The 65,427-nt window shown below is 32.2% G+C and overlaps 1 protein-coding gene and 2 long non-coding RNA genes across 10 annotated transcripts in view; all 3 read left to right on the top strand.

Moving 5' to 3' along the window:
* LOC117784995 (zinc finger protein 2) overlaps nucleotides 1–22,779 on the top strand; it is an 88,122-nt gene extending 65,343 nt beyond the window's left edge. The window contains exons 3-11 of the mRNA XM_034622904.1: nucleotides 311–492; nucleotides 1,342–3,195; nucleotides 11,255–12,760; nucleotides 13,615–13,811; nucleotides 13,842–14,354; nucleotides 14,426–14,572; nucleotides 16,642–18,599; nucleotides 18,636–20,034; nucleotides 22,021–22,779. Coding sequence (XP_034478795.1) covers nucleotides 311–492; nucleotides 1,342–3,195; nucleotides 11,255–12,760; nucleotides 13,615–13,811; nucleotides 13,842–14,354; nucleotides 14,426–14,572; nucleotides 16,642–18,599; nucleotides 18,636–20,034; nucleotides 22,021–22,740 — 8,476 coding nt within the window. The 3' untranslated portion in view covers nucleotides 22,741–22,779. The remainder of the gene's footprint in view (nucleotides 1–310; nucleotides 493–1,341; nucleotides 3,196–11,254; nucleotides 12,761–13,614; nucleotides 13,812–13,841; nucleotides 14,355–14,425; nucleotides 14,573–16,641; nucleotides 18,600–18,635; nucleotides 20,035–22,020) is intronic.
* Nucleotides 22,780–44,598: 21,819 nt separating this feature from the next.
* LOC117788956 lies at nucleotides 44,599–59,568 on the top strand. 7 transcript variants are annotated; one of them, XR_004617816.1, is made up of 5 exons: nucleotides 44,599–44,634; nucleotides 45,266–45,544; nucleotides 45,583–45,816; nucleotides 45,909–45,953; nucleotides 46,140–46,154. It is a non-coding gene; the product is annotated as an uncharacterized LOC117788956 (long non-coding RNA). The 7 variants fall into 7 exon arrangements; XR_004617838.1 differs by having other exon boundaries at nucleotides 45,266–45,451; XR_004617819.1 differs by lacking the exon at nucleotides 44,599–44,634 and adding an exon at nucleotides 44,889–44,913.
* On the top strand, nucleotides 49,955–50,962 carry LOC117789163. Of its 2 annotated transcripts, none has more exons than XR_004617844.1 (2): nucleotides 49,955–49,995; nucleotides 50,273–50,962. It is a non-coding gene; the product is annotated as an uncharacterized LOC117789163 (long non-coding RNA). The 2 variants fall into 2 exon arrangements; XR_004617843.1 differs by lacking the exon at nucleotides 49,955–49,995 and adding an exon at nucleotides 50,004–50,088.
* Nucleotides 59,569–65,427: the final 5,859 nt, after the last annotated feature.

Raw genomic sequence — 65,427 nt, forward strand, 5'->3', positions numbered from 1 at the left:
CATATACGTAGATGGGTGCCAGATTTCCAATGCTCAGATTGTAGCCCCTATAAACCGAGCGCGACTTCAATTTAATTTATTTTACTTGAGCTATTTCATTATTGTTCTCGCTAGTTCATCAGCACATCGTATCTGATCTCTAAATTATTTAAAATTGTATACTAGTCGATCTTATCAGGAAGATAAATATTGAAATATTAAAAATAAACTGTCCTAATATTGAAATAACCTAATTATAATTTAAATAAATGCTTTAATTATTAGAATTACAATTATTCTTCTTTAATATGTTTTTTGTTTGCTGTTGCAGATGTGAGATGCTGTTGAATTCGGCCCGACTAAACAGTGGAGTCCAGATGTCAACCCGTAACTCCTGTAAGACCCTCAAATGTCCGCAATGTAATTGGCATTATAAATACCAGGAGACGTTAGAGATCCATATGCGTGAGAAACATCCGGATGGCGAAAGTGCTTGTGGCTATTGTTTGGCAGGTGAGAATTTTCAAGCTGATTACACTACTGGAAAAGAATCTTAAGATATGAGAATATTTAATTGCAAGCCCAAGAAAATGGTAACATATGATAAATGAAATAAACACTTAATTGGTAAAGAATATTTATTTATTGCTCACAACTAACGAAAGTTAACATTTATGTCGATTATTTAGTGTTCAACACGATTTACCGTTAATATATAATATTAATAAAAAACAAAATCAAATTTTTTGATAGAAATACTAAATAGACAGGAAAATACAGGCTTTAAGTTGGGTTAATAAATTAAATATAAAAAGTATTTAGTTGTTGTTGATTTATTGAATAAAACCATAAGCAATAAAGATCTTCAACTGGTTAAAATAAAATAATAAATAAATGTAAATCAATTAAATAGAACAGAAAAAATTAGAGGCTCAAAATCGATTTTTAAATTGACATGAAAATTTTGTTTGTCTGTCTGTTTGTATTAAAGCATTAAAAAAGGTGAGATTTGATGATAAGAATTTATTCGTTACTTTTTGTTTTACGACTTTTTGAAAGAGCCAAAACTCGCTTAAAATGAAAGACCACAGTTTCCAAGCCACAGCAGCTACAGAAAGGTATTTTTGAAAGCTTTAAGGCTTATCTTTAAACTTTTTTTCAAAAGTACTCAGTTAAAAGTTTACAGGTGAAATAAAGTTGTTTAGCTTACACTTAGGCGATTTGTGGGAAAATGGCGCTAACGATTTCAATTATTCTCATTCTCGGTAAATGCAAATGTAATTGTGATGGATCTATGTGATACTCGATACTCTATACTTGATACTCAATAATCGATAATCGATAATCGATACCCGATCGCAGGTCAACAGCATCCACGTCTAGCGCGGGGAGAGTCCTACTCGTGTGGGTATAAGCCATACCGCTGCGAGATATGTAACTACTCGACTACGACAAAGGGCAATCTGTCCATTCACATGCAGTCGGACAAGCACCTGAACAACATGCAGGAGCTGAACAGCTCACAGAATATGGTGGCAGCTGCCGCAGTAGCCGCAGCGAGTGCCAAGCTCCTGCTTCCCAGTCCTTCATCATCCCAGGTGGGGGTTGGAGTCGGAGTTGGAGTGGGAACTGGAGTTGGAAGTGGATCAGGATTAGGATCAGGATCAGGATCAGGAGCTGGAGCAACGGCAGCAGCTGGTACAGCTAATGCCGGCTCTAGTGCCAATGGTACTGCTCAAGGTAGCACTGTGGGTAGTGCGAGTAATCCTGGATCAGGAGCAGGATCAGGATCACAATCACAATCACAATCGGGTGGTTCCATCAAGCCGAAGCCCTCGTTCCGTTGCGACATCTGCAGCTATGAGACGTCGGTTGCTCGAAATCTACGCATCCATATGACCAGTGAGAAACATACGCACAACATGGCCGTACTCCAGAACAATATCAAGCACATCCAGGCCTTAAATTTCCTGCAACAGCAACAGCAACAGCAACAGCAGCAGCAGCAGCAAAGTTCTGTTTCTGGATCTGCAACTGGAGTTGCAGCTGGAGCAAATGCCAATAGTTTTCTACCTGGTCCAGAGGTGGCTTTGGCCGATTTTGCCTACAATCAGGCACTAATGATACAGTTGCTCCAACAAAATGCAGTACAACAGCAACAGCAACAGCAACAAACGGCAGTAAATAGCAAATTGTCGCCAACATCGCCATCACCAGTGAGCACTCCCGACCAATTCTCATTCTCCATCTCACCACAACCCATGAAGATCTCTCAGGGAATGGGCATGGGAATGGGAATGGGAATGGGAATGGGAATGGGAGTGGGCATGGGAATGAATATGGGAATGGGCATGAATATGGGAATGGGTATGAATATGGGCATGAATATGGGTATGGCTATAAATGAAACGGTAGCATCAACTGCAGAGACATCAGGAGAGCAATTATCACAGCCCACTAGCTTGCCGGAATTGTGGCCAACAGCTCTATATAGTTGCCTGATCTGTGACAGCTTTAGCACCAATAATATGGATGAACTGAATCAGCATTTGCTGTTGGATCGATCCCGTCAATCCCCGACTGCTTCCACCGACATTATGGTCATCCACAACAATAACTATATATGCCGATTGTGCAACTATAAGACGAATCTGAAGGCCAACTTTCAGTTGCACAGTAAAACGGATAAGCATTTACAAAAACTAAACTTTATCAATCATATACGCGAGGGCGGCTCGAGAACTGAATACAAGTTGCAGTATCAGCCGCAGCTTGCCACAAATGTGGTGCAATTAAAGTGCAACTGCTGTGACTTCCACACCAACTCAATACAGAAGCTTTCGTTGCACACTCAACAGATGCGACACGACACAATGCGAATGATCTTCCAACATTTGCTCTATCTAATACAGCAAAGTCGTATGCGAAAGGTATCGTTAGAACTATCCATGGAACAGCTGGAGGATCAGCAGGAACAAAACTCTCAGTCTCAGTCTCAGTCGCAGTCGCCGTCGCAGTCTCAGAAAGTCCTTTGTTGTCAGCTATGCAACTTTGGAGCCAAGAACCTACACGATATGGTGTTGCATGTTAAGGGTCTGAGGCATATGCAGGTCGAGCAATTCATTTGCCTTCAACGACGCAGTGAGAACCTTGAGATGATTGCTTTAAACGAAGTATTTAAAGTCACCGACAAACTCTCCGCTGGCAACGCTGAAGGTGAGTCAACATTTTTATATTACAATTTTTTTTTTTTGTATTTATTTATTGTCAACTAAAACACAGATGACTTTTCCTCATTATTATTTTGGAAATTTACTATTTTAACTCCTGCATAATTCTTATACAACAAACATATAACATCATAATGCCTATATTTATTATCAGGGTTTCAATCCGAATCGAGTATCGTATCTAGTATTTTGGTTTTCGGTTTTCGGTTATCCAATATCTTTGTTGGTTGGCTTCCGAACGGTTACTGGTTTGCTTACCAATATGATTTTGGTTAGAAAAAAAAAAAAAAATAAGTAAAAACTTTTTTATATAAACAAAAATTCCTTGATTTCAAATTTAAAATTCATATTAGTTTGAAAAATGATGATTACCGCTTAACCCCATAGTTGCATTTAAACTGAACTGTACAAGAAACTAACAGTTATACATGAATCGGTTACTAATCGGCTATATCGGTTTGAGTAATTTCATTTTTTCGGATTTAGAATAATAAGAAAGTGATGTTTCGGTTAGGGTTTCAATCAGTTTACAAAGAAAAAAATTTGTGAATTTCGTAATTTTAGGAATAAATTAAAAAATGGGTAGTTCTAGCAAAATTTAAAATACGCCATAATAAAAAATTTTTTTTAGTGCAGCATTAATTTAGATGTCAAATACTGTTTAAATTGACATTACTTATTTAAATTGGTTTGAGATTTGACAAACTTATGAGAGCTCAAAGTTGTACAAAAATTTACAAAAAAATAAAATTAAAAAATGGGTGATTTAAGGAATAAATTAAGAAAATCGGTAATTTTTGGAAAATTTTAAATAGCCCATAAATAAAAGTAATTAAAAATAGGAGGAATACATATTATGATTTTTAAGTAAAAATTTATATTAATTAATAACTTTTCTTTGTTGATTTTTTGTATAAAATAAGAGTACATTTAAATTTTTTTTTTTATCGAAATTAACATATAATTTGAATTTTATAAAATGCAATTTAAAAACTATAATCGGTACGGTCTCTGCTGATCTGTATGCGCACGCATTCATACTTACACACATACATATATAAGAATATCCATCTGTTTATTTCCATTGTATGTGCGTATGTACTATACGTGTATAATACGGTTCGTTCGGTTTGCTGTTCGGTTTGGTTCGTAACTCATCATTAAGCACTGATTTTAGTTCAATTTCCATTTGCCCGCGCTCTTCGATTATTATCGCCCTCGCTCTTTTCCTCATCCTGGTCTCAATCTCATACCCATACTCGCACTCACACTCACACTCACACTCGCACTCATTCTTATATTCACACTGACACTCACACTCACACTCACAGTCAGTCAGTCGTTCGTTCCTGTTGCCCTTGTGCGATTTATATGCGTTGTGAGATTTATACGCTGACGCTGACCCTTGAGGAAATTATTACAAATTACTTAAGAATGCAAAAACGATTATATGTATCCATCGAATTTGCAATTAGTGACGTGCACACTTTGCTCTACGTCGGTTTCAGTGCCTCTACCAGTCTCAGTCTCAGTCTCAGTCAGTGTCCCAGTCTTAGTCCCAGCCTTTTAAAGGCAAACCTACACGGCAAATACATGGCCACAGTGTGAGATTCCCATATCAGATGCGGCGTCGTGCAGGGCTCGAACCGCAGGCAGATGGGACCACTGAATACTGAATACTGAATACTGAATGTAGCAGAGCTTAACCAGGCACAACAAGCTGCAACTGAATCTGAATCTACACCCACCCCTGCTACAGGGTAACAGGGTATCTAGTACTTATGCTTCATGATAATTATCCATGCCAATCTTCTTCTGCTCTTCATTCTTTTTACATTCAAAGCCTTTGAATTTGTATATGCATAATCGACGCTTTCGCTCTTTATTTTATTTTTCTTTTCACTTCTGACAAGAAACTTGATTTTATTCCTACTTCAACTATTGAAAAAATTTCACATTGCCTTAATTTAAATTAACAGCTTTTAAGTTTTTCTAATTAATCGAATATACATACCTTAATAATAATTATTGCCGTCGTGTTAAAGATCGTATTGGTTTTTGGCAGGGCGTTAAGATTACCTAGTCCCAAGATGCCTACTCAACTAACTTGAATTAAAAAAGAATCGCTGACCAATTTAGATTTTTAAGTCATTCCTTAAATATTATTAATAAATCAAATTTAAATCAATTAATTAAATTACAAAATAGAAATTTCTAGATATTATAAAAGCCCTCCTATACTCAGAAAAATAATCAAGAAATCCGTAAGATCACAAAAGCTGTCTAAGATCGGAATTTCCAAAATTGAGAACAAAAATCTTATTTCAAGTTCAGTTTTTGCAAGTACGGAAATCTTAAAATGAGATTTTTCGGGGATACTTTAAGTACGTTCTAATTTTAATTAAAGTCTGTAAGAATTAAAAACTTACTACTTTTAGTACACAAAAATCTTGAACTTGTTTTTAGTATAAAACATTGTCATAATTTAATAATTTTAATCTTAAAACATACACTAGTATGTATACTAAAATTAAGCAAAATACCAAAACTAAATACCATTTAATAATGGTGTATTTTGTTGGTAAGCGGCCTTTCTGAATAGGTGCCGATTTTACCAGCGATCCAAGCTTAACGTCATCTTTGCGTCACTAGAACCAGTTGAAAATTCTATGAGAAACGCCTTCTTTAACATTTGTACCAAAATATTCATTAATTTTTTCACAATAAAAGCTCTACTAATGTAATAAAATGTCTTACCGACTTCTAGGTTACATAAAAATATAAAAAACTAGAAGCTAAAAATTGATTAATAACAGGAACTGTTATGAATGAAAATAATTATATCAAAAAATAAAAATATCAAAAATCAAAAATAAAAATGATTTGTCAATTTCTATTATAAAAAATGTAAGAATATTGTATCATATGAAAAGTGTTGAGTCATCATAAATATTTCTAGATTTTGGAAATACGCCACTTGGTTCAAAGGATATTTACATTCAATTTTTTTAATTCGTATCTTTCAATTTGTATAATAGAAATTAACAAATTGTTTGTATTTTTGATTTTTATAATAAAAATTGAAATTAATAATTATTTTTAATTTTTAAAATATAAATTGAACTTAATAGTTATTTTTCAACTTGTTTATTAATAAATCAAATTAATTATCAATAATACTCGTACTTCGCATCATCATGAATTATCACATACAAAACTTTAAAGTATTAAATAGATTCTACGATATCTTGATGAAGCCGAAACAATCGAAATGGACCTTATATTAAAGTTGCTAAACTCAAGAAGATGCCAATAGTTTTAATCTTACTCTTAAATGTTTTGTTCGTAAAAGAAACCTTAGAACATTAATATAAAAAATCGAAGTTCTTAATATAAGAAAACAAATCCTAAATTGTTATGTATTTCTTAATAATTTTGGTATTCTTAGTAAATATTTCTGTCGCCTGCCTTATGGAATTATGTCGATTGATCCTGTACTTAAAATACTTATTGCACTCTACAATGTGTTTTAAATGCACTATAATCAGGGGTGACACAGAAAGCAAAAAAACCGTAAATCTCCAATAACTCCATACATTTTCATCAAAACAAGCTTACAGAAAAATCAAATGAACGAACTAAATTACTCATAGTCACGGACTTACCTATCTCGATCACTTCTGTCATTCGACAAATCGAACTAATTTCAAACCATTTAATAACGCTCCATTCAGGAGCTCTATAATATTATAATTATGAATAATTAAGTTGGATAATTATCCAACTTTAATTAAATATAATTGATTTTTATTTCACAATTTTATATACATTTTTTCCCTTCAGTGCGCCAGCTCACTTTTCTCACATTGTCGGCATTGTTGACATTATTTACACGCTTACACTTTATAGTTGAGACTCAATTGTTTACACGTACACTGAAAAAAAGACCAACTTCTAAAATCAAGAACATTCATCTTAAATATTTTGTTCTTAAAATAAGGTTATTTTAAGACTAAACTACTAAAACAAAGATTATAAAAATAAAAATCTTAAACTGTTAGGAAAGTATAAATAGGTACTACTTCGTATCAAACAAATGATGGCACCATGGCGCTCTGGTTAGAGAGCCGCTTCAGTCGTGAAGCTGTAGGCGGCGGTTCGAATCCCACTCAAAACCAAATAATTTTTATTTATTTTATTTTTTAATTTTAAGAACATTTATTCTTAAAATAAGAACTTGGTCTTATTTAAAATGTTTTTAAAATCAAGATGTGTTCTCTTAATTTAAGAATTTTATGTTCTCGACTCATTTTTTAGACCAAAAATCTTTGTTCTGAGACCAAAATCTTGATTCTAGAACATTTTTCTTATCAGTGTAGGCAAGCGCGGATTCGCGTCCCACTCTTTCTAAGGAAAAACACAGTATAAGAACATTAAACATTTAATTTATCAAGTCAGAATATTATTTATATATACACGTATTTATATCACAATAAAACAACATAACAACATTAGTATATAAATAACTTTGTCTTATTTCAATTGATTAAAGAATTTAATGTTCTCGGCGCATTTTTTAGACCAAATTTTTTAGTTTTTATATTGTTTGTTTTTATCAGTGTAGATGTACTTGCTTTATTTTCGGAAATTACAATAGGAATCGAACTAAAAAGCTCCTTGCTTGCTTCCTTGCTTTCTTCCTTCCTTCCTTCCTCCGGCTACAATGGGCTACATAATGACGATACCCATCTGAAGTCATAAGTGAGCCCCTGAGCCCTGAGCGTGCCCTGCGATTCTCCACCTCTCTTCGAACCTCTCTCTTTCCTGCTCCTTAGCTTTATTGATGCTGGTGTTTTTGATGTTGTTGTTGTTGTTGTGGTTGTTGTTATTGTTGCTGTTGGTGTTGAAGCTAAAGTTGTTTGCCTGTGTTTTTTTTTTGCATCTTTTCTTATTTTTTTTGTTTCTTTTGGATTGTGTTGGCGGTGTTGGCGGTGGTGGCTCGTTCGCATCTTTGTGGTGCCCAGTGACCGCTTCAGTGGTAACAGCTGCGCATGATTATTGCACTAACAACAACAACAACCAAAGAACCACAAGAGATACAGCAAAAATAATACCCACATACACACGTATCAGTTTGGTTAGTTGGATCAATTTCGCTTCTCTCTCTCTCTCTCTCTGTCTCATGATCTCTTTCTCTTGAGCAAGTTCATTTCCCCCCGCTATAGACTGAACGATGACCGTAGTCTATAGTCTTGATTTTCATTTTATGTCGGACCTTTTTAATTCGATGCAATCAAGCCTGTATGGAAATTGCTTTGAAATTGGTAATGGAATTTGAAATATATTCGCATTTGGTCGATTCAACTGCTGCTGCACCCTTTGCCTTGCAATTAACTGAAACGCAGCTGAGGCCAACACCGAGCCTGATTTACAAAGACAGACTGAGCTAAGAGACCAAGAGGGACCAACAGACCAAGAGACCAAGAGACCAAGAGACCAAGAGGGACCGAGGAAATCACGGGGACAGAGTTACAGACTACTTTGAGTTGAGTACCAGGAACTGTTGATACCAGGGACTCTGCTTTCGGTTACGGTGCGGTTTCGGTTTCAGCCTCTGACTACTTTGTTCCTCATCTGGTCTGCTTTGGTATGGTTTGAGTCTAACTCTGAATCTGTGATTCGCTTTTGTTGTACTTGTTCCTATTATCAAAGACATTGATTAGCCAAAAAGCCCTTGCTCTCTTTTTCTTTCTCTCTCTCTCTCTCTCTCTCTCTCTATTTCTCTGTTTCTCACTCTGTAATTATGAATAACTTTTGTCAGCATTTTATACAACACATTTGTGTTATGATGCACTTTAGTCTGAATACACTTGTCGATTGTTTCTCTATCAGCAATTTAAATTTTTATTCAGATTTTTCCAATTTTAACATACCTTGATGATGAGGGCCAACAAGCATTATCTTTTATTTTTAATGATAATTAAGTAAGTTCAAAGTGGTTCAAGAATTTACAAGTTAAAATATTAACTAAAATATAACATTTAAGAAAAAAAACTAAAACTTAACAAAACATACAACAAATAATTTAAATGTAGAGTAATTTAGAAGCCAAATAACGTTTTAAAAGACATTGCCTGTTTATAAGTCACTGCAGAAGACAGTCGGATTGAAAAAAACGAAACAAACGAAAGGTATAGTCTTTACCAAAAAATTTGCATTGTAAGACTTTAGCTAATTTACGTTTACGTGATAAGGGGGTGTAAGTGGGACGGGCAAAATATAATGATTGCAGCTGATGAGGCCGTTGTAGTCGTTTGATAATTTTTTTTTAATTTAAAAATACTTATAAAAAATACGCGTCGAATGATACCTTGATCATTCCATTCCGACAACAAGATAAAAAGAGAAGTACATTTTTCATGCCCTTTCCAAAATAAAAGAAAAAGTTTGTTTGTTTGCTTGTCTGTTTATATCAAAGCGTTGGAAAAGCTTGACTTGATGATGAGGAATTATTCGTTATCGTAAATTTAGAAATTTTTGTTCTACGACTATCTGAAAAAAGATCGCCAATGAAGCGGAAATATGCTAAACTCGCTTAAATTGATTTATAAACTTTTTTTTGAAAATAATTAGTTTAAATTTTACAGATAAACTAAAGTTTTTTAGCTTACATTTTTGACAGTAAAACAAAAATGGCTCTAACGATTCTATACATTAAAGTCCCGAATCTTTATGTCGTACATTTAATATCGGTCGGCACAAAATTGCATATCAGAACCGGATTTGATTTTTTTATTTGTTAGATTCAATTAAATTTAAATATAATATAACCTTTATTAATCTAAAAACATACTTTAATGTCAAACTATATAAACCAAGTTAAATGCATATTTTATCAGTTTGATTAAGATATCTCAAAAAACAAAAAACTTTTTCATACTAAGACTTCATTTTAAATGTATCGTTCCTATGTCAGCTATATGATATAGTGATCCGATCCAAAAATAAAAACAAACTTGATCTGCGCCCGGTATTCAGGAACCTACATACCAAGAAGTCTCTAGCTCTTATGATTTCTGAGATCGACGCGTTCAAGCAGACATACAGACAGACGGACAGACAGACAGACAGACAGACAGACATGGCTCAATCGACTCGGCTTTTGAGCCTGATCCAGAATATGTATACTTTTGGGGGTCTGCCACGCCCCCTTCTGCCTGTTACATACATTCTGCCAAACACATTTTTTTGGGCTCAGGGTATAAAAACACTTCAAATTTAAGAAATTCAAATTTAATTTAAGCTTAAATCACATGCGATATAGTTAAGAAAATCGTACTCGAATTTACTGTCATATTTTTAAAGACAACGTATTAAAATTATTGATAATAAACATTTATTTAGTATAAAATAGGAAAACATATTTTGGTTAAGTCCGGTGGCTTAATGGCTAGAGTTGCCGACGTGCTGAGGACAGAACTTTTCCAGTTCGAAGGCCTGGGCTCGAATCCCACTCTGCGCCATTCTAAGGAGAAGAGCCCGGAATAAAATAAAATAAAATTAAAAAAATAAACGAATAAAAATGAAAACTAAATATAAAAGAGTTAAAAAAAAATTTAAAATTAAAAAAAAAAACAATAAAATGAAACAAACAAAAAACACTTAAAAAGCAAACAAAATAAAAAAGCAATAAAAAAAAACAAAGTAAAAAAGCAATTTTTTCGAATTTTTCACAGAATTTGTTTCAATAAGTCATGTTTGTTTTAAATATAAAGTATATTTAATTTAAGCATAAATTTATAATATTTTCATTGAATATTTAAACAATTTTTTTTAAAGCTCTTAAACTTTAAATCTACTAAATCAGTATTTAACGCTAGCTCATAGAGCAAATAAATTAAATCAAAGTGAAAATATTAAAATTTCACAAAATTTTTCAATGAATTAATGAAAAGACTTTTGTCACTAGACTTTTACTTCGTAAAGAGGTTTTTATTTGGAAGTTATAATATATAACTGAAGCAATATATCAATTTAAATTGCAGACGCAGTCCTTGATGTTGGACTAAAATTGGGAACAACAACTGGATCAGGATCACAATCAGTATCCGGGATAGAAGCCGGATTCGGTGGGCAGGGGATACCGTTAGCTGAGAGCAACATATTTTCGCCAGCCTCTGTCTCAAGTTGCTCGACAACAGGTGGCAAGAGTCAGATACAGAACTCAAATCCGAATCCGAATCAGAATATGCACATTATGTCACCGATGGCGACAGTTGGAGATTTGAGTGGAACGACAACGCCAACAACAACGGTATTCAAATGTAATCTCTGTGAATATTTTGTGCAATCAAGAAAGGAAATAGTTCTCCATTTGGAGGCAATGCATCCGACAGCGGAGAGCGAAGACTTCATCAGTATACCAACAAATGCGGCTGCCTTGCAGGCTTTCCAGACAGCTGTTGCCGCTGCCGCTCTTGCGGCCGTGCAGCGTTGCAATGCCACGCCCACAACACCCGAGGAGGAGGATGGGGAACCACAATCACAGCCAGAGAATGCAGAATGCCAATTTGACATCAAGCGTGAGCAGATGGATGAGAATGAAGATCCCATCGAGAATCGAAGCAAAGCTCTGGAACGCAATCGAAGTAATGATGAATCTCAGCCAGAATCATCTGGTGTGTCGTGTCCATTGTGTCTGGAGAGTGGCTATAATGAGAAGTCCTTGCTGGAGGAACATCTAATGAGCGTTCACAGCGTAACACGAGATGGCTTGGCTAGGCTTCTACAGTTGGTTGATCAAAAGGCCTGGCGATCCTCTAAAAAGGAGGATCCCTCCACCATAACAACATCAACAGCAGTAACAACAGCAGTAACAACAGCAGCAACAGCAGCAGCAGCAGCAGCAGCAGCAACAACAACAACAACAGCAGCAGCAGCAACAACAACAACAAGTTCCTCTGGGGGTGGTGGTGGTGGTGTCATGCAGGGAATATCCTGTCAGCTGTGTGAGGCATCCTTTAAGCACGAGGAGCAGCTGCTTCAGCATGCCCAGCAGACACAGCATTATCCAGTGCAGAACAGCGATTACCTTTGTCTAGCCAGTCAGTCAGCCAGTCTAGCCTGCTCAATGACCTTTGCCACATTGCCGGCGATGATATCGCACTTTAAGGATACGCACATGAGTCTCGTGATCTCGGAGCGACATGTCTACAAATACCGCTGCAAGCAATGCTCGCTGGCATTCAAGACGCAGGAGAAGCTCACCACACACATGTTGTACCACAGCATGCGAGACGCCACCAAATGCTCCCTTTGCCAGCGCAATTTCCGTAGCACTCAGGCCCTACAGAAGCACATGGAACAGACACATGCCGCCGAGTGTCAGAATCGAGATGAAAGTCCTCGAGATCGAGAGCGAGAGCGCGATCTATCGCCAAGTTCCAGCTCCAATAATGACAATACAGACAAACTGCAAGCTGACATCTCCATTCCCATTCCCATCCCTACATCCCCATTTGACTTTAGTGCCACGCGACCAAGTGAGCTAGGTAAGTCCACAGAGTTATTCTTGTTGATGATAATGTCATTTTTTAATATGAACCGCTAATAAAAAGGAAAAGTATGGAAAACATTTTCCAATTGTAATGCAAAACCAAATTAAAGGTCAAAAAAATTTAAAATAAACATTCCCGAAGGAAATCGGTTAAGAATTAACAAAGTTATGACAGTTTGATGTTCTGAAATAGTGTCCAAGGGAAGGTATGAAGAAAATAGCCATGGAAAATTTGATAGTGAAGGCAAAAATATTATTGCTTCCAATTTTAATGCGGAATCAAAATATAGATCAGCACAATATAAAATTAACATTCTGAATGGAAATCGATCAAGATTTAACAAAGTTAGGACAGTTTGATGCTCTGAAATAGTATCCAAGTGAAAGTATGGAGAAAATGGACATGGAAAAATTGATAGTGAAGGCAAAAATATTATAGTTTTCAATTTTAATTCAGAACTCAAATATAGCTCAAAGCAATATAAAATTGACATTCCGGGAGGAAATCGGTCAAGATTTGCCAAAGTTATGGACATACCTTTGGAAATAATTGATAGTGAAGGCAAAATTATTATAGTTTCCAATTTTAATGCAGAACTAAAATATAGGGCAAAACAATATAAAATTGACATTCCGGAAGAAAATCGGTTAAGATTTCACAAAGTTATGGCAGTTTGAAGTTCTAAAATAGAGAAAATGGACCGTGCCCGAAAAACTTAAGTATAATTAAATAGAATAAAATAAAATTTTAAATGCAACACTTAAATTATATTATAAGAAATTTTAATTAATTACTGAAAAGATAATAGAAATGTTCGTCGAATTTTAACTGTTTTCAATGTCTTACAGTTGTCAAAATGAACGAGACTGTAAAGCGTTGCTCCCAACGATCGCGATCCCCCTTTCCACCAGAAAAGTCCTCCAAGTCGGAGTCGCAAGATATCTCTGCATTACTATCGCCGAATCCGCTTGAGGCGCCACCAACAGAGCAGCAGCAACATTTTGCCGCACTGACAGCAGCATTGCTGAAGCAGCAACAGCAGCAACAACAGCAACAGCAGCAACAACACCAGCAGCAACAGGATGCTGTTGGGTTTGAGGCAGATGGACAGTTGGCTCTGTCTCCTGGAGAATTGGCACTGCAGCTGGGAAAGAGTCAACAACATCAGCTGGGTCCTTTTGCAGGCATGAATCCGCAATCGTTGCAGGGTCTGCAGAGCCTACAAAACTTGCAACAGATGCAACAGCAATTAAGCGCCGCCGCAGCAACATCGGGAATGCCCATTAATCCGGTGGATATGCTCAATCTAATGCAATTCCATCATCTGATGTCACTAAATTTTATGAATTTGGCGCCTCCTTTGATATTCGGAGCTAATGCAACTGGGGGCTGCTCGGCAGGAGCAGATGGAAGTGTTCAGAACAATGGCATTGGCACATCTCTCAGCTCGACTGGCAACTCCTCCGCCTGCCTGGTGGATTCTGGAGCCACTGGAACTGGCACAGGCACAGGAACAGGAACTGGCGATGGGCCCAACATGAGTATCCTTTCACAGTCAAATACAGTCACAGTCAGTAATAATAATCAGGTAAGTCCGACATCCATCCCAACTTTTTTTCTTATTTCTATTTCCATTCCTATTCCCATTAACATTTCCAGCAACAACTTAGCAACAATCAGAAAAGGGCCCGCACCCGCATCACAGACGATCAGCTCAAGATTCTTCGAGCACATTTCGATATCAACAACTCTCCAAGCGAAGAAAGTATTATGGAAATGTCGCAAAAAGCAAATCTTCCAATGAAGGTACGTCTACAAAACATTCCCAATATACAGTATCGCAATTAATTGTTTTGAGAACAAAGGAGAAATAATTAATTATATTATTATCAAGGCTGCAAACCACACAAATTTTGTTAAGGGTTCGGTTTGACGGTTCAAACCACAGAGCAAGATTTATGTTTGGTTCGCGAAACGGTTTATGTACTACCTGAACCCAAGCTTTGGGTTCGAACCTCGGTTCAATTATATGCAACAAAAATATTTTTATTTTCTTGACTTTTTAAACCAGTTAAATTTTGAATTAAAAAAAGTAATTTTCACTGCGGACGGCAGTTCGCGTTAGTGACGAAAGCATCACGAAGGGTGCAAAAGGCGACTAACAATATATACAGCTAAGTTGGAAAATTGGCTACGACTGTCCGATCAGATCGAGTTTTCTACCGATTGAAAGGTTTAGTCCTAACTTATAAAGTGGCATACTAAAAATTTTTATAACCAACCTGGGTCATGAGATACGGGGGTGTAAGTGGGAGGGAAAAAATTTAAATGATTGCAGCTAATGGGGCTGTTGGGGCCTTTTGGTAAAATTTTGTATTTTTTAAAAATTCTACTTCATTGATTGATTCTTCAATTGATACCTCAATCACTCAAATCCGATAACTGGTTCAAAAGATAAATAAATTTGAAAATTTTAGTGGACTTCTCAAAATGAAATGAAAAGTTAGTTTCTTTGTTTGTCAGTTTGTCTGTTTGTATCACAGCGCTACAGAAGCTTAAATGTAATGATGGGGATTTATTCCTTTTCGAAAATCTAGAAATGTTTGTTCTACGACTTTTTGAAAAAACCGCTAGTTTAGCGGGAAAACGCTAAATCCCGGTAAAATTGATCCCTCAACAGTTTCCAAACCATAGAAGCTACATATATGTTCTATATACCATTGGAAAGATGTGTTTGGGGGCTTTTTAATAAAAAAAAAGCGAAAATTGGCATTCGGGACTGCGCAAAAAGTAATTTTTATGTACAAAGAAGCTCACCCTTTTTACTCACAGTGCACAATGCCATTTTTTGGTATTTTTTTTATTAATTTATATTTTTATTTAAAATTTTTAGATTAAACTGAATTTCGTTCGTCACAAAATTGGATATCAGAAAATTTTGGGGCTAGAAATTGCTGTCGTCACTAGACTTTTACCTTGTGTAGAGGTTTTTTTTGTGGGATTTTTATAACAATTTAAATTTATTAAAAGATTTTATTATATATGACTTATCTTTATCTGAAGTCTCAAATACTTGAGTAATATTAAAAACATTTTTTTTTGCACCGAACCATTTATTATTGGTTCAGGTTCGGGTTCGCTGGGTAAATAATATCACGGGTTCGGTTCATAATCCGGTTCACGCTGCTTTAAGACCCGAAACGAACCGGTTCTGTGAGGCTCAGTTCAGCAGCATTGATTATTTTCACGGTTAGTACAATATTTATATGACAAGGTTGGGGTAAAATTTTGAATTTAACATTAAGTCATACTATATAGTCAATAAAAGGAGTTTTATCAACAAGATACATTTATTTTAGTCAAAAATATTTAAGATATACAGGTGCAAGTATTTAATTATACTCAGAATCGATAAATAGACGGGTTACGAAGTGATACCTTATTATCAGCATATCTAAATGTTTCCAATTTTGCTTTAGGTGGCGTCCCTTTTTTATCAAAACTTTATTCAAAGGTTACGGTCTAAGAAAATGTACTAATTAGAAAAAATAACATGGATACACAATTTAGTAAAAATCTTTTTACAGGCTTAACAGTTAGTTATTCATTTCGATTAGAGTATTAGGCACCAACTGATAAACAAATTTGTATATTTAACAATATGAGATTTAAATTATAATGCTAGGAGTGATAGACCTATCTTTATGCATAAAACTCTTTGTCTTGACTCACTGACTGATCATCACACAGACCAAACCATAAGTCCTAGGAGGCTGAAATTAATTATACAAATTATTGAAGATAAAATTTTAATTTTAAATTAATTTATTTTCGAGATACTATTGTCAAACGAATAATTTTGTGGTTTTTTTTAGGTTGTCAAGCATTGGTTTCGCAATACACTGTTTAAGGAACGTCAACGGAATAAGGATTCGCCATACAACTTTAATAATCCGCCTTCAACGACACTTAACTTGGAGGAGTACGAGCGCACTGGTCAAGCCAGAGTTACTTCTTTAAGCGATACTACACCCACCACCCAAACAACAACAACAACTGGAACAGGAACAGGAACGGAATCTGGAACGGGAACGGGATCTACACATGATCGGAATCATACAGCTGTGGACACTTTGACAACGACATCCACATCGATATCAGCTGGATCTGGATCTGAATCTGTATCGCGTTTAGCATTAACAAATTCCACTAGCAGCATATCCGACTATTTCCGAACACAATCGAATATGATATGCACAAAGTCTGAGCAGGAGGATTTGGTAGGGTTGCCATTACCACTGGAGGTTCAAATAAAGACGGAGCCACAAGACGAAAATGTTGGCTCTACGGAGTTTGTGTTTCATAAGAAGGAACCTAAGCAACAACAGCAACAACAGCAACAACAACAACAACAGCAACAACAACAACAACAACAGACACAACATTCACTTCAATTTTTAAAGCAAAATCAGGGTATAGGCGATATGGGCTTGGAATCTGGATCATCGCATCAGGATATGGAAACTATGCATGAACAGTCAACAACATTTCATCACTATCACAACCAGCAACAACAGCAACAGCTGCAACAGCAACAACAACAGCATCAAGTTAATTGTTTTGAGACAAAATCGGAAAGTGGTAGCTCCGATGTACTTTCCCGTCCTCAGACTCCGAATAGCATTGCGGCGGGAAATCTTTATAGCAGTATGAACGATTTGCTAAGTCAGCAGCTGGAAAATATGGGCAGCAATATGGGACCGCCAAAGAAATTGCAAATCGCTGGTAAATCATTTGAGAAGCTATCCGGAACGGTATCGGGATTGGTATCGGCATCAGCATCAGCATCGGCATCGGCATCGGCATCGGTATTGGCATGTGCACAGCTTGAAAGCAACTCATCGAATTCATCAAATTCATCGTCATCGACATCGGGAGGAAAACGGGCAAATCGAACACGTTTCACGGATTATCAGATAAAAGTGCTACAGGAGTTTTTCGAAAACAATTCGTACCCAAAAGACAGTGACTTGGAGTATTTGAGCAAACTGTTGTTGCTGTCGCCACGTGTGATTGTTGTTTGGTTCCAGAATGCCCGACAAAAGCAACGCAAAATCTATGAAAATCAGCCAAATAATTCGCTATATGAAAGCGAGGAAACCAAGAAGCAAAACATAAACTACGCCTGTAAAAAGTGTAGCCTGGTCTTTCAGCGTTATTATGAATTGATACGGCATCAGAAGAATCATTGCTTCAAGGAGGAGAATAACAAGAAGTCAGCTAAAGCCCAAATAGCGGCTGCACAAATCGCACAAAATCTTAGTTCAGAGGATTCAAATTCATCCATGGACATACACCATACAGCAGTAGTCGGAGTTGGTGTGGGAGCTGGTGTTGGTGTTGTGCCTCAAAATGTGGCAGCTGCTGTTGCTGTTGCTGCTGCCGCTGCAGCAGCTCATTCCCACTCGCATTCCCACTCGCACTCGCACTCCCACTCGCATTCTCACTTCGTTTCATCGCCCTCGCCGCAGCATTTGTTTAGTAAATCATCGTCCTTAACGGACTTTAGTCCGTCAACAACTCCGACTCCGCCGCAACGGGAGCGCAGCAACAGTCTCGATCAGCAGCGGATGCCAAAGTTTGAGTGTGATAAGTGCGATTTGCAGTTTAATCACTTGGAATTGTTGCGGGAGCATCAATTGATGCATCTCATGAATCCGGCACTCTTTAGTCAGCAGTCGAATCAGTCGTCGGTCGACGCATCCTACGGACCCTTTGGCAGCATTTTGCAAAGTCTGCAACAAGCAGCCCAACAACAACAGCAGCAACAACAGCAGCAAAAACAGCAAGAACAACAGCAACAACATCTGACGGAATCACAAGCACCGCCAGCGAAGAAAAGGAAGTATTCGGAGAGCTCATCTATTGCCGAGGAGGCAGCGTCTATTGGGGAGTTTGAGGCAACAGAAACAGGAGCAACAAATGCAACAGCAACAGCTTCACATGGGAAGAGCTACGAGTTCCTATACCAATACTTTTTGCAACATGAGACAAATACTGAAACGAAGCAACAGTTCATACAACAGCAACAACAACTAGGAACAAGCGATACAAATCTTGAGCTGGAATTTTTAAGCAATTTCTATCAGCAAAGTGAGCTTAAGAAAATCAATAGCTATGATTTTTTACTACAATATTATCGCAAAAATAATGAGGAATCATCCGCGAAACAGGAACAATCATCTTTTAGCTCGAGTAAAAAGCCAACAATTGAGTTCCTTTTGCAATATTATCAATTAAATGAGTCGAAAAAGTTTTTTCAGTTAGTTGCCTCGCCCCAAATAACAGCTGATGGCACAGGATCGATGCCGTCGTCACAGCAGCCGAACGTGACGACGGATGAAATGACAAATGATATCGGCAGGCGAGGGCAATTAAAACAGGATCAACAGGATCAGCAGCAGGATCACAAACTCGAACAGGATATTCTTTATTACAATACAAAGTCACAGATACAGATACAGATACCGATACAGATGAATGGAGGGGAGAGCGATAACGATAAGAGCTCACAAAATGGACTTGGTCCGATTACAACTACAACTACAGTACCTAATGACATCGATGATTCATCATATGAAAAACTAAATAACAATCATATCAATGCTAACTTTAGCCTAACTGAGGGAAAACACTATGATTTGATGAGACAGTCAACAAAAAATGATATCGATAACGATAACGATAACGATAATCAAACAGATCGCACCGATTGCTTAAAACAACTCCGAACCGATAATCCAAATAATGGCAATAAGCACAATGGACTTCAACGGAGTAGCGAAAGGGTTCGAAACTCAAACTCCACTGATACGGATACGAAATCACAGTATTTTCAAAATCTTGAAGACTTCCTCGATGCCACCATGATTGAAAATAATTCGCAAATGCTAACGTTCAATGACACTGACAATGACAATCCCAATCCCAATCCCAGTGTCAGTCCAAAACTGAAAATTATCGAAAATGCAGCCCTCTCATCGGCTGTTAATATCAATGTCAATGTCAATGCGAATGACTCTTTACCTTCCGACTCCTCCTCAGTTCAACTGTGTGCTCCATCCAAGCAAAATAAACGCCTGAGGACTACAATTCTTCCAGAGCAATTGAATTTCCTGTATGAGTGCTATCAAAATGAATCAAATCCCAGTCGAAAAATGCTTGAGGAGATTTCCAAGAAAGTTAATCTTAAGAAACGTGTCGTCCAGGTAAGACTAAGTCATTTTTTCTCTTTGGTATATGAATACTCATATTCCCTGTACCAATTAAAAATGGGTAATTGTATGTAATCTTGTCTAGTCTATATAATTTTTCCCACATCTGCATGAAATGCCAACACGATTTATTGCTGTCCGTTCGTTCATCCGTCCTTTTCTGTCAGTAGGATTGTGTCTACTATTACACCCCTTTTCATATCTTTTTCTTTTTTACGAGTATGTTTTTTATAATATTGTTTATAATTATATATTTCTTATACTTATTTAATTATCATTTCAATTTTATTTTTGCTTGATTTAGTAAAAATTGTATCTGGAATTAAACTTAAGTAAAAGGCAATGACGATAGACGATATACGATAGCACTGTCAGTGCAATCAAGTCAAGTAATTTGTTAAATTAAAACAAAACAACGATTCCCGATTTGGTGATTTGATACAAAGGACTAACAATGTATCGGAATTAAAATGATTAGATAAGGCCTGGTGCACACATCATAGAGAGTGAATGATATACAGGTAATGTTGTAAACACAATTAATAGGTACATTAACAATTATCAACAATTCTGAAATACAAAAATTATTATTATTTTTTTTTTTTTTTTCGGTTAATTAACAAATTGCTATCATATCATTTTTTAATTTTTGAGTTTTGTAAAGATTTATCTGAATGCAATTATATGCGAATTTTATATTTGAACTAGTCTTGATGAAATGAATTAAGTTTTCAAAATCATTTTAATTTCCCCCCTACATTGTCTGAATTAAATAGAATCAATTAATCTGTCCGTTTGCTTGAAAACTGCAATAAAGGGCGTAGGCATTGGGGTGCAGGGGGGAAATATTAACAACATTTTTATTTATTGAAGTACTTGGTAAAAAAAATTATTTTTAATTTGCTACACAGTTGTGTTCCAGAAGTCTTGTTGTTTTTGAAAACAATCGTATGAAATGTTGGTATTCCTAAAATGTCGGAGATTTAATAATATTGTACATATTTTTTTTTGAATTCTTATTCAATTTAAAGATATTTTGATAAATTTAATAAATATTTAATTTTGTCAAGTCTCTCAAATTTTTTTTTGACAATTGAAAGCAACGGTTTCTTTTTTTCAGGAATACCAACAATTGCTTTTCGGTTGATTTATCGCTCTTATAAAATTGTAGAACACACCTGATAGGCGTTTTTATTTTATTTGAAAATCAATTTTATTATTTTCTATAATTTTGGGGCATAGAATATTGATTTTTCTATGCTTTTTTATAGAAAATTTGTAGAACATGCCTGAATGCTCTTTAAAAATTTTGTATGTAGAGTGCGCACATAAAACTACTCTCCAAAAAAGTATTAACTTATATAGTTTTGCAAAAACTTATCGACTACTAATATAATCACGAGGTTGTATTGCTAGTACGAATATTCACGTGCTTCATACAAATCTCTAAAAGAAATCTAAAAGTTTTTATATTCCTTAAGCCAAGCTAAAACCAATTCTAAGAAATTTCATAAAAAAAATTGTGTAGATTTGGTAAAACTTAAAATATTTTGCATTCAATTAAATTATTTTATTTTATTAAGTTGAAATTTGAAATAATTTTATGGCAGTCGACTTCAGGGAGTTCGGAAATACATAATATATATCAAAAATATACAAATTACTGACATTTTGTAAGCTCCGAAATTTTTAAAGGGCTATTCTTAAAATCATTTCTTTAAAAAATCTCTAGAGATTCTTGGTGTGTGGATATACAATGAGAACATTTTTTTTTGGCCCTCCCCCTACGCACAAAGCTGCCTACGCCCTTGACTGCCAATGTATATCATACAAAGATCTTTTCCTTCCTTCTAAGATCTAAGTTTTAATTGAAAATTGTATAGTTTGATCAGAAGTAAAAAGTTACATTTAGATGGGTAAAGACTTAACTAGATTGAATAAATTCCCATTAATGCTTTAACATTTTCTTTCGCATTTTAGGTTTGGTTTCAAAACTCACGGGCCAAAGATAAGAAATCTCGTAATCAGCGCCAATACGCCCACATTTCGGATGACAACAACAGTTTTGATGGATCGAGCGGCAAGGAAGCCGGTAACAGTAACAGTAACTGCAATAGCATAAATATGAAATCCCTTCCACTGATCCAAGAGGCGATGACAGGTTCCGTTTCCGCTTCCGGCTCTTTAATTGAAACGGAAACGGATCAACAGTTGCAGTATTGTCAACTATGCCAGATTCCGCAGGTGAATATGCAGAAGCATGCGTTCAGTGTGGAGCACATTTGCAAGATGAAGGAACTTATTGAGCAAACCAGCGAGTTGTATAACCAGAGCGACAATGACAATGATTCGGACAGGGAGAAGCGATTCTACAGCCTCTCCAAGGCATTGCTCCTACAGCATGTTGTCTCCAACGTCACCAATGCCATTGAGAAGCCATCCAACACTTTTGATCTGCCATCGGAGACAACCTCGACGACTATGGAGACCATGACAGGCACTGTAAGGACCGATGTAAAGGCCACCGATCGCGATCACGATGACGATGACGATGACGATGACGATGACATGAACGAGGTTGGCAATCAAACAAATAATTCAACTGGGAATCGAGACATCATGCAACAGTTATTTAACCGCAATCACATCACCGGTAAGATTTGCGGACCTATTTTGAAAATGCTGTATCTGTATCTGTAATTTTGGTTGTTAAACATAAGATGGACCTGGCATTCGGCATTAGCATTTATTATTATTATTATTATTATATTTTATTTAATTGATTTTAATTGATGTGAATACATAAATAATTTTAAAATTACCACTATAATTTCATTGATTATCGATAAGTTTATACGTATAGTAGATGTCGTAGATCATATGATTATTGTATTATGCTCACATTATTTGAATTTCAAGGATGACATAGAACTAGAACACAAATATAGATTTAATTTTTGAATTTCAATTCGTCAATTGCATATATATATTTATATATACTTATATATATATATATATTTAATATCAGTTCGTTGTAAGCACATATAATATTCGCAAAACGATTGTCAAAGACTAAACAAAATGTTGTTTTAAACAATAAATAATAAATAATTGTATTTATACACTAAATACAAAATACATAATACAAAAGTTAGTAATAGTTCCCATTATGCCTCGCAATTTATTATTATTTAATTTAATTTAAAACATATGCATATGCATATTAAGTAGAATTCCCCTTCAAATAAGAGTGTGTCTTACATAATGCAGAGCAATGGAATTAAAATCTTTTTATTAACACTCAACATTCAAAATGTAATTCAACTCATGGACATTAATTTTTACATACATCAAGGCTGCAAGACGATTAACAATCCGAAAACCTATCCTAAACTCAGCAGAGCGGTTCGATAATGACTATTTTTTATGTTTGCAATCCACAATACTACAAATTAAAGAAAAATTCGTTTAAGACGAAATACAATTGGGTTATTTCTTCAAAACCAAAAAAATAAACAAAAACAGTTTTGATTCGATTTAAACTAAAATAATTTTCAAATTACTCCGATTTTAATTGAATACTCAAACTTTTCAATTTGGTTGATAACAAAATTGATGGAACCGATTCGGGAATAAATCCTTTCTCATCGAGTTTGCAGCCTTGATTTGTAAATATGTATGTATTTATTAAAATCTTTAGACGTGCAACTGCTGAAAACTATATTGAATTATATTTCAATTCCATATGTACATGTATATGTATGTATATAGGAGTTAGTACGATGAATGTACTATTTTTTGATACATTTATAGATTTTATTTCAATAGACATTGCGCTTCATGACTTCATAGCAATCATATCATAGATTATTATATATTTTATGCATACACGTACATCATTACTAAAAAAAAATATATATCATATGATATAAAATGTATGTTATACAAAAACCAGTATGTAATTGATAAAAAGACAATATTTAAAGATAAAAGTTTTTTAATGACTCTTGATTATACTAATTGTACTATCGTTACCTACATATATTAAAAAAAAAAAAAGTTACTCTCAAGTTTATAAAAGAGTATGATAAGTACATTCCAAAATGGTATCCGAAAAAAACTAATCTACGTCCGTCCGTCCGTCCGTCCGTCCGTCCGTGCATTAGCTTGTTACATTGTGTCTAGCTGTAATGTTTTACGAATTTTTTGAAATCATTAATGAATTAATCTGGTATATTGAATTGTGCTACAACTATACATACGTGTACACAGAACTTATAAGCATTGATCGAAAATTTATATAGTATGTTACATACCTCAAAACAGAACATTGTTTTATTTGAGTATTATTTAATCACTAATTATTAAATTACAATTCAATTTGTATTAATTTTTTAAAAACATGTACAAAAATAAACAGTTTATTTTACTAAACTTCAAGTATTTATTTTTTAGCTTTGGGTTTTATCTTTTATTGTCATTATTTGACTAATATGTACACCGGCTATGTTTAAATTATGACATTTTTTGTCTCGCTTAAAGGGTGATATTTGATATTCTTGTTCCTTTACATATAAACAAGGAATTCATTACTCTGCAAAATTATAAAATGATTAGATATATCTTTTGGAACCAATAATAATAATTAATATATTATGTATTTATTATAAATACATGATGATTGTTTGTATATTTTATGATTCCCTATACGAATATTGAAAAATACTACTGTGAATACCAAAATTTGAAAGTTAGTAAAACAACTTTAGGAAGTATTTTATATGGAAATGAAAATTAACAAATTAAAATTTGGATTATTTTTGATTTCGCTTTTAAACTTTTTTCTACTACTGTTTTAAATTTTAGCCAAGTTTCAGAATCAATCTAAAAAATTAACTAGCAAAAAGGCATAACATTTTGTTAAGCCATTTGTTAAAAAATATCTAGAATCAAGGAGGGTTCTACTATAAATGTGGAATTCTTTTTGTTTTTTTTAATGTTCTAACTCTGAGTATTTTTCCAAATTGAATTTATAACTTACGGTCCTTCAAGTTTCATTCTTTGGTTTTTGTACCTTGTTTTTGTTATTCCTAAACAAAATATTCCGAATTCGTATGAGTTGCCGTATTTTATAATCACGATAGTCAATGTTTTTTTTTTTTTGTTTTGCAGCAACTTAATTTATTATTTTTAATTTATATAAAATTCAGTGATTTTAATTAATTTAGAGTGTTTTACATTCTTTAAACTACCCATACCCAAACTATATTTTTGTTGCTATTGAAAGTTATATATTAACAATTGCTTTAATAGTTTTAGGTGGCAAATAAATTGGAGTTTATTTCTCTGGTTAACCGCGAGTTTTAATCGCCTGTGAGTACCTTAAATTTATAATATATTTCGAACTATTGTCTTACTTTAATCTCTCTTAATTCAGATTATGGCTCTGAAACTGATGAAATCTGACATAACCATATAATGATGATATAGGAGGAGCTACGAGAACATTTAAGAATATAAAACTTTTAGAATATATGCGTCGTTTACATGAACGCCATATATATATATATATATTTATATATATATATATATATACATATACTTATATTTAATCATACTATGAAAACTTGAAAGTTCCTATTTTAAAGAAATTGAAAGCATGACATTTCATTATACTTAATATATACATACGACAAATTTCGTAAAAGTAAATTGATGAAATGGAGAATTCTAATTTAGTAATAATTATAAATTATACGGAATTGTTCCTAACTATTCAAAATATAAATGTAGCAATAATCTTAACAAAAATTACAATTTATATAAAACAATATCATGAAGATCTAAGATGAGTCTATGATGATAGAGTTCATGTTAAACTTAATAATGATAACAATACGTTCGTTTAGCGAATGCTGCTCCTTTTATTTATTATTTTGAGCAAGGGATATGGAATTTCCCGTTCCAAAACAAGAACTAACACACTTTAAGTACATAATTACACATGTAATATAATGTGCATTGTTTTGTTCAGACTCGAAAGTACTACAGATACAGACAGACAAACAGATATCAAATAAGAGAGAGAAAAAAAGAGATGCAAACTGAGTTCCTAGCATATTAATGCTTTCTGCCTTTGTTTTTTTCTTTTGGTTTTTGGTTTTTTTTTCTCTATTTAAGTATTAGATGATAATTAAAAATGTTAACAAACACTGCGTATATAAACGTACATAAATATGAGAGAGAGAGCTATGATTTAAGTTTATAAAATTAGTGTAGACCTACAATCTTCAAATAGAGGATGAATTCAAAATCCTCATCCAGATCCTGACCCCAAAGAACAATAGACATGTCCAAGGCTTTACATTGCTTCAGCATATGCTCCTAGTATGGACATATTGACTTGCATGTGTATGTAAAAAAAATACTAAAATTAAAATACATGTGCCAATATTTTACTTTACAATGCATTCGTATGTACATACAGACATTAATATTCATGCATATTCACATACTATACATTTGACTTTAGTATGAAATAATCATGAACTTTCCTTTGTGTTTAAATGCTTTCCACATCATTTGCTGGAAATGGAATTTAAGTCTAAACGAAACGGTCAAATCACCTAAAATCTGTTTGAATCTAGCATATAGTTATCTGGGATATAGTTTATATAAATTATAGTAGAATCGAGTGTCAGAAATCAAATTTAAATATTTTTAGTGTTCTGTCTTCTTTCAGAAATTATTACATTAATTTCGATGTTGTTCGATACTTGTTCACCATTCTGGTATGAAAGTTCCTTCTGATCAACCTTGATCAGTGTCAATCCCCGATCAGCCCGATGAATTGATTCATATCCGACCGTCAGTTTGTCTGTTTGACTCCCATATGATACACTCTGATCAACATTTGAATTATTCATATATGTCGGGAACCAAATACCATTCATATTAAGTGCATACTTATGTGGTCCCCAACCGGAATTTAAACCTTTTAAATTGCTCAACCTCTAGGCCGAAAACCCGATATAGAAGATAATGATATTAGAAGTTGTTTTTTTTTGAATAACTAACAATTACCACTAATTACCAGGCGACTAAACTATTTCATAATTAATAAAAATAAAGATAAAAATAGTACTCGTATGAGGCTTCCAATGCCGTGTCAAGCGGCTGCAGAGGTGATGATGATGGTGATGATCACCTAATGAATATAACACTGTTATAATGTAGATGAATTGGGGTATAGGTATGTCACCATTAAAATGTTGCACGAGAGCGTCATACTTTACTGTTGACGGTTAATGATTTTTGATTTTTGATTTTTCAAATATTGTGTTGCAAATTTCTAAGTTGTTTTTATCATTTAAGGTGGTTGAACAAAAGCTGAGCAAAAATTCTATTTTTGTTACTTACAGTACTTGTATCCGTATATATATATATATATAAGTTTAAAATATTTCAATGTCTGACATTTTATTTTCAATTACAAAAATTATAAAACTTAATCAAGGCGGAAAATTTTTGCATGAACTCTTGAAAACGACAATGAATAAAAGAAAAAATTAAAAAAATGAAACAAAACTTAACTAATGAATAAGCAAAAACTTTAATTAAAAGTTCCTATAGTATTTAATATAACAAATTTGCAATGTAAGAAAGAATATACAATTCGATATATATAAATATTCATTGGTAAAAAATCATTCTGAATAAAATGGTAATTGCACATTAATAATGTTAATGATATGATGAAATGAAAACCTCGCAGCAAAGTGAATAGTTGTAAAGTATGATACATTGATACACAAATACATACATACATATATATCTATACATACATACTTCTATACATATACATATGCATATAAATATAAATATACATACACAAATACACAAGAAATATTTTAAAGATAAAATAAGTAAAATTATTGTGCTTTCTTATTTGGCCCAAATAAATGTCCCGTTACACAGACTCTCATATCCTTGTACACGTAATTACATTTATATTCATACTTTCATAGATATGGCTGATTATCACCTACGTAGACAAAAAAAAAAGACATTCATACGCTCATCTCATTTAAATAGTACGTATTTACTTACACGAATTGTGTTTGAAACCGAGCAATATCATTCCTACATTTATATTTGTATTGAAATCAGACTTACATATTATTGAGCATTGTATATTTATGCATACATATATATGTGTGTGTGCGTATGCCTATGTGTGTGTGTATGTACGAAAGCAGATCGAACGAATTATAATATTTAAAGTTTTATATTGATCAAACAAATCCGAACAGAATCCAAGTTTTATTTTTAACAAGCAAATATTATTCCATATTATATTATTATATTATATGTACATGCATACATATAACATATATACAAGCACATACACATACACATACACATACACATACACATACACATACACATACACATACACATACACATACACATACACATACACATACACATACACATACACATACACATACACATACACATACACATACACATACACATACACATACACATACACATACACATACACATACACATACACATACACATACACATACACATACACATACACACACACACACACACACACACGCCCATGCTTCATTATAATTTATGTATTAAAACTAAATGAATTACAATTATGTATGTATGTATAAGTACATTATAATCATAATGTTAATCAAAGTTGCTGCAAGAATTGCATAGAATTTACAAAATAAGGATAAATATTTATAAAGTTCCTATACCATAATGAATGGCAACAGATGTGCAGATATTAAAAAATTATAAATAAAGACCTTAAAAATACATATCTACATATATACTCATTTATATATATATATATATATCTATTTATATATCTATGACGAATTCTAAAAAGGTTTGCCCACGGAACCATGGGTATATAATAAATATTGAGCTTCCTATTTTTTCATTTTGAAGCTTTCAGCATAAAATAGTCTATTTCCAAGTGTGGTAACCTTAACCTGAAAATAAAAACAAGTGGGCGCTTACAGTCGCTTACAGCGCCACTAAAAAATTTGCTCTATTTCTGTAACGGTACATTTTTCACTGTTATGATGTTCTATGATGCAACAACAATGTACACAAATTTTGGACTTTGTACAGATAACGGTACTTTTGATTTCGCGATAATTCTGTTTTAAGCATGTTTCACAATTATAACGCCAGGCTCAGTAAAAAAGTTTTAAGAGTGCAAGCGAAAGGCTCGGAATAATTTTTGTAGATAAGTGGACTTATTTACTTATAAAAAAGCCATGCCGCGTGGAAAAAGTTTAACTGCACTTGAAAGGGGCAAAATAATTGCTTACCATGATGACAGGAGCCACAGGGTCATCCAAAATCTTTTAAGAGATCCTGATGCTTATGCATCCACTTAACGCTCAGAAAGAAAAAAACTACTTTCTAATCGCGATGAGCGGAAAATTATGAACAGTGCCAGTAACACGTCCAGAAGTTTGCGTGACTTGCAGACTGTTGTGGATAAAAGGATCGGTCGCACCAGCGTTTGGCGGACATTAAAAAGTTCAAAAGTTGACGGTTTCCGGCGTTATTGGCATGATTTGAGGAAAGAGCCGCAGTACTTTTCCAAGCGAAATTTTGGAGGAGGAAACGTCATGGTTTGTATCCTCGAGGATGAAGAGCGCCGATTACATAAGAGTGTTGAAAAACAGTCTCATCCCATTTCTTGATGAAAATGGTGACAGAGACTGGATTTTCAAACAAGATAACGCCGCAATCCACGTCAGCAGGGAGACAAAATCCTGGTGTTCCTTTAAAAGGATTACGCTTATGGACTGGCCAGCCAGATCACCAGATCTGAACCCCATAGAAAACCTATGGGGTATCTTAGTGCGTAAGGTTTACAAAGAAAACCGCCAATTTGGTTCTGTGCAAGAACTCAAATCTGCAATCGAGGGGGCTTGGATGGAAATCTAGCCAGAAATCATTAAAAATTTGTTTTGCAGTATGCCAAACAGAATTTTTAAAGTAATTTCCGATCATGGAAATCAAATTTGATTTAAACTATTGATAAAAATAAAAAAAAACTATTAAAATTAATAGCGAAAAACTTATTTACAGTGCCTGTCGTTATAATTGTGAAACATGCTTAAAACAGAATTATCGCGAAATCAAAAGTACCGTTATCTGTACAAAGTCCAAAATTTGTGTACATTGTTGTTGCATCATAGAACATCATAACAGGGAAAAATGTAACGTTATAGAAATAGAGCAAATTTTTTAGTGCCGCTATAAATATGAAACGCACCTTATGGAACCGAAATTAACCAAATTTGGTTAGAATGTACAAAACCAAGTTTAATGCATACACTCACCGAAATTTAATTAAAGGCACTCTTTTTTCGTAAGTATTTGATATTAAACATTTTTTTTAAATTTTTTTTTTTTGTTTATTTCATTAATAGCTTCTTAAATATATAACTTACATGATTTAATAAACAAAACTGAGATTTTAAGAAAACTTATTTCAAACTAGGGGGCTCTGCCCCCTGCTCGCTTCGCTCTCGGTGCTACAGTCGAGCATACTCGACTGTCGGAGCCCTGTACTTACTATGAAAAAAGCAAAGCTGCAAAAATTCAAAAATATTTAGCTCTCTCGACGCTATCGCACCTATGACAGTTATATGATATAGTAGTCCGATTTGAACCAACTTCGGTCAGAATATATGAAATCAAGTTAAATGCATTATCTATCAGTTGAGATATCTCTTAAAACCAAAAAGTTCTTCGTACTAAGACAAGATTTTCGATCGATTGTTCCTATGGGAGCTTTATGATATAGTGGTCCGATCCAAAAAAAGAAACAAACGTGGTCTGCCTGAAATATAGAGGAATCTATATACTAAGTTTGGTGTCACTAGCTCTTAAATTGTTTTTATAATTTGTATAAACAATGTTCTTTTTCCATTTGTGGGCGACAAATGGGGCGTGGCCGAATTTTGAAATAAAACTTGATCTGCTTGCAATATAGAGGAACCGACATACCAATTTTGGTGACTCTAGGTCTTACAGTCTCTGAGATCTATTTGTTCATACAGACAGACGGACGGACGGACGGACGGACAGACGGACATTGCTATGTCGACTTGGCTATTGATGCTGATCAAGAATATATGTACTTAATATGGTCTACCACGCCTCCTTCTGCTTGTTACGCACATATTCGTTAAAACAAACCCAATTTACTTTTTTTAAGATGTATGTTTGCACCGCGAAATTCAATTAAAGGCAGTGCTATAAAAATCAAAATATAACTAGTTAGTGGGCGATTTTAACACATTTCTTGCTTATTAATGCTTTGGAAATCACCTCAAATATTCTATCTGGCATGGATTTTACAACATTCTGAAATTCAGACTGAGGAATCTCAGCCCATTCTTTAGTGACAGTAGTTCGTAACTCCATCAACGACTGAAGTTTCCTTCCCCCGGCGTAAAAACGTCTAGCAAGATTTCCACACATGTTTTCGATAGGATTCAAATCTGGGGAACGTGCTGGCCACTCCAAAAGTTCAATTTCCTTCGCTTGAGACCACTGACTGAAAAATTGATCCTGGTTCCGGCTGCTGCTCCAAAAACAAAAAACTTTTTCATACTAAGATTTAGTTTTCGATTGATCGTCTCTATTGCAGCTATATGATATAGTAAACCCTCTTCTGCCTGTTACATAAATTCTGCCAAACACATTATACCATTTTTTGCCCATTTTCATGGGCTCAGGGTATAAAAAAATAAATAAATTTCAAATGCGTTGCAGAAAGACACAACAAGCTAATATCAACTAAACTAGCTTAAGCCCGAATTTTCAAAAAACAAAACTAAGCTATCGGGCAACACAGGCTTTTTCTGCAACACAAAACAAAATTTTCGGGCAAAACTGGTCATTTTATCGCGCGAAAGCTGTCTGCTACATAGGTTTGCTGATATGCCACTTTATTGCTGCTGTCATCTGTGAACTCTTAGTAATATGTATATATACACTTAATCGGTAATATCTTGCCGAAACGAATTTTTACAGATAAGTGTGATATGCCAAAAAACGCGCAATTTTATTGACTATAACATATTGAAATTTGATAAAGATGTCATGTGTCAATTTTTCACCTGTAAAATGTTACCTGAGTACTTTCGAATAAAAGTTTACGGTTACGCCTAAAAGCCCTCAAGCTCAGCTTTCCAATGATATATAGGATATATATATAGCTTGGAAACTATTGGGGCTTAAAATTTAGCGGTATTTACCGTTTTCCCGCTAAACTAGCGGTTTTTTTCAAAAAGTCGTAAAACTAACTTTTCTAGGTTTTCGAAAAGGAATAAATTCCCATCATTGCATCTAAGGTTTTTCTTAGCGCTTTGATGCAAACATACAAACAAACAATCTGACTTTTCATCTTATTTTGAGAAGTCCACTAAAAATGTAAAATTTGATTATCTTTTTAACTAGTTGTCAGATTTAGGTGATCGGTAAAATTTTGACTTACTCCTCCTACTTACACCCCCGTATCTCATGAAACTAGTGAGTTAGAAGAAGTTGTAAGTTAGGACTAAACCTTACGGTTTATAGTTCGATCGGTATATAACTCGATCTGATCGGACAGTCATAGCAAATTTTAAATATTAGCTGTATATATTGCTAGTCGCCTTTTGCACCCTTCTTGCTGCTTTCGTCACTAGCGCGAGCTGCCGTTCGCAGTTATAGAACTTAGTCCGAATGATTCGATACAACTCTAATATGTAATAAAGTGATTATTTTTCTAAAAATTAATACTTTCTCGCATTTCAAATCTATAAGTATACATAAAAGCTAGCACCGGCTGACGCTCTTCCCCCCCTCGCGCCCTTATACCATTTATAGACGACAACATAGCAGCGACGCACAGTGGGACGATCTCTGATTTTGCTGTACAAAAATCATATCTTTTGAACCAAAAAAAGAACTTTTAAAAATTGAATAAGAATTTAATAAAGAACTTCTAGAGCTTTAAAATGAGTGTTTTCACTGCGTAATAGGCTCACTGGTTGATTCAGGGCTTTCGGTCAAAGTTGAAAAATATTTTCAGTGCATATTACACATGTAAAACCACAAAAAAAAAACTCTACACGAGGTAAAAGTCTAGTGACGAAAGCAATTTCTAGCCCCAAAATTTCTGATATCCAATTTTGTGATGAACAAAATTCAGTTTAATCTAAAATTTCTGATATCCAATTTTGTGACGAACAAAATTCAGTTTAATCTAAAAATTTTAAATAAAAATATAAATTAATAAAAAAAAGCGAAAATTAGTTATAAGTTTGGTTACGATATCTCGTAAAACAAAAAAGTTTTTCATGCTAAGACTTAATATTGGACCGATCGGTCCAATGTCAGCTATATGATATAGAGGTCCGATTTGAACCAACTTTGGTCAGGATATATAAAACCAAGTTAAATGCATATTGTATTAGTTTGGTTAAGATTTCTCATAAAACAAAAAATTTTTTCACAATAGAACTTGATTTTCGCCCGATTGGTCCTATGACAGCTATATAATATAGTGGTCCGATAAGAACTAACTTGGGTCAGGATTTTTAAAACTAACCTAAATTCATATGCTATCCTTTTGGTTAAAATATCTCACTAAACAAAAAAGTTTTTCATGCTAAAACCTAATTTTGACCCGATCGGTCCTATGACAGCTATATGATATAGTGGTCCGATTTGAGCAAACTTCAGTATGTAGATGTATAAGACTAATTCAAATGCATAATCTATAAGTTTGGTTATGATATCTCATAAAACAAAAAAGTTTTTCATACTAAGACTTGATTTTCGACCGATTGTTCCTAGAAACAAGCTTGATGTGCCTGCAATATAGAGAAATCTACATATCAAGTTTGGTGTCACTAGCTTTCAAATTGTGCTTATAATTTGGATATGAAATTTTCTATGTCGATTTTTAGGCGGTAAAGAAGGCGTGGCCAAATTCTGAAACTAACTTGATCTGCTTGCAATGTAGATTAACTTACATACAAAGTTTGGTGGCTCTAGCTCGTATAGTCTTTGAGATCTAGGTGTTCATACAGACGGACGGAAAAACAGACAGACAGACAGACGGACATTGCTATATCGACTTGGCTATTGATGCTGATCAAGAATATATATACTTTATATATATATTCCACGCCACGCCTCCTTCTGCCTGTTACGCACATATTCCTTAAAACAAACAAACCCAATAGACCCATGTACGTTTTTGAAGTACGGGGTCAAAAAAAAATTTAAATGCATCATTTATTTAGAATTAATAAATCAAAAAATGTACAAAAATTTTCGAAAATTTGGCTACTTTCTAATAAAGAGATTTCTTATTAAAATTAGTTAAGATTTGCCAAGTTATGAAAGTACAAAGTTGTCAAAAAATTTACAAGGGAATTTTCAAGAAAATAGCTCATTTTTTAAAATTTGAAATACCCAAAATTAAAAAAAATTTAAATGTAGATTTAATTTTTAATTCAAATTTTGCTTTAAACGAGATAACCTATTAAAATTGGTTAGGATTTGACAAAGTAATGAGAGTTCAAAGTCGTCAAAAAATAAATTAAGAAAAAGGCATGTTCTACGAAAATTGTAAATAACCCATAATTAAAATAATAATAAATAAAAAAAAAGTACAAAAATTTTCGAAAATTTTGTTATTGTTTAAAAAAGAGATTACTTATTAAAATTGGTTAAGATTTGCCAAGTTATGAGGGTTCAAAGTTGGCAAAAATTTGCAAGGGAATAGTTTAAAAATATAGCTAACTTTTTAAAAATAACCCAAAATTAAAAAAAAATTTAAATGCAGATTTAATTTTAAATTCAAATTCTGCTTAAAAAGAGATTACTAATTAAAATTGGTTAAGACTCGACAAAGTTATGAGAGTTAAAAGTTGTCCATAAATTTACAAGGGAAAATATTGAAAAATGGGTACTTTCAGGAATAAATTAAGAAAACTACTTGCTCTAGGAAAATTTAAAAAAGCCCATAACTAAAATCATAAATCATCAAAAAATGTACAAGAGAATAAATTAAGAAAATGGCTTATTCTTTGAAGATTTCAAATAACCAATAACTTAAATAAAAATATAAATGCAGCATTGACTTAGAATTCAAATCCCGTTTAAAAAAAGCTTACTTATACAAATTGGTTAATATTTGACAAAGTTATGAGAGTTAAAAGTTGTCCAAAAATTTACAAGGGAAAATATTGAAAAAATGGGTAGTTTCAGAAATAAATTAAAAAATTTACTTGCTCTAGGAAAATTTTTAAAAACACATAATTAAAATCATAAGTCATTAAAAAATTTACAAGGAAATAAATTAAGAAAATGGATTATTCTTTGAAGATTTCAAATAACCCATAATTAAAAAAAAAATTAAATGCAGCATTAAAATAGAATTCAAATCCCTTTTAAAAAAAATTTTACTTATACATATAAAGAAATTATAAGGGAATAAATTAAGAAAATGGCTTGTTCTGGTAAGATTTTAAATAACTTATAGTTAAAATAATAATTTTTAAAAAAATGTACAAAAGTTTTCGAAAATTGCTATTTTCTAAAAAACAAATTACTTAATAAAATTGGTTTAGATTTTCCAAGTTATGAGAGTTCAAAAATGTCCAAAAATTTACAAGGGAAAATATTGAAAAAATGTGTTATTCTAAGAAAAAATTAAGAAAATAACTTGTTCTAGAAAAATTGTAAATAGCCCATAGTTAAAATAATAAATAAATCATCCAAAAATGAACTAGGGAGTAAATTAAGAAAATGGCTTGTTCTAGGAAGATTTTAAATAACCCATAATTAAACAAATTAAATGCAGCATTAATTTAGAACTCAAATCCTGTTGAAAAAGAAATTACTTATTAAATTTGGTTCAGATTTGACAATGTTATGAGAGTTCAAAGTTGACCAAAAATGTACATGGGAAAATTTTGAAAAAATGTGTTAGTTTAGGAATAAATTAGGAAAATGGCTTGTAATACAAAAATTTTGAATAACCCATAATAAAAATAATAAATAAATTATCCAAAAATGTACAAGGGAATAAATTAAGAAAATGGCTTGTTCTGGAAGATTTTAAATAACCCATAATTAAAATAATAATTAATAAAAAAAATGTACAAACATTTTCTTGCTCTAGGAAAATTTTAAATATCCCATAAATAAAATCATAAATCATCAAATACTTTTATAAAATTGGTTAAGACTTTACAAAGTTATGAGAGTTCAAAGTTGTCCAAAAATTTTCAAAAGAATAAATTAAGAATATAGTCAATTTTTGAAAACTGTACATTGCCAAAAATTAAAAAAAAAAATAAATGCTGCATTAATTTAAAATTCAAATCCTGTTGAAAAAGAAATTACTTATTAAAATTGGTTAAGGTTTGACAATGTTATGAGATTTCAAAGTTGTCCAAAAATGTACAAAAGAAAATATTGAAAAATTGGGTTAGCTTAGAAATAAATTAAGAAAATGGCTTGTTCTAGAAAAACTTTAAATATTCCATAGTAAAAATAGTAAATAAATCATCCAAAAATGTACTAGGGAATAAATTAAGAAAATGGCTTGTTCGAGGAAGATTTTAAATAACCCATAATTAAACAAATTAAATGCAGCATTAATTAGGAATTCAAATCCTTTTTAAAAAGAAATTACTTATTAAATTTGGTTCAGATTTGACAATGTTATGAGAGTTCAAAGTTGACCAAAAATGTACAAGGGAAAATATTGAAAAAATGGGTTAGTTTAGGAATAAATTAAGAAAATGGCTTGTAATACAAAATTTTTGAATAACCCATTATAAAAATAATAAATAAATTATCCAAAAATGTACAAGGGAATAAATTAAGAAAATGGCTTGTTCTAGGAAGAATTTAAATAACCCATAAATAAAATAATAATTAATAAAAAAATGTACAAACATTTTCTTGCTCTAGGAAAATTTTAAATATCCCATAATTAAAATCATAAATCATAAAATATTGTACAGGGGAATAAATTAAGAAAATAGCTTATTTCATGAAGATTTTAAATAACCCATAATTATTTAGAATTCAAATACTGTTTAAAAAGAGATTACTTTTATAAAATTGGTTAAGACTTTACAAAGTTATGAGAGTTCAAAGTTGTCCAAAAATTTACAAGGGAAAAAATTAAAAAAAAAAATAAATACTGCATTCATGTACAATTCAAATACTGTTGAAAAAGAAATTACTTATTAAAATTGGTTAAGGTTTGACAATGTTATGAGATTTCAAAGTTGTCCAAAAATGTACAAAAGAAAATATTGAAAAATTGGGTTAGTCTAGAAATAAATTAAGAAAATGGCTTGTCCTAGATAACATTTAAATAACCCACAATAAAAATAATAAATAAATCATCCAAAAATGTACTAGGGAATAAATTAAGAAAATGGCTTGTTCGAGGAAGATTTTAAATAACCCATAATTAAACAAAAATTAAATAGAGCATTAATTAGAAATCCCACAAAAAAAACCTCTACACGAGGTAAAAGTCTAGTGACGAAAGCAATTTCTAGCCCCAAAATTTCTGATATCCAATTTTGTGACGAACAAAATTCAGTTTAATCTAAAAATTTTAAATAAAAATATAAATTAATAAAAAAAAGCGAAAATTGGCATTGTGCACTGTGAGCAAAAAGGGCGAGCTTCTTTGTACATAAAAATTTTTTTTGCGCAGTGCCGAATGCCAATTTTCGCTTTTTTTTTATTAATTTATATTTTTATTTAAAATTTCAGATTAAACTGAATTTTGTTCGTCACAAAATTGATATCAGAAAAAATGCTCATCACTAGATTTACCTCGTATTTTTTGGGATATCAGAAATTTTTGCAATTGCTTTAGCTTTTGACTTTGTAACTTTATCATTAATGCAGGCAAATAGTAAAATATGTAAATTTAGTTGTTCAACGTATTTCATATTTAAAAAAAAATTGTTCTTTAATTATAAAGAAAAACTAGGGGGCTCCACCCTCTGCTCGCTTTGCTCGCGTTGCTACAGCCGAGCATACTCTACTGTCGGAGACCCCGTACTTACTATGAAAAAAAAAAAGTTGTTCATACTAAGACTTGGATTTCGCCCGATCGGTGCTATGACATCTATATGATATTGTGGTTCGACTAGAACTAACTTTGGTCAGAGTATATAAGTCTAATTTAAATGCATATTCTATTAGTTTGGTTACGATATCTCGTAAAACAAAAAAGTTTTTCATACCAAGACTTAATATTGGACCGATTGGCTATATGATATGGTGGTCCGATAACAACTAACTTCGGTCAGGATTTTTAAAACTGACTTAAATGCAAATGCTATCAATTTGGTTTAAATATCTCACTAAACAAACAAGTTTTTCATACTAAAACCTTATTTTGACCCGATCGGTCCTATGACAGCTATATGATATAGTAGTCCGATTTGAACCAACTTTGATCAGGATATATAAAACCAAGTTAAATGCATATTGTATCAGTTAGGTTGAGATATCTCATAAAACCAAAAAGTTTTTCGTACTAAAACGTGATTTTCGACCGATAGAAAAATGTATTTATTCACTTAACAGGTAATATCTTCCAAACCCCTCAACCAAAATGTATGTTTCATATACCAAAAAACGTTTTACAACATAAAATTTCAAATTTATTTATCTTTTGAACCAGTTAACGGATTTGGGTCATTGAGGTATCAATCGACGCGTATTTTTGATAAGAATTTTTAAAAATTAAATAATTTTACCAAAAAGCCCCAACGGCTCCACAAGCTGCGATCATACAAATTTTTCCCCTCCCACTTACACCCCCGTATCTCATGACCCAGGTGAATTAGAAAAAGTTTTTGTATGCCATTTTGTAAGTTAGGACTAAACCTTTCGATCGGTATATAACTCGATCTGATCGGACAGTCGAAGCAAATTTTCCAACTTAGCTGTATATATAGTTAGTCGCCTTTCGCACCCTTCGTGCTGCTTTCGTCACTAACGCGAACTGATGTCCGCAGTGATGCAAATCCTTTTTAAAAAGAAATTACTTATCCCACAAAAAAAACCTCTAAACGAGGTAAAAGTCTAGTGACGAAAGCAATTTCTAGACCCAAAATTTCTGATATCCAATTTTGTGACGAACAAAATTCAGTTGAATCTAAAAATTATAAATAAAAATATAAATTAATATAAAAAAACGAAAATTGGCATTCGGCACTGTGAGTAAAAAGGGTGATCTTCTTTGTACATAAAATAACTTTTGCGCAGTGCCGAATGCCAATTTTTTTTATTAATTATATTTTATTTATAATTTTAGATTCAACTGAATTTTGTTCGTCAAAATGATATCAGAAATTTTGGGCTAGAAATTGCGTCACTAGACTTTTACCTCGTTTAGAGGTTTTTAATGAGATATTGCAATTGCTTTTGCTTTTGACATTGTATTTTATCATTAATGCAGGCAAATAGTAAAATATAAAAATTTAGTTGTTGAACGTATTTCATATTTAAAAAATTTGTTTTCTTTAATTATAAAGAAGACTAGGGGGCCCCGCCCCCTGCTCGCTTTGCTCGCGTTGCTACAGCTGAGCATACTATACTGTCGGAGACCTCGTACTTACTATGAAAAAAAAAGTTTTTCATACTAAGACTTGGATTTCACCCGATCGGTCCTATGACAACTATATGATATAGTGGTTCCGATTAGAACAAACTTTGTTCAGGATATATAAGTCTTAAATAAATGCATATTCTATTAGTTTGGTTACGATATCTAGTAAAATAAAAAAGTTTTTCATACTAAGACTTAATATTGGACCGATCGGTCCTATGACAGCTATATGATATAGTGGTCCGATTTGAACCAACTTTGGTCAGGATATATAAAACCAAGTTAAATGCATATTGTATTAGTTTGGTTAAGATTTCTCATTAAACAAAAAAGTTTTTCATACTAAAACCTAATTTTTACCCGATCGGTCCTATGACAGCTATATGATATAGTGGTCCGATTTTAACCAACTTTGGTCAGAATATATAAAACCAAGTTAAATGCATATTGTATCATTTTGGTTGAGATATATTATAAAACCAAAAAGTTTTTCGTACTAAAACGTGATTTTCGACCGATAGATAAATGTATTTATTCACTTAACAGGTAATATCTTCCGAACCCCTCAACCAAAATTTATGTTTCATACACCAAAAAACGCGAAATTGTACGTATTACAACATATTAAAATTTAACAAAAATCGTTAGAGCCGTTTTGTCAGAAATCGCCAAAATGTAAGCTAAAAAACTTGATTTCACCTGTAAAATGTTACCTGAGTACTTTAGAAAAAAAATTTAAAGGTACGCCTAAAAGCCCTCAAGCACACCTTTCCAATGATATATAGAACATATCTGTAGCTTCTATGGTTTGGAAACTGTTGAGGTTTCAATTTTGGCGGGATTTAGCGTTTTCTCGCTAAACTAGCGGGAAATTGAAAAAGTCGTAGAACAAACATTTCTAGATTTTTGAAAAGGAATCAATCCCCATCATTACATTTAAGCTTCTTTAGCGCTTTGATGCAAACAGACAAACAGACAAACAAACTGACTTTTCATTTCATTTTGAGAAGTCCACTAAAATTTTCAAATTTAATTATCTTTTGAACCAGTTATCGGATTTGGGTGATTGAGGTATCAATCGACGCGTATTTTTAAGTAGAATTTTTAAAAAATAAAAAAATTTACCAAAAAGACCCAACGGCCCCATAAGCTGCAATTATCAAAATTTTTCCCCTCCCACTTACACCCCCGTATCTCATGACCCAGGTTGGTTAGAAAAAGTTTTAGTACGCCATTTTGTAAGTTAGAACTAAACCTGTCGATCGGTATATAACTCGATCTGATCGGACAGTCGTAGCAAATTTTCCAACTTAGCTGTATATATAGTTAGTAGCCTTTCGCACCCTTCGTGCTGCTTTCGTCACTAACGCGAACTGCCGTCCGCAGTGATTTAATTTGGTTCAGATTTGACAATGTTATGAGAGTTCAAAGTTGATCAAAAATTTACAAGGGAAAATATTAAAAAAATGTGTTAGTTTAGGAATAAGTTAGGAAAATGGCTTGTACTACAAAAATGTTGAATAACCCATTATAAAAATAATAAATAAATTATCCAAAAATGTACAAGGGAATAAATTAAGAAAATGGCTTGTACTACAAAAATTTTGAATAGTAAAAATAATAATTATATCATCCAAAAATGTACAAGGAAATACAAATAGAAAATGGTTTTTTTATTTTTATTTTTAAATGACCCATAATTAAAATAATAATTAATCAATAAATGTACAAAAACTTTCTTGCTCTAGGAACATTTTAAATAGCCCAAAATTAAAATCATAAATCATCAAAAATTGTACAAGGGAATAAATTAAGAAAATGGCTTATTCTATGAAGATTTTAAATAACCCATAATTAAAATAATAACTAATCAATAAATGTACAAAAACTTTATTGCTCTAGGAAAATTTTAAATAGCCCATTATTAAAATCATAAATCATCAAAAAATTTACAACGGAATAAATTAAGAAAATGGCTTATTCTATGAAGATTTTAAATAGCCCATAATTAACTTAAAAAAATTTTAAATAACCCAAAATAAAAAAAATAATGTAAATGCAGCATTAATTAAGAATGCAAATTCTGTATAAAAAGACATTACCTATTTAAATTTGTTAGGATTAGACAAAGTTATGGGAGTTCAATGTTGTGAAAAATTTACAAGGGAATAAATTAGGAAAATAGCTAGTTTTTAAAAATTTTAAATAACCCAAATTTTAAAAAATTTAAAGGCAGCATTTTTTAGAATTTAAATTCTGTTTAAAAAGATATTACTTATTTAAATTTGTTAGGATTTGACAAGGTTATGAGAGTTCAAAGTTGTCCGAAAAATTTACAAGGGAAAATATTAAAACATGGGTTATTTTAGGAATAAATTAAGAAAATGGCTTGTTCTAGAAAAATTTTAAATAACCCATAATAAGGGAATAAATTAAGAAAATGGCTTATTCTATGAAGATTTTAAATAGCCCATAATTAACTTTAAAAATTTTAAATAAATAAATTAATAAATTAAGAAGCTAGCTAATCTTTAAAAATTTTAAATAACCCAAAATTAAAAAAAATTTAAATTCAGCATTAATTAAGAATTTAAATTCTGTTTAAAAACACATTACCTATTAAAATTTGTTAGGATTAAACAAAGTTATGAGAGTGAAAAGTTTTCCAAAAATTTACAAGGGAAAATATTAAAGCATGGGTTTTTTTTTTGGAATAAATTAAGAAAATGGCTTGTTCTAGAAAAATTTTAAATAACCCATAATTTAAATAATAAGTCATCAAAAATTGTACAAGGGAATAAATTAAGAAAATGGCTTATTCTATGAAGATTTTAAATAGCCCATAATTAACTTAAAAAAATTTTAAATAACCCAAAATAAAAAAATAATGTAAATGCAGCATTAATTAAGAATGCAAATTCTGTTTAAAAACACATTACCTATTAGCATTTTTTAGGATTAGACAGGGTTATGAGAGTTAAAATTTGTCAAAAAATTTACAAGGGAAAATATTGAAAACATGGGTTATTTTAGGAATAAATTAAGAAAATGGCTTGTTTTAGAGAAATTGTAAGTAACCCATAATTAAAATATAAATCATCAAAATATGTACAAGGAAATAAATTAAGAAAATGGTTTGTTCTAGGAAAATTTTAAATAACCCATAATTAAAATAATAACTAATCAATAAATGAACAAAAACTTTCTTGCTCTAAGAAAATTTTAAATAGCCCATTATTAAAATCATAAATCATCAAAAAATGTACAACGGAATAAATTAAGAAAATGGCTTTCTCTATGAAGATTTTAAATAACCCATAATTAAAAAAATTATGTGCTGCATTAATTTTGAATTCAAATACTGTTTAAAAAGTGATTATTTTTTTTAAGTTGGTTAAGATTTGACAAAGTTATGAGAGTTCAAAGTTGTGAAAAATTTACTAGGGAATAAATTAAGAAGCTAGCTAATTTTTAAAAATTTCAAATAACCCAAAATTAAATAAAATTTAAAGGCAGCATTTACTTAGAATTTAAATTCTGTTTAAAAAGACATTACATATTAAAACTAGTTGGACGGTGCTACAGTCGAGCATACTCGACTGTCGGAGACCCAAAACTAACAGTGGAAAAAATTAAAAAATATTTAGTTAACTTAAATGCATATTCTATCATATCGGTTACGATGTATAATAAAACATAAAAGATTGTGGGCGATAAAGGGGGCGTGGCCGAATTTTGAAGCAATCTTGATCAGCTTGCAATATAGAGGAACCTACATACCAAGTTTGGGTTTCTCTATCTCTTATAGTCTCTGAGATCTAGGCGCTCATACAGACGCTCAAATTTTAAGTAACCCATAATTAAAATCATAAATCATCAAAAAATGTTCAAGGGAATAAATTAAGAAAATGGATTATTCTATGAAGATTTTAAATAACCCATAATTAAAAAAAATGTAAATGCTGCATTAATTTAGAATTCAAATACTGTTTAAAAAGAGATAACTTTAATAAAATTAGTTAAGATTTGACAAAGCTATGAGAGTTCGAAGTTGTTCAAAAATTTAAAAGGAAAAATATTGAAAAAATGGGTAATTTCAGGAATAAATTAAGAAAACGACTTGCTCTAGGAAAATTTTAAATAACCCATAATTAAATACATAAATCATCACGAAATGTACAAGGGAATAAATTAAGAAAATGGCTTATTTTTCGAAGAGTTCAAATAACCCATAATTAAAAAATTTTAAATGCAGCATTAATTTAGAATTTAAATCCCGTTTAAAAAAAAGCTTACTTATACAAATTGGTTAATATTTGACAAAGCTATGAGAGTTCAAAGTTATCAAAAAATTTACAAGGGAAAATATTGAAAAAAAAATGTTATTCAGGAATAAATTTAGAAAACGACGTGCTCTAGGAAAATTTTAAACAACCCACTATTAAAATCATAAATCATCAAAAAATTTACAAGGGAATAAATTAAGAAAATGGCTTGTTCTATGAAGATTTAAAATAACCCATAATTGAACAAAAATTGTAATGCAGCGTTAAATAAGAATTCAAATCCCTTTTAAAAAGAAATTTTTTAATAAAATTGTACAATAAATTATCATAAACTGTACAGGGGAATAAATTAAGAAAATGGATAATTCTATGAAGATTTTAAGTAACCCATAATTAAAATAATTGTAAAAGCTGCATTAATTAAGAATTCAAATACTGTTTAATAAGATATTACTTTTATAAAATTGGTTAAGGTTTGACAATGTCATGAGAGAGTTCAAAGAAAAATGTAAATATAGGAAAAATGGTTAGATAGGGGTAGATAGAGGGCAGGATTTGGGGAGTAAATAGAAGTAATAGAAGCATTTATAGAAGGTATTTTGGGCAAATATGGGTGTATAACACCGTATATAGTTGAATAAGATGGATTTGGGGAGTAAATAGAGTTAAAAGAAACATTTATGGAACGTATATTGGGCAAATATGGGTGTATAATGATGTAGATAGTTGAATTTGATAGATTTGGGGAGTAAATAGAGAAAATAGAAGCATTAATAGAAGGTATATAGGGCAAATATGGGTGTATATTGGCATATATAGTTGAATAAGGTGGATTTGGGGAGTAAAAAGAGGTATTAGAAGCATTTATAGAAGGTATATAGGGCAAATATGGGTGTATAATGGCATATATAGTGGAATAAGATGGATTTGGGGAGTAAATAGAGGAAATAGAAGCATTTATGGAAGGTATATAGGGCAAATATGGGCGTATATATTTATAAAAGGTATAAAGGGCAAATAGGGTGTATAATGCCGATTATAGTTGAATAAGATGGATTTGGGGAGTAAATAGAGGAAATAGAAGCATTAATAGAGTTATATAGGGCAAATATGGGTGTATAATGGCGTGTATATTTAAATAAGATGGATTTGGGAGTAAAGAGAGGTAATAGAAGCATTTATACAAGGTAAATAGGGCAAATATGGGCGTATATAATTATAAAAGGTATATAGGGCAAATATGGGTGTATAATGCCGTATATAGTTGAATAAGATGGATTTGGAAAGTAAATAGAGGTAATAGAACCATTTATAGAAGGTATTAAGGGCAAATATGGGTGTATAAAGGCGTAACTAGTTGAATAAGATGGATTTGGGGAGTAAATAGAGGTAATAGAAGCATTAATTGAAGGTATATAGGGCAAATATGGGTGTATAATGGCATATATAGTGGAATAAGATGGATTTGGGTAGTAAATAGAGGAAATAGAAGCATTTATGGAAGGTATATAGGGCAAATATGGGCGTATATATTTATAAAAGGTATATAGGGCAAATATGGGTGTATAATGCCGTATATAGTTGAATAAGATGGATTTGGGGAGTAAATAGAGGTAAAAGAAACATTTATGGAAGGTATATTGGGCAAATATGGGTGTATAATGATGTATTTAGTTGAATTAGATAGATTTGGGGAGTAAATAGAGAAAATAGAAGCATTAATAGAAGGTATATAGGGCAAATATGGGTGTACAATGTCATATATAGTTGAAAAAGGTTGATTTGGGGAGTAAATAGAGGTAATAGAAGCATTAATAGTGATTTATAGGGCAAATATGAGCGTATAACGCCGTATATATTTGAATAAGATGGATTTGGGGAGTAAATAGAAGTAATAAAAGCATTTATAGAAGGTGATTAGGGCAAATATGGGTGTATAATACCGTATATAGTTGTATAAGATGGATTTAGAGAGTAAATAGAGGTAAAAGAAACATTTATGGAAGGTATATTGGGCAAATATGGGTGTATAATGATGTATATAGTTGAATTAGATAGATTTGGGGAGTAAATAGAGAAAATAGAAGCATTAATAGAAGGTATATAGGGCAAATATGGGTGTATAATGACATATATAGTTGAATAAGGTGGATTTGGGGAGTAAACAGAGGTAATAGAAGCATTTATAGAAGGTATATAGGGCAAATATGGGGGTATTATGGCATATATAGTGGAATTAGATGGATTTGGGAAGTAAATAGAGGAAATGGAAGCATTTATGGAAGGTATATATTGCAAATATGGGCGTATATATTAATAAAAGGTATATAGGGCAAATATGGGTGTATAATGCCGTTTATAGTTGATTTATGATTTATGGATTTGGGGAGTTAATAGAGGAAATAGAAGCATTAAAAGAGGTATATAGGGCAAATATGGGTGTATAATGGCGTGTATATTTGAATGAGATGGATTTGGGAGTAACGAGAGGTAATAGAAGCATTTATACAAGGTATATAGGGCAAATATGGGCGTATATAATTATAAAAGGTATATAGGGCAAATATGGGTGTATACAGGCGTTTATAGTGGAATATGATGGATTTTGGGAGTAAACAGAGGAAATAGAAGCATTTATGGAAGGTATATAGGGCAAATATGGGCGTATATATTTATAAAAGGTATATGGGGCAAATATGGGTGTATAATGCGGTTTATATTTGAATAAGATGGATTTGGGAAGTAAATAGAGGTAATAGAAGCGTTAATAGTAGTTTATAGGGCAAATATGGGTGTATAATGCCGCATATAGTTGAATAAAATTGATTTGAGGAGTAAATAGAGGTAATAGAAGCATTTATAGAATGTGTTTAGGGCAAATATGAGCGTATAATGCCGTATATAGTTGAATAAGATGGATTTGGGGAGTAAATAGAGGTAATAGAAGCATTAATAGAGGTATATAGGGCAAATATGAGCGTATAATGCGGTATATATGTGAATAAGATGGATTTGGGGAGTAAATAGAGGTAATAGAAGCATTAATAGTGGTTTATAGGGCAAATATGAGCTTATAATGTCGTATATAGTTGAAGAGGATGGTTTTGGGGTGTAAATAGAGGTAATAGAAGCATTTACAGAGTGTGTTTAGGACAAATATGAGTGTATAATGGCGTATATAGTTAAATAAGATGGATTTGGGAAGTAAATAGAGGTAATAGAAGCGTTTATAGTGGTTTATAGGGCAAATATGAGCGTATAATGCCGTATATAGTTGAATAAGATGGATTTGGGGAGTAAATAGAGGTAATAGAAGCATTAATAGAGGTATATAGGGCAAATATGAGCGTTTAATGCGGTATATATTTGAATAAGATGGATTTGGGAAGTAAATAGAGGTAATAGAAGGGGCAAATATGAGCGTATAATGCCGTACATAGTTGAATAAGATAGATTTGGGGAGTAAATAGAGGTAATAGAAACATTAATAGTGGTTTATAGGGCAAACATGGGTGTATAATGCCGTATATAGTTGATAAAGATGGATTTGGGGAGTAAATAGAGGTAATAAAAGCATTAATAGTGGTTTATAGGGCAAATATGAGCGTATAATGCCGTATATAGTTGAATAAGATGGATTTGGGGTGTAAATAGAGGTAAAAGAAGCATTAATAGTGGTTTATAAAAAAGAACCATTAATATAGGTTTATATGGCAAATATGGGTGTATAATGCCGTATATATTTGAAAAAGATAGATTTGGGAAGTAAATAGAGGTAATAGAAGGGGCAAATATGAGCGTATAATGCCGTACATAGTTGAATAAGATAGATTTGGGGAGTAAATAGAGGTAAAAGAAACATTAATAGTGGTTTATAGGGCAAATATGGGTGTATAATGCCGTATATAGTTGATAAAGATGGATTTGGGGAGTAAATAGAGGTAATAAAAGCATTAATAGTGGTTTATAGGGCAAATATGAGCGTATAATGCCGTATATAGTTGAATAAGATGGATTTGGGGTGTAAATAGAGGTAAAAGAAGCATTAATAGTGGTTTATAAAAAAGAACCATTAATATAGGTTTATATGGCAAATATGGGTGTATAATGCCGTATATATTTGAAAAAGATGGATTTGAGGAGTAAATAGAGGTAATAGAAGCATTTATAGAATGTTTTTAGGGCAAATATGAGTGTATAATTGCGTATATAGTTGAATAAGATGGATTTGGGATGTAAATAGAGGTAATAGAAGCATTAATAGTGGTTTATAGGGCAAATATGAGCGTATTATGCCGTATATAGTTGAATAAGATGGATTTAGGAAGTAAATAGAGGTAATAGAAAAATTAATAGTGGTTTATAGGGCAAATATGAGCGTATAATGCCGTACATAGTTGAATAAGATGGATTTGGGGAGTAAATAGAGGTAATAGAAGCATTAATAGATGTATTTAGGGCAAATATGAGCGTATAATGCCATATATAGTTGAATAAGATGGATTTGGGGAGTAAATAGAGGTAATAGAAGCATTAATAGTGGTTTATAGTGCAAATATGAGCGTATAATGCCGTATATATTTGAATAAGATGGATTTGGTGTGAAAATAGAAGTAATAGAAGCATTAATAGTGGCTTATAGGGCAAATATGAGCGTATAAAGCCGTATATAGCTGAATAAGATGGATTTTGGGAGTAAATAGAGGTAATAGAAGCATTTATAGTGGATATCGAGCAAATATGAGCGTATAAAGCCGTATATAGTTGAATATATGGTTTTGGGAGTAAATAGAAGTAATAATATATTAATAGTGGTTTATAGGGCAAATATGGGTGTATATTTGAATAAGATGGATTTGGGAAATAAATAGAGGTAATAGAAGCATTAACAGTCGTTTATAGGGCAAATATGAGCGTATAATGCCGTATATAGTTGAATAAGATGGTTTTGGGGAGTAAATAGAGGTAATAGATGCATTAATAGTGGTTTATAGGGCAAATATGAGCGTATAAAGCCGTATATTGTTGAATAAGATGGATTTGGGGAGTAAATAGAGGTAATAGAAGCATTAATAGTGGTTTATAGGGAAAATATGAGCGTATAAAGCCGTATATAGTTGACAAAGATGGATTTGGGGAGTAAATAGAGGTAATAGAAGCATTATCAGTGGATATAGGGCAAACATGAGCGTATAAAGCCGTATATAGTTGAATAAGATGGATTTGGGGAGTAAATAGAAGAAATAGAAGCATTATTAGTGGTTTATGGGGCAAATATGAGCGTATAAAGCCGTATATAGTTGAATAAGATGAATTTGGGAAGTAAATATAGGTAATAGAAGCATTAATAGTGGTTTTTAGGGCAAATATGAGCGAATAATGTCGTATATAGTTGAACAAGATGTATTTGGGAAGTAAATAGAGGTAATAAAAGCATTAATAGTGGTTTATAGGGCAAATATGAGCGTGTAATGCCGTATATAGTTGAATAAGATTAATTTGGGGTGTAAATAGAGGTAAAAGAACCATTAATAGTGGTTAATAGGGCAAATATGGGTGTATAATGCCGTATATAGTTGAAAAAGCTGGATTTGAGGAGTAAAAAGAGGTAATAGAAGCACTAATAGTGGTTTATAGGGCAAATATGAGCGTATAATGCCATACATAGTTGATAAAGATGGATTTGGGGAGTAAATAGAGGTAATAAAAGCATTAATAGTGGTTTATAATGCAAATATGAGCGTATAATGGATTTGGGGTGTAAATAGAGGTAAAAGAAGCTTTAATAGAATGTGTTTAGGGCAAATATGAGTGTATAATGTTGTATATATTTGAATAAGATGGATTTGGGAAGTAACTAGAGGTAATAGAAGCATTAATAGTGTTTTATAGGGCAAATATGAGCGTATTATGCCGTATATAGTTGAATAAGATGGATTTGAGGAGTAAATAGAGGTAATAAAAGCATTTATAGAATGTGTTTAGGACAAATATGAGTGTATAATGGCGTATATAGTTGAATAAGATGGATTTGGGAAGTAAATAGAGGTAATAGAAGCATTAATAGTGGTTTATAGGGCAAATATGAGCCTATTATGCCGTATATAGTTGAATAAGATGGATTTGGGAAGTAAATAGAGGTAAAAGAACCATTAATATAGGTTAATATGGCAAATATGGGTGTATAATGCCGTATATATTTGAAAAATATGGATTTGAGGAGTAAATAGAGGTAATAGAAGCATTTATAGAATGTTTTTAGGGCAAATATGAGTGTATAATGGTGTATATAGTTGAATAAGATGGATTTGGGAAGTAAATAGAGGTAATAGAAGCATTAATAGTGGTTAATAGGGCAAATCTGAGCGTATTATGCCGTATATAGTTGAATAAGATGGATTTGGGAAGTAAATAGAGGTAATAGAACCATTAATAGAGGTTTATATGGCAAATATGGGTGTGTAATGCCGAATATATTTGAAAAAGATGGATTTGAGGAGTAAATAGAGGTAATAGAAGTATTAATAGAATATGTTTAGGGCAAATATGAGTGTATAATTGCGTATATAGTTGAATAAAATGGATTTGGGAAGTAAATAGAGGTAATAGAAGCATTAATAGTGGTTTAAAGGGCAAATATGAGCGTATAATGCCGTATATAGTTGAATAAGATTAATTTGGGGTGTAAATAGAGGAAAAAGAACCATTAATAGTGGTTTATAGGGCAAATATGGGTGTATAATGCCGTATATAGTTGAAAAAGCTGGATTTGAGGAGTAAATAGAGGTAATAGAAGCATTTATAGAATGTGTTTAGGACAAATATGAGTGTATAATGGTGTATATAGTTGAATAAGATGGATTTGGGAAGTAAATAGAGGTAATAGAAGCATTAATAGAGGTTTATAGGGCAAATATGGGTGTATAATGCCGTATATATTTGAAAAAGATGACTTTGGAAAGTAAATAGAGGTAAAAGAAGCATTAATAGTGGTTTATAGGGCATATATGAGCGTACAATGCCGTACATAGTTGAATAAGATGGATTTGGGGAGTAAATAGAGGTAATAGAAGCATTAATAGTGGTTTATAGTGCAAATATGAGCGTATAATGCCGTATATAGTTGAGCAAGATGGATTTGGGGAGTAAAGAGAGGTAATAGAAGCATTAATAGTGGTTTATAGGGCATATATGAGCGTATAATGCATTAATAGTGGTTTATAGGGCAAATATGAGCGTATAATGCCGTAAATAGTTGAATAAGATGGATTTGGGGAGTAAATAGAGGTAATAGAAGCATTAATAGAGCTATATAGGGCAAATTTGAGCGTATAAAGCTGTATATAGTTGAATAAGATGGTTTTGGGCAGTAAATAGGGGTAATAGCAGCATTAATAGTGGTTAATAGGGCAAATATGAGCGTATAATGTCGTATATAGTTGAATAAGATGGATTTGGGGAGTAAATAGAGGTAATAGAAGCATTAATAGAGCTATATAGGCCAAATTTGAGCGTATAAAGCTGTATATAGTTGAATAAGATGGTTTTAGGCAGTAAATAGGGGTAATAGCATTAATAGAAGTGGTTAATAGGGCAAACATGAGTGTATAGTGGCGTATATAGTTGCATAAGATGGATTTGAGTAAAGAGAGTAATAGAAGCATTAATAGAGGTAAATAGGGCAAATATGGGTGTATAATGCCGTATATAGTTGAATAAGATGGATTTGGGGAATAAATAGAGGTAATAGAAGCATTTATAGAATGTGTTTAGGGCAAATATGAGCGTATAATGCCGTAAATAGTTGAATAAGATGGATTTGGGGAGTAAATAGAGGTAATAGAAGCATTTATAGAATGTGTTTAGGACAAATATGAGTGTATAATGGTGTATATAGTTGAATAAGATGGATTTGGGAAGTAAATAGAGGTAATAGAAGCATTAATAGAGCTATATAGGGCAAATATGAGCGTATAAAGCTATATATAGTTGAATAAGATGGTTTTGGGCAGTAAATAGGGGTAATAGCAGCATTAATAGTGGTTAATAGGGCAAATATGAGCGTATAATGTCGTATATAGTTGAATAAGATGGATTTGGGGAGTAAATAGAGGTAATAGAAGCATTAATAGAGCTATATAGGGCAAATTTGAGCGTATAAAGCTGTATATAGTTGAATAAGATGGTTTTGGGCAGTAAATAGGGGTAATAGCAGCATTAATAGTGGTTAATAGGGCAAACATGAGTGTTTAGGGCCGTATATAGTTGCATAAGATGGATTTGGGGAGTAAAGAGAGGTAATAGAAGCATTAATAGAGGTAAATAGGGCAAATATGGGTGTATAATGCCGTATATAGTTGAATAAGATGGATTTGGGGAATAAATAGAGGTAATAGAAGCATTTATAGAATGTGTTTAGGGCAAATATGAGCGTATAATGCCGTAAATAGTTGAATAAGATGGATTTGGGGAGTAAAGAGAGGTAATAGAAGCATTAATAGAGCTATATTGGGCAAAAATCAGCGTATAAAGCTGTATATAGTTGAATAAGATGGTTTTGGGCAGTAAATGGGGGTAATAGAAGCATTAATAGATGTATTTAGGGCAAATATGAGCGTATAATGCCATATATAGTTGAAAAAAATGGATTTGGGGAGTAAATAGAAGTAATAAAAGCATTTATAGAAGGTAATTAGGTGAAATATGAGCGTATAATGCCGTATATATTTGAATAAGATGGATTCGGAAAGTATTTATAGGTAATAGAAGCATTAATAGTGGTTTATAGTACAAATATGAGCGTATAATGCCGTATATAGTTGAATAAGATGGATTTGGGGAGTAAAGAGACGCAATAGAAGCATTAATAGAGGTATATAGGGCAAATATGGGTGTATAATGCCAAATATATTTGAATAAGATGGATTTGGGGAGTAAATAGAGGTAATAGAAGCATTAATATTGGTTTATAGTGAAAATATTGGTGTATAATGCCGTATATAGTTGAATAAAATGGATTTGGGGAGTAAAGAGAGGTAATAGAAGCATTAATAGTGGTTTATAGGGCAAATATGAGCGTATAATGCCGTACATAGTTGAATAAGATGGATTTGGGGAGTAAATAGAGGTAATAGAAGCATTAATAGTGGTTTATAGTGCAAATATGAGCGTATAATGCCGTATATAGTTGAACAAGATGGATTTCGGGAGTAAAGAGATTTAATAGAAGCATTAATAGTGGTTTATAGGGCAAATATGAGCGTGTAATGCAATATATATTTGAATAAGATGGATTTGGTGTGAAAATAGAGGTAATAGAAGCATTAATAGTGGTTTATAGGGCAAATTTGAGCGTATAATGCATTAATAGTGGTTTATAGGGCAAATATGAGCGTATAATGCCGTAAATAGTTGAATAAGATGGATTTGGGGAGTAAAGAGAGGTAATAGAAGCATTATTAGAGGTAAATAGGGCAAATATGGGTGTATAATGCCAAATATATTTGAATAAGATGGATTTGGGGAGTAAATAGATTTAATAAATGCATTTATAGTGGTTTATAGGGCAAATATGAGCGTATAAAGCCGTATATAGTTGAATAAGATGGATTTGGGGAGTAAATAGAATTAATACAAGCATTAATAGTGGTTTATAGGGCAAATATGAGCATATAAAGCCGTATATAGTTGAATAAGATGGAGTAAATAAAGGTAAAAGAAGTATTAATAGTGGTTTATAGGGCAAATATGATCGTATAATGCCGTATATAGTTGAATAAGATGGATTTAGGAAGTAAATAGAGGTAATAGAAGCATTAATAGAGCTATGTAGGGCAAATATGAGCGTATAAAGCTGTATATAGTTGAATAAGATGGTTTTGGGGAGTAAAGAGAGGTAATAGCAGCATTAATAGAGTTAAATAGGGCAAATATGGGTGTATAATGCCGTATATAGTTGAATAAGATGGATTTGGGGAGTAAATAGAGGTAATAGAAGCATTTATAGAATGTGTTTAGGGCAAATATGAGCGTATAATGCCGTATATAGTTGAATAAGATGGTTTTGGGCACTAAATGGGGGTAATAGAAGCATTAATAGATGTATTTAGGGCAAATATGAGCGTATAATGCCGTATATAGTTGAACAAGATGGGTTTCGGGAGTAAAGAGATTTAATAGAAGCATTAATAGTGGTTTATAGGGCAAATATGAGCGTATAATGCCGTATATATTTGAATAAGATGGATTTGGTGTGAAAATAGAGGTAATAGAAGCATTAATCCCACAAAAAAAACCTCTACACGAGGTAAAAGTCTAGTTGCGAAAGCAATTTCTAGCCCCAAAATTTCTGATATCCAATTTTGTGACGAACAAAATTCAGTTTAATCTAAAATTTTAAATAAAATATAAATTAATAAAAAAAAAGCGAAAGTTGGCATTGTGCACTGTGAGCAAAAGGGTGAGCTTCTTTGTACATAAAATTACTTTTTTTGCGCAGTGCCGAATGCCAATTTTCGCTTTTTTGTTTATTAATTTATATTTTTTTTAAAACAGATAAACAATTTTTAAATCATAATGAATTTTACTAAAATACTCGTCTAGCTTTACCTCATTTCGCCCCTGCTACAGCCGAGCATACTGTCGGAGACCCGTACTTACTATGAAAAAAAAAAGTTTTCATACTAAGACTTGGATTTCCTTGATCGGTGCTATGACAGCTATATGATACAGTGGTTGATTAGAACCAACTTTGGTCAGAATATATAAGTATATATATAAATATATATATAGTTTGGTTATAATAAAGTTTTTCATACTAAGACTTAATGTTGGACCGATTGGCTATATGATATAGTGGTCCGATAAAAACTTACTTCGGTCAGGATTTTTAAAACTGACTTAAATGCAAATGCTATCAATTTGGTTAAAATATCTCTCTAAACAAACAAGTTTTTCATACTAAAACCTTATTTTGACCCGATCGGTCCTATGACAGCTATATGATATAGTAGTCTGATTTGAACCAACTTTGGTCAGGATATATAAGTCTAATTTAAATGCATATTCTATTAGTTTGGTTACGATATCTCGTAAAACAAAAAAGTTTTTCATACCAAGACTTAATATTGGACCGATTGGATATATGATATAGTGGTCCGATAACAACTTACTTCGGTCAAGATTTTTAAAACTGACTTAAATGCAAATGCTATCAATTTGGTTAAAATATCTCACTAAACAAACAAGTTTTTCATACTAAAACCTTATTTTGACCCGATCGGTCCTATGACAGCTATATGATATAGTAGTCCGATTTGAACCAACTTTGGTCAGGATATATAAGTCTAATTTAAATGCATATTCTATTAGTTTGGTTACGATATCTCGTAAAAAAAAAGTTTTCATACCAAGACTTAATATTGGACCGATTGGATATATGATATAGTGGTCCGATAACAACTTACTTCGGTCAAGATTTTAAAACTGACTTAAATGCAAATGCTATCAATTTGGTTAAAATATCTCACTAAACAAACAAGTTTTCATACTAAAACCTTATTTTGCCGATCGGTCCTATGACAGCTATATGATATAGTAGTCTGATTTGAACCAACTTTGGTCAGGATATATAAGTCTAATTTAAATGCATATTCTATTAGTTTGGTTACGATATCTCGTAAAACAAAAAAGTTTTTCATACCAAGACTTAATATTGGACCGATTGGATATATGATATAGTGGTCCGATAACAACTTACTTCGGTCAAGATTTTTAAAACTGACTTAAATGCAAATGCTATCAATTTGGTTAAAATATCTCTCTAAACAAACAAGTTTTCATACTAAACCTTATTTTGACCGATCGGTCCTATGACAGCTATATGATATAGTAGTCTGATTTGAACCAACTTTGGTCAGGATATATAAGTCTAATTTAAATGCATATTCTATTAGTTTGGTTACGATATCTCGTAAAACAAAAAAGTTTTTCATACCAAGACTTAATATTGGACCGATTGGATATATGATATAGTGGTCCGATAACAACTTACTTCGGTCAAGATTTTTAAAACTGACTTAAATGCAAATGCTATCAATTTGGTTAAAATATCTCACTAAACAAACAAGTTTTTCATACTAAAACCTTATTTTGACCCGATCGGTCCTATGACAGCTATATGATATAGTAGTCCGATTTGAACTAACTTTGGTCAGGATATTTAAAACCAAGTTAAATGCATATTGTATCAGTTTGGTTGAGATATCTCATAAAACCAAAAAGTTTTTCGTACTTAAACATGATTTTCGACCGATAGAAAATGTATTTATTCATAACAGGTAATATCTTCCAAACCCTCAACCAAAATTTATGTTTCATATACCAAAAAACGCGAAATTGTACGTTTTACAACATAATAAAATTAACAGAAATCGTTAGAGGCGTTTTGTCAAAAATCGCCAAAATGTAACTTATAATTATAATATCACCTGTAAAATGTTACCTGAATACTTTAGAAAAAAAGTTTTAAGGTACGCATAAAAGCCCTCAAACATACATTTCCAATGAAATGTAGAACATATCTGTAGCTTCTATGGTTTGGAAACTGTTGGAGTTTCAATTTTAGCGGGATTTAGCGTTTTCCCGCTAAACTAGCGGGAAATTGAAAAAGTCGTAAAACAAACATTTCTAGATTTTCAAAGAGGAATGAATCCCCATCATTACATCTTAGCTTTTTTAGCGCTTTGATACAAACAGACAAACAAAGAAACTAACTTTTTATTTCATTTTGAAAAGTCCACTAAAAATTTCAAATTTATTTATCTTTTGAACCAGTTAACGGATTTGTGTCATCGAGGTATCAATCGACGCGTATTTTTTGATAAAAATTTTTAAAAAATAAATAATTTTACCAAAAAGCCCCAACGGCTCCACAAGCTGCGATCATACAAATTTTTCCCCTCCCACTTACACCCCCGTATTTCATGACCCAGGTGAATTGGAAAAAGTTTAAGTATGCCATTTTGTAAGTTAGGACTAAACCTTTCGATCAATATATAACTTGATCTGATCGGACAGTCGTAGCAAATTTTCCAACTTAGCTGTATATATAGTTAGTCGCCTTTCGCCTTCGTGCTGCTTTCGTCACTAACGCGAACTGCCGTCCGCAGTAATAAGAAGGATTTGGGGAGTAAATAAAGGTAATAGAAGCATTTAAGGAAGGTATATAGGGCAAACATAGGTGTATAATGGCGTATATAGTTGAATAAGAAGGATTTGGGGAGTAAAAAGAGGAAAAAGAAGCATATATAGAAGGTATAAAGGGCAGATAAGGCTGTAAAGTGGCGTATATAGTTAATTAAGAAGGATTTTGGAAGTAAATTGAGGTAATAGAAGCATTTATAGAAGGTATATAGGGCAAATATAGGTGTATAATGGCGTATATAGTTGAATAAGAAGGATTTGGGGAGTTAGTAGAGGTAATAGAACCATTTATAGAAGGTATAAAGGGCAGATAAGGGTAGATAATGGCGTATATAGTTGAATAAGATGTATTTGGGGAGTAAATAGAGGTAATAGACGCAGTTATAGAAGATATATATGGGAATAATGGGTGCTCAATGGCGTATATAGTTGAAAAGGAAAGATTTTGGGAGCAAACGGAGGACATAGAAGCATATATAGAAGGTATATAGGGCAGATAAGGCTGTAAAGTGGCGTATATAGTTAAATAAGAAGGATTTGGGAGTAAATAGAGGTAATAGAAGCATTTATAGAAGGTATATAGGGCAAATATAGGTGTATAATGGCGTATATAGTTGAATAGGAAGGATTTGGGGAGTAAATAGAGGTAATAGAAGCATTTATAGAAGGTATAAAGGGCAGATAAGGGTAGATAATGGCGTATATAGTTGAATAAGATGTATTTGGGGAGTAAATAGAGGTAATAGACGCAGTTATAGAAGATATATATGGGAAATATGGGTGCTCAATGGCATATATAGTTGAATAAGAAGGATTTGGGGAGTAAATAGAGGAAATAGAAGCATATATAGAAGGTATATAGGGCAGATAAGGCTGTAAAGTGGCGTATATAGTTAATTAAGAAGGATTTTGGAAGTAAATTGAGGTAATAGAAGCATTTATAGAAGGTATATAGGGCAAATATAGGTGTAAATGGCGTATATAGTTGAATAAGAAGGATTTGGGGAGTAAATAGAGGTAATAGAACCATTTATAGAAGGTATAAAGGGCATATAAGGGTAGATAATGGCGTATATAGTTGAATAAGATGTATTTGGGGAGTAAATAGAGGTAATACACTCAGTTATAGAAGGTATATATGGGAAATATGGGTGCACAATGCCGTATATAGTTGAAAAGGAAGGATTTTGGGAGCAAATAGAGGAAATAGAAGCATATATAGAAGGTATAAAGGGCAGATAAGGCTGTAAAGTGGCGTATATAGTTAATTAAGAAGGATTTTGGAAGTAAATTGAGGTAATAGAAGCATTTATAGAAGGTATATAGGGCAAATATAGGTGTATAATGGCGTATATAGTTGAATAGGAAGGATTTGGGGAGTAAATAGAGGTAATAGAAGCATTTATAGAAGGTATAAAGGGCAGATAAGGGTAGATAATGGCGTATATAGTTGAATAAGATGTATTTGGGGAGTAAATAGAGGTAATAGACGCAGTTATAGAAGATATATATGGGAAATATGGGTGCTCAATGGCGTATATAGTTGAAAAGGAAGGATTTTGGGAGCAAACAGAGGACATAGAAGCATATATAGAAGGTATATAGGGCAGATAAGGCTGTAAAGTGGCGTATATAGTTAAATAAAGGATTTCAAAGTAAATAAAGGAGTAATAGCAGCATTTAAAGAAGAAAGTATATAGAGGCAAATAGGTGTATAATGGCGTATATGGTTGAACAAGAAGGATTTAGGGAGTAAATAGAGGTAATAGAACAATTTATAAAAGGTATAAAGGGCAGATAAGGGTAGATAATGGAGTATATAGTTGAATAAGAAGGATTTGAAAGTAAATAGAATTAATAGAACAGTTATAGAAGATATATAGGGAAATATAGGTGTCAATGGCATATATAGTTGAATAAGAAGGATTTGAGTAAATAGAGGAAATAGAAGCATATATAGAAGGTATATAGGGCAGATAAGGCTGTAAATGGCGTATATAGTTAATAAGAAGGATTTTGGAAGTAAATAGAGGAGTAATAAAGCATTTATAGAAGGTATTAGGAGCAAATATAAAGTGTAAATTAGCGTATATAGTTGAATACAAGAATTTAGAGTAAATAAAATTAATAGAAGCATTTAAAGAAGATATATAGGGCAAATATAGGTGTATAATGGCATATATAGTTGAATAAGAAGGATTTGGGGAGTAAATAGAGGTAATAGAAGCATTTATAGAAGGTATAAAGGGCAGATAAGGGTGGATAATGGCGTATATAGTTGACTAAGATGGATTTGGGGAGTAGCTAGAGGTAATAGAAGAATTTATAGAAGGTATATAGGGCAAATATAGGTGTATAATGGCGTATATAGTTGAATAAGAAGGATTTGGGGAGTAAATAGAGGTAATAGAACCATTTATAGAAGGTATAAAGGGCATATAAGGGTAGATAATGGCGTATATAGTTGAATAAGATGGATTTAGGAGTAAATAGAGAAATAGACTCAGTTATAGAAGTATATATGATAATATATAGGTGTATAATGGCGTATATAGTTGAAAAGAAGGATTTTGGGAGTAAATAGAAATAGAAGCATTTATAGAAGGTATAAAGGGCAGATAAGGCTGTAAAGTGGCGTATATAGTTAATTTAGAAGGATTTTGGAAGTAAATTGAGGTAATAGAAGCATTTATAGAAGGTATATAGGGCAAATATAGGTGTATAATAATGTATATAGTTGAATAAGAACATTTAGGAGTAAATAGAGTAATAGAAGCATTTATAGAAGGTATAAAGGGCAGATAAGGGTAGATAATGGCGTATATAGTTGAATAAAGGTGTATTTGGAGGAGTAAATAGAGGTAATAGACGCAGTTGTAGAAGATATATATGGGAAATATGGGTGCACAAAGGCGTATATAGGTGCATAAGAAGGATTTGGGGAGTAAATAGAGAAATAAAGCATATATAGAAGGTATATAGAGCAGATAAGGCTGTAAAGTGGCGTATATAGTTAATTAGGAAGGATTTTGAAACAAATTGATAATAAAGCATTTATAGAAGGTATTTAGAGGCAAATATAGGTTATAAATTAGCGTATATAGTTGAATAAGAGGATTTGGGGAGTAAATAAAGTAATAGAAGCATTTAAAAGAAGGTATATAGGGCAAAATATAGATGTATAATGGCGTATATAGTTGGCAGTATATAGATTAGAAATGGAAAGATTTTAAGAAAAACGGAGGACATAGAAGCATATATAGAAGGTATATAGGGCAGATAAGGCTGTAAAGTGGCGTATATAGTTAAATAAGAAGGATTTGGGAAGTAAATAGAGGTAATAGAAGCATTTAAAGAAGGTATATAGGGCAAATATAGGTGTATAATGGCGTATATAGTTGAATAAGAAGGATTTGGGGAGTAAATAGAGGTAACAGAAGCATATATAGAAGATATAAAGGGCAGATAAGGCTGTAAATGGCGTATATAGTTAATTAGAAGGATTTTGGGAAGTAAATTAGAGTAATAGAAGCATTTATAGAAGGTATATAGGCAAATATAGGTGTATAATGGCGTATATAGTTGAATAAGAAGGATTTGGGGAGTAAATAGAGGTAATAGAAGCATTTATAGAAGGTATAAAGGGCAGATAAGGGTAGATAATGGCGTATATAGTTGAATAAGATGTATTTGGGGAGTAAATAGAGGTAATAGACGCAGTTATAGAAGATATATATGGGAAATATGGGTGCTCAATGGCGTATATAGTTGAAAAGGAAGGATTTTGGGAGCAAACAGAGGACATAGAAGCATATATAGAAGGTATATAGGGCAGATAAGGCTGTAAAGTGGCGTATATAGTTAAATAAGAAGGATTTCGGAAGTAAATAGAGGTAATAGCAGCATTTAAAGAAGGTATATAGGGCAAATATAGGTGTATAATGGCGTATATAGTTGAATAAGAAGGATTTGGGGAATAAATAGAGGTAATAGAAGCATTTATAGAAGGTATAAAGGGCAGATAAGGGTAGATAATGGCGTATATAGTTGAATAAGGTGTATTTGGGGAGTAAATAGAGGTAATAGATGCAGTTATAGAAGATATATATGGGAAATATGGGTGCTCAATGGCATATATAGTTGAATAAGAAGGATTTGGGGAGTAAATAGAGGAAATAGAAGCATATATAGAAGGTATATAGGGCAGATAAGGCTGTAAAGTGGCGTATATAATTAATTAAGAAGGATTTTGTAAATAAATTGAGGTAATAGAAGCATTTAAAGAAGGTATATAGGGCAAATATAGGTGTAAATTGGCGTATATAGTTGAATAAGAAGGATTTGGGGAGTAAATAGAGGTAATAGAAGCATTTATAGAAGGTATAAAGGGCATATAAGGGTAGATAATGGCGTATATAGTTGAATAAGATGTATTTGGGGAGTAAATAGAGGTAATAGACGCAGTTGTAGAAGATATATATAGGAAATATGGGTGCATAATGCGTATATAGTTGAAAGGATTTTAGAGTAAATAGAGAAATAGAAGCATATATAGAAAGATATATAGGGCAGATAAGGCTGTAAATGGCGTATATAGTTAAATAAGAAGGATTTGGGAAGTAAATTGAGGTAATAGAAGCATTTATAGAAGGTATATAGGGCAAATATAGGTGTATAATGGCGTATATAGTTGAATAAGAAGGATTTGGGGAGTAAATAGAGGTAATAGAAGCATTTATAGAAGGTATAAAGGGCAGATAAGGGTAGATAATGGCGTATATAGTTGAATAAGATGTATTTGGGGAGTAAATAGAGGTAATAGAAGCATTTATAGAAGGTATATATAGAATAATGGGTGTCAATGGCGTATATAGTTGAAAAAGAAGGATTTTAGGAGTAAATAGAGGAATAGAAGCATATATAGAAGGTATAGGGCAGATAAGGCTGTAAAGTGGCGTATATAGTTAAATAAAAAGGATTTAGAAGTAAATAGAGTAATAGAAGCATTTATAGAAGGTATATAGAGGCAAATATAGGTGTATAATGGCGTATATAGTTGAATAAGAAGGATTTAGGGGTAGTAGAAATAATAGAAGCATTTATAGAAGGTATATAGGGCAGATAAGGGTAGATAATGGCGTATATAGTTGAATAAGATGTATTTGGGGAGTAAATAGAGGTAATAGACGCAGTTATAGAATATATATGGGAATAATGGGTTACTAATGGCGTATATAGTTGAAAAGGAAGAGATTTTGGAGTAAATAGGACATAGAAAAGCATATATAAGAGGTATATAGAGCAGATAAGGCTGTAAAATTAGTATATAGTTAAATAAAAGGATTTGGGAAGTAAATAGAGGTAATAGGCATTAAAGAAGGTATATAGGGCAAATATAGGTGTATAATGGCGTATATAGTTGAATAGGAAGGATTTAGAGTAAATAGAGTAATAGAAGCATTTATAGAAGTATAAGGGCAGATAAGGGTAGATAATGGCGTATATAGTTGAATAAGATGGATTTAGAGTAAATAGAGGTAATAGAAAGCATTTATAGAAGATATATATAGGAAATATAGGTGTCAATGGCGTATATAGTTGAATAAGAAGGATTTGGGGAGTAAATAGAGGAAATAGAAGCATATATAAGGTATATAAGGGCAGAAAAGGCTATAAAGTGGCGTATATAGTTAATAAAGGATTTTGGGGAAGTAAATAGAGTAATAGAAGCATTTATAGAAGGTATATAGGGCAAATATAGGTGTAAATTGGCGTATATAGTTGAATAAGAGATTTAGAGGTAAATAAAGGTAATAGAAGCATTTATAAGAAGATATATAGGACAAATATAGGTGTATAATGGCGTATATAGTTGAATAAAGGAAGGTTGGGAGTAAATAGAGGTAATAAAGCATTTATAGAAGGTATAAAGGCAGATAAGGTGATAATGGCGTATATAGTTGAATAAGAAGGATTTAGGGAAGTAAATAGAGGTAATAGAAGCATTTATAGAAGTATAGGAAATATGGGTATAATGGCGTATATAGTTGAATAAGAAGGATTTGGGGAGTAAATAGAGGTAATAGAAGCATTAATAGAAGGTATATAGGGCAGATAAGGCTGTAAAGTGGCGTATATAGTTAATTAAGAAGGATTTTGGAAGTAAATTGAGGTAATAGAAGCATTTATAGAAGGTATATAGGGCAAATATAGGTGTAAATTGCGTATATAGTTGAATAAGAAGGATTTGGGGAGTAAATAGAGGTAATAGAAGCATTTATAGAAGGTATATAAGGGCAAATATAGGTGTATAATGGCGTATATAGTTGAATAAGAAGGATTTGGAGAGAACATAGAGGTAATTTAAGCACTTATAGAAGGTATATAGAGGACAGATAAGGTGTATAATGGCGTATATAGTTGAATAAGAAGATTTAGGAGTAAATAGAGGTAATAGAAGAATTTATAGAAGGTATATAGGCAAATATAGGTGTATAATGGCGTATATAGTTGAATAAGAAGGATTTGGGGAGTAAATAGAGGTAATAGAAGCATTTATAGAAAGTATAAAGGGCAGATAATGGTAGATAATGGCGTATATAGTTGAATAAGATGTATTTGGGGAGTAAATAGAGATAATAGACGCAGTTATAGAAGGTATATATGGGAAATATGGGTGCATAATGGCGTATATAGTTGAAAAGAAGGATTTTGGGAGCAAATAGAGGAAATAGAAGCATATATAGAAGGTATATAGGGCAGATAAGGCTGTAAAGTGGCGTATATAGTTAATTAAGAAGGATTTTGGAAGTAAATAGAGGTAAAAGAAGCATTTATAGAAGGTATATAGGGCAAATATAGGTGTATAATGGCGTATATAGTTGAATAAGAAGGATTTAGGAGTAAATAGAAGTAATAGAAGCATTTATAGAAGGTATAAAGGGCAGATAAGGGTAGATAATGGCGTATATAGTTGAATAAGATGTATTTGGGGAGTAAATAGAGGTAATAGACGCAGTTATAGAAGATATATATGGGAAATATGGGTGCTCAATGGCGTATATAGTTGAAAAGGAAAGATTTTGAGACAAATAGAGGAATAGAAGCATATATAGAAGGTATATAGGGCAGATAAGGCTGTAAAGTGGCGTATATAGTTAAATAAGAAGGATTTCGAAAGTAAATAGAGGTAATAGTAGCATTTAAAGAAGGTATATAGGGCAAATATAGGTGTATAATGGCGTATATAGTTGAATAGGAAGGATTTGGGGAGTAAATAGGTAATAGAAGCATTTATAGAAGGTATAAAGAGGCAGATAAGGGTAGATAATGGCGTATATAGTTGAATAAGATGTATTTGGGGAGTAAATAGAGAAATAGACTCATTTATAGAAGGTATATATGGAAATATGGTAGTGCATAATGGCGTATATAGTTGAAAAAGGATTTTAGGAGTAAATAGAAATAAAGCATATATAAGAAGGTATAAAGGGCAGATAAAAGGCTGTAAGTGGCGTATATAGTTAATTAAGAAGGATTTTGGAAGTAAATTGAGAGTAATAGAAGCATTTATGGAAGGTATATAGGGCAAATATAGGTGTATAATGGCGTATATAGTTGAATAAGGAGGAGATTTGAGAATAAATAGAGTAATAAAGCATTTATAGAAGGTATAAAGGGCAGATAGGGGTAGATAATGGCGTATATAGTTGAATAAGATGTATTTAGGGAGTAAATAGGGTAATAGAACGATTTATAGAAGATATATATGGGAAATATGGGTGCTCAATGGCATATAAAGTTGAATAAGAAGGATTTGGGAATAAATAGAGGAATAGAAAGCATATATAGAAGGTATATAGGGCAGATAAGGCTGTAAGTGGCGTATATAGTTAATAAGAAGGATTTTGGAAGTAAATTGAGAGGTAATAGAACATTTATAGAAGGTATATAGGGCAAATATGGTTATAATGGCGTATATAGTTGAATAAGAAGGATTTAGGGGAGTAAATAAAAGGTAATAAAGCATTTAAGAAGGTATATAGGGCAAATATAGGTGTATAATGGCGTATATAGTTGAATAAGAAGGATTTAGAGAATAAATAGAAGGTAAAAGTATTTATAGAAGGTATATAGAGGGCAAATATAGGTGTATAATGGCATATATAGTTGAATAAGAAGTTT

The sequence above is a fragment of the Drosophila innubila genome, chromosome 4 (assembly GCF_004354385.1).
Source record: "Drosophila innubila isolate TH190305 chromosome 4, UK_Dinn_1.0, whole genome shotgun sequence".
NCBI classification, from domain to species: Eukaryota; Metazoa; Arthropoda; class Insecta; order Diptera; family Drosophilidae; genus Drosophila; species Drosophila innubila.